The following is a 72089-nucleotide window of genomic DNA, read 5'->3' on the forward strand; positions in this document are numbered from 1 at the left end:
GAGCCGCTCGTTTACATCTGTCATCCGTTTGTTAATTTTCTCTACCTCTTTTTGTGCATGTCTCAGTTCCTGATCTTTGGTCGCCACGAGTGACTTCAATTCTATCACCTCTGCTTTTAAGCGTTTGTGTTCTTCCATTATCTCATAGGCCTTCCTGAATTCTTCGTACGATCTCCGCTCTGCCTCTTCCGTCCGCTCGATTAGGTCTTTGTTTTCGTCTTCTAATTCTCTATTGGTTCCGCTTAACGCTTTATTTTATTTTTCCAAATTTCGGTTAAGTATCTTCACTTTCTTTATTTCTTCTAGGGCATTGATTTCATTTGGAATGAAACTTTTCTGCGCGGTCTTTTCGTGAATTTCTTTCGCACGTAGTACAACCGTTTCAACCTACGATAGAAAAGATATCTAGTTTTTCATCAATTTTTCAGACTTAACCAAAGTTTTAAGATAACTGATAAAAAATACGAACATACCTGTTTCATACTGTCGAAAATCGTTGACACCGCTCTATCATATTCTCTGATATTCTCCGAGTTTTGGTCACACTTTAGATATTTTTTGAGCCCCTCCATTGTGCACGACACATTGTATTTATCTAATATTCTTTGGATAGTTGGCCCCACGTTCTCCCAAAATATCTCGCTTGTTTCATCATTCTTTCTTTTTGAACGCGATTCTAGATTTTCTTTTTGCTCAGACAAATTCTTTTCATTGTTTTTTTCTTTTTCTGAGTTTCTGCCAGTGTCCTTAGTACTTGACTTGGTCTTTGGCGATACATTCACTTCGTCTTCCATCCTTGAGCATCTCTGCCTCATCTACAAATTTTATTGGATTAGTGCTGGGAGCAACTTTCATTACCATTCAAACACAAACCGATGAATCAACAACAACTTACTTGTAATATGCTTTGTGGTTTTCCTCCTTGAACGGTATTATCCCTGGCCGTACTGGTTTTTCCTTGATTTTTCTTCTCTTATTTGCCATATGAACTTTGTTCGCATGCCAAAGAGGGGGCGGTGTTTCAACCCCCACCTACGTGGCGAAAGTCTATTAGTAGGGGTCTCAATTTTTATCCGTTTAATCGACAAGGCTAAAGCCCAATTTGCAATACCATTGATCAATGTACAGGCCCATTAATTTATGTGTCTAAGGCTGAACCTTAGCCATATGGCTTGCCACTAACGTACATTAATTTATGTCCAGATTTGTTTCTTATCAAAGATATAATTATCAGTTGAATGTTATATTCAATTACAATTACTTAAGCTACAAGAATACTTGAGTTACAAGGAGTCTCTACTCTACCAATATAAATACCACACTATTTTTCATACAGAACTACGTTCTTGAGACTTGATCCCATCGATAATTTGGGTACGTAGGTAACCGAAAGGTACAGTCTCATCATTCTCTCGATCACTATCACTTTTATAACTACTTTTCTATGTTCTTCATCTCTTTCGTCACCACTTAGTGTTTTAATCATATTTGGTCGAAACAAGGATGATGGTAAATTTTTCAAGAAGAACTATTAAGACGTTCTCTTAGAAAGATGAAATGGAACAATATCACATCAGAAACAAAGATTACCTGCTTTCAACACCAAGTATATTCAAACCAGCCTTTGAATTTCTATTAGTAACCTCTTTCGTGAAACCCATTGGAAAGATGCCTCCTTCAAGCTTTCGTATAACAGTAAAATGGCTAAGTGCTCCATGTCTATTCAAGTTAGATGCCAACATAAGAGTGTCAATCTGGAAAGCAGAAAAAAGGACAGATCGGCATTATTTCCATCATACCCAAAAACCAGGTTCTGGTCATTGCTTGTTCCTCAGGAAAAATTTAACACTACTAACAAAAACCTTGGTTATAAAGCTCCATCAAACAAAAGATATTCTTTAAGTCCAAAAGTCATGTTAATTCCTAGGCTTAAGAACTTGCAAAATTTTTAGGCCTTAATTAAAAGTTCACATCAATTTTCATGTCCAAGTAGTGCTGTCTCGTTAATACAACTCCATGAATAGCAATCTCATGAATGAAAAAAACTCATGAAGAATGAAAAAAAATCCTGCTATTAGCTTGAGCAGAACATGAATGCTGTGATATTATAGTTATTGGAACTAGACTCACATAGAAAATGCACCAATAACAAATAACAGAACTAATGATCTTTATTCAAAAAAATTAGATGATTGAACTCCTGGAGAAAACTTCTTGTAAGCTATAAACGACCATTTTTTATATACGCCAGTTTCCAGTTTTGAAAAACTACCCCCTAGTGGCGTCCTCTTGATATTGGTAAACCAAAGTCAGCAGATTGTATAATGGAAGTCAGTTGGTGTCCTCCTGATATTGGGTTTGTTAAAGCCAAAACAGATAAAGTGCTTAAGTAAAAATATCATGGCTCTTGGCATCCAAGAAGCTTGGCATTGACACCAGGCACAATCCTGTTCTCTGCCTTCCATCTAACATAATTAGTGCGAGAGAACTTGGTTAAACCCCATCCACGTACTTTCTCCTAACTTAATCAGGGTTTGGGAAAACAAGACAAGACATATGCTCTATTCATATTCTTAGTCTAGACATAATTAAATTAACAAATTATTACCTGAGATGCATTTCCAAGCCCTGAAGATTGTCGCTTAAGGTCTGCAACTTCATCCTCAAGTATCTTGCAAGCCTTGTCTGCTTTATCAAGTCTTGCCATGATCGCCTCATAACCTAACTCACTGTTTTCACGCACTCTCTTCTCTCTTTGAGCAATCTTCTTATAAAGAGTTGAAATATTAGATTCAGTTACCATAATGAGTTGATTAGAAGGGACAGGTTTTAGACTGTTCACATTTAAACATTGAGTGATTGAGATAATATTAAACAATACGAACATCCAAGGACTACTTGCTAATATGCTACCATTTTGTTCATAGTAGTAGGTATAGGAAAAAAATGAAGAGTCCAGCCAATAGCCAATAGCTGACAGAAGTACATTGCATACAAGGGTATGGCACGAGCGATCTCGCAAATCGCGGGGACAAGCGGTGACTATGCCACCAAAATCCACAAACAACAAACAAGGTCATAAAAGTGTCAATAGCTAAGGAAAAGATAAACAAAAGATATTGACTCACCTACTTAATCATATCTGAGGCCTTAACGCGAGCAACTAGTTACTTCATGTTCCATAGGATCAATGAAGCTGGATAATAACAGGGTGTGATAGGAGAAACACTGTTGACCACGATTTCAAGAGAGAAAGAGAGTTGTACAGGTAGAAGAGAGTACACGCGGTTCCATAAAATATTATGTACATACAATTCAACTAAAAAAACGATCAAAATTTTAAACCAAAACAAAGTTTAATTTTGTGATAAAAATCTCAGTTGGTAGTAAATAAATATCATGAAATATGAAAGCCTACTACTTTGATTTGCACCAACCAAATCAAATATTTCCCATTCCCCTCCCTCAGTTTGTTCCCTCCAAAGAAAATTCTGAGGGTAGAAAATAGATTATAGAAGCTTCCTGCTATCTCATGAAAATTTACCGCAACAAACTGAGTTATGCACCATGGATTTTCTCTCGTACAGAAAAGAAAACATAATTTTGATAGAAATGTATGAGTAATATATTTATCCCACCAAGGACAACACCAACAACAAAACCCCTCTTTTATTGCTAATTGCCCCAAGTGAGAAGCAAACACCAGCCAAGCCACGCATTCATTCAATCAAACACATAAAGAGCAAGACAAGCTATTTAGAGAACAACCAACAAACTACAGTGAATCATCACAAATAAATCTTAGTAGAATATTTATTGCAAGTTTGACTAAGAAAAACAAGTCTGAGATATTTATGCTACAAATCGGTATATGGTATATAAAAAATACAAATGTAAAATCATGGTCACTCGGGGCCGATGAAACTAAAAGGAATATAATTTGCATACACATATCACTTGGTGCACAAAACAAAAACAGAAAAGAAAACAAATAGAAAAATAACAAAAAAAGGAAGTTGCAAGCAAAATGAAGATACACACTGTAAACTTCTCAAGCTCCTTTACAGCACATTTATAAAATCCAATTGCAAGGGGGTCGTTTTTTTCCCCATTTTGCACAGCAACATTAACATTGCAATTCAATTCAAATATGTATGTGTATAGATATATATATTATGATAACTACATTCCATTAAATTACTGTAAATCTCAGTGATAAGACCACATGCCTAATAAAACTATTAAAGATCAAATAAGATAATAATAAAACATAGATGATGCCATACTAGTAATCCGAACCATGGTTTCCCTTCCAGACAAATCAGTAACATGCTACAGTTCAAATAAACACATTTCAACTCTCAATTATCTAGAAACGAACTGAACATAATTAAATGACCTAATACTTACAATGAATGTGTCATTAAACGATGCAAAAATATGGGCCACACCAAAAACATACTCCCCATCTCGTACAACAGGTCCAAGGCTTGTCACATCTCAAACTTAATTGGCAAGAAGTCTACTAAGATTTATTCATAGGAGTAGGAGTGTGATGACAAACATAGATCAAACACCAGAAATTTTAAAGTATAAACTAGAAATTCTTACCAGATGGGAATGAAGAAAATCGAAAAAGGAATCAAAAGATCTTGTGAAGCATGAAACAAGATGAACACAACCTGATAAAGCACACACACTGATCTTTTAAAGTTTGGGTTCGAATTGCAGAAGAAAGTTTAAGCCTAACCCTTGAGCGCCGACGGTTTGGAGTTGGTGGAGTGTGTGTGGGCAGAGAGAGAGGGAGGAGACTGGAGAGTGTAGCGGTGGTGAGAGAGAGAGAGGAGAGAAAGTAAAGTTATGTTTTATATTTCAAGTTTTTAATTTGTAACACTTCTCAAACGATTTTTAAGTGTTAGCAATTAATTTCTGAAATTCACCGAAATAAAGTAACGCTTTACAACATTGCTATTTTGCTAACGCTTATATAGCATTGGCAACTTGCTAACGGTAAATAACCATTGCAAAGCAAAAAAGGTGCGTGTTGCAAATATCCTATTATGGTGTAGTAGCTTTGGTCTGGTATATTTTTCCCTCTTTGCTCTTTCTTTGCAGGCATTGGTCCAAGTAACGGGTCCATTTGCCTTGGGCTTCCAAATAAGTTTTAAACAGATCCAAGTCCTTACTTTCCATAGCTTTAAACCTTGGGCCTTCTCCATAGTTATCCATGATCGAAGATGGGGAAAAAGGGTGAGAAGGATTTTTAACTTTTGGAGAGGAAGAACAACTAAACTACCAGACTAAACTAATACTAAAATATTTCAAAGTTGTTTTAAAGAAGACTAAGAAGAAAAAGAAAGAAAAGTTTTATAAGAAGAAAACTATGAAGAAGGGTATGGAGGAGGGTTCATTTCACCATTTTGAGTGAACCCCTATCAATGAATGAAGTTTTCCTTAAGTTTTCTTCCTCATTAGTTCACAGACAAACTAATTGAAACATGAAAACTTGTTTTATCCCTAAAGGAAGTCACACATCTTTATGTTCAACCCTTTTAGCTTGTGAAAACTCATCTCACTCTTATCTCTAAGTGGCTCAATGAGTTTTCTAACCCATCACTCTCCTTTGAAGTATTTTGGAGTTCAAAGAAGAGGATGGGTTCATGAAGTTCTAAACTAAACAACCTCTGACCATTAATGGAGATTCTCCTCAACCTTTATTCTTCTCTACCATTCTATGCTCTTATATTCTCTTCTAAGAATATTCATTTTCTATTCTAATGACAACTTGCTCATTTGTCTTATTTTGTTTTTGCTTTTGGAATACATAAATAGATAAGAACAAATGAAGCTTTTACTCTTGGGTCTTTTAAGTAATGAAGTCCATGTCTTTGAATGTTGTTTGAGTCTCTGGGGTTTAGTCTTTGAGTCTTTGGCATCATTTTTTGACCTTGCTCTTGAAGGTAACTTTGACTTTGATATTTGATTGTTGACTATTGAATTTGACTTTTGTGGCTTCTTTTCCAATTACCTCACACTTCGATAAGATGTGCTATTTTAAGTTCTTTTTAGCGCTAGATGTCCTCTTTTGAGATTTTTCGTCAATTCCGATCTAGGCTTGTATCCTACAAAAATAATAAGAACATGGATTTTCTACATTATTGAACACATAATTGACTTTATTAAAGCATTATAAGGCGATATAAATACATATTTGAGTGCTTATCAACTACCTCCAAACAACATTTTGCTTGTCCTCAAGCAAAGATGAGAAAATTAAAAGATAAGTAGTGAAATATATATGTGTATTCCTAACTAGTCTCGTTTTGCAGAGTGCGGTTGCCTTCACCATATACAATAGGGCTTTGAACCACTACGAATTCCCTAGTAGACGAGCTTAAACTTCATGAGAGTTTTCTAAAGAAAGTACTCACAAACTTCATCTACTTAGCAACAAAGGTATTGTTTCCTTAATTATTCTCAGAAGTCCATACTCATTAACGGGGAATTAAAGACAAGCTCTTTTGAAACTTAGGATAACATATGTGTTTAGCGTAAATCTACCTAAACTATGAAGTAGAACGATGTGAGGGGATGGATGTGTTGGAATCGGTGAGATTGGACTTCGGAGAGTTGTCTACGTACCCTTGCAGTATGGGATCAAATCTCAAATAAGAAGAGGAATCTGCTCAGTCTTGCTTGTGTAGTTTGATAATCGTAAAAATAGTAGAATCCTAAATATTAATGTTAACAACACTAATACGAAATCCTACCGTTCTTACGTTTAAATCAATTCTTCTTACTCTCAAAACATAATCTTACAATATAATGAGTAAGGATTCGTCCACTCTTAACTCTCTAGACTTAAATCGAATTCAACTAATCAAACCTAAAAGGAACAATGGTGAGAGTAATGATTTGATGTGAAATTTCTATACTACCATTCCCAACACAAGAACAATAATAACAATAAGACATAATTAAATTAAACTGAAATTAAAACTAATTTAGAACTAAGATTGTGAATAACTAATTATGAATTTAAGACAACTAAATCTAAATAAGAATTTAAGCAATAATCTAAATTGAAATGAAGAACTAATACTTTATTCTAAAAACTAAAATATTATTTTAAACTAACTAATTGAATGAATGTAAAAAAACTAGATCTAGATCTAAAAACTAATCTAGATCTATCTTTTTCTAACCCTAAACTCCATTAACATTAGCTTCCTAACCTAACTACCATTAACAAAGAGTCAAGCTTTTGTTTTATACTTTCATATCCAAAATCGTGCATGGGCTTGGAGCCATGTTTTGGGCCGGAAAATCGGGCCCAAAACCCAATTTCTTTAGTCCAAAATGGGCTCTTCAGCTGTAGTTGGCTTCGACAGATGTTTTGTCCACTTCTGCTCCTCTGATTGGGCCAAGGCTTGGACCATTGGAAAGCTCTTTTCGAGCCGGTCTTTTTGACATAAGGTAGGCCCAATTTCGAGGTCTGAGTCCAAAGATATGGTCTTCGAAAGTTCTACTGACTTTGTGCACTATTTCTGCCCGCGTGGACTTTGAATTTTCAGCTTTTGACCGGGCTTTACAAAGGCTTTGTCTTCTTGAAAATTGGCCTTTAATCACAGAACTCCTTAGCAACTGACCTTTGCTCCTTTATCTCGCTAAAGTGGCACATTTCTGCACATAATGGACTTTGAAGCCTGAAATACATAAAAACACGTAATCAATATTAACTCTTACTTATTATTCACATAATTGGTCTAAAAGTACGATTGTTAAGGGGTTAAAACTACAGTTTTGGGCTCTTATCAAACCACCCCCAAACAACATTTTGCTTGTCCTCAAGCAAAGATGAGAAATTAGAATAAGTGACCAAAAATGGAGTTCTATGTACTCTCGTTTAGCTTCAATCAAGATTGCATTGACCATATACGCAACAAGGCCTTAAACCACTAGGAATTCCCTAGTGGACGAGTTATAGCCTCGTGAGAGTTTTCCAAGTGAAGGTACTCACAAACTTCATCTATACTACAACGACTAAGAAATAAAACTATTGTTTCCTTTATTTATGTCTCAATTATCTATACATCTTACTAGCAATGAATACTGAGAATAATCATGTCGAAACCCTAAGCTAATATATGCATAATAATCAATCATCTACAAATAAACATATATACAATGAGTAATGCTATGAAATGCACGATAATGTGTCCGTTTATGAAACTTTGGAATAAATCGTCCTTAAGTAGGTTCTCACATAAAAGTCAAGACAAAAATCACTTTGATTTTTCCACTCAAGTTTTGCTACTCCAGTGTGCAGTGGGCATACTTTACCTTACAATCTCAATGACACACAAGGAAGCCGAAGTTGATCAAACACATCTGCCACTTACTATCTCACTAACCTATTCCTAATTGAGCTAGAGGTCTTTATTAGGTGTTGCGGGGATTAGGAGATGGTTTAAGAAGGAAAGAAATGGATATTCAAAAGGGACAAGTCTGAGATAATAGAGTCTTCATATTATGTAACTAGAGAAAACCTTGTTATTTACTTTTGCTTCTACACTTTGTTTCCATCCTTAGCCATATTTTTTTTCTTTTTCTTTGGCTTTTGACTCCTTTTATTCTATTTTTTTGGAGTTTTTATTTTATTTCTATTTCTATTTTTCTTTTCTTTGGATGGAAACTTCTTTTCTTTATTTTTTGAAGTAATTAACTAACTTTTGTTTACACATGTTTTTCTCTTCTTCTTTCTTCCTTATTCTATTATCAGACTTATCTAAATTGGGTAAGTTGAATTTTTTTATTTTGTTTTGTTTTGTAACAGGGTAAAGGATTTGTGGTTTATGAAAGGGCTAATGAAAGGCTCCGATTAGGCTAACTAGCGAAAAATATACTTAGGTCAGAATTTCTAGCTATATCGATCCAAAAAGGGCCTAAATTCTCTCTTAGGACATGGTATAGTGGTCAAGCAAGTGGACGTGTGATTTCTCTATTCGGAATATACTTCTCCCTTGTGTCATTTCTCAAATGTTTCACTCATATAAGGCTTTAGGCTATATTCTCACAGGATTTGTAGAATAAGTACTCTAGCCTAGATTTCAGAAACTTACTGCCAAACAATCATAAATACTCATGTAATATATTTATAGATAGATGCAAAGATTATTACCTACATATTAACCTAAGTTTCTAAAAACTATTCTAATGCAAAAGCTACGTGAGACTTCTAGATTATTAAGAGCATAGAGAAAGAAACAATACCAATATTCCTAAGTGTATAGCATAAACTTTTTATTTTTATTTTTATTTTTATTATTTTTAAGACAAATAATACGTAATATACAACCTAATACGTGCTTAACATTTACATCGTGTTTCTATACCACACCCAAACAATTTGGGAGAAGGGGGTTCATGAAACAATTCAATAGCACAATTAAATTATGTAACTAACTAATTTTTATAATTTTTAACATTTTATAAATAAAAGTGCGTAATTTACATCCTAAAAGTGTCTAATTTTTGCAAATGTTTCTATCCCACCCCCAAACAATCAACGCTTTGTCCTCAAAGTGTAAAGAGATAAGGAAAGAATTTACCATAGAAACATGGCAAAAATTGGCGTGCACTGTAATGTAAATATTGTAAAGATGATATGATAATATGAAGCACAATTAAACCGCACGCGTGCTAACTAACACAAACTCTACTGAAGTAAACATGACAGGGCTTAGGGGTGGCAACATGATTTAAAATGAATACCAAAATATGCCCCCCAAAACAAAATTGGAAAACTCTTTTTAAGTTTGAAAATTTTGTTTGGCCTATAATCTTAAAGTTGGTATTGTACGAAAACTTGGGTATTTTAAAGTCAAATTCCCTAGACTTACTAATATATATGTATTAAAATGCAGTTTACTATATATCAACAATCGAAAAAGTTGTGGGTCTTTCCACAAATAATTAACATGGAATGCACCATCAAATAGAATTAAGCACCAAGATTTCCTATGACGTAGCTTAGTGGAATGAGAGCAAAGCCTTATAGATCTAAAACCTAATCGAGCATAGAGTTTCTTCTTTGTCCTCCCACTGAAGGGATGCCAAGTAAATGAACGCGGAAAAATTGATGGTTGTGGAAAATACGTGGGGATGTGGATAATTTTGAGAAGGAAAAAATGGAAAAAATGAAAAAGTGTCGGTGGCTTGTCCTTGGGTGTTACTTCTTCACCACCAGTTGGTTTTAGATAGTTATGAAGCATAGGAGAAACGCCAAGGTCAAGTACAAACTCAATGGTTCTTTGAAAAGGTAGAGGGCGAGGAACATTCGTGATGGAAGGTGAATGAGTGACATGAGGATGTGAGGTGGGTGAATGGTGTTCAACTAGTGTTCTTAAGTCTATATCATCAAAGGCCTTGAGATATACAAGACATTCCTCAATAGGTGGGTAAGAAGAATCACTGGGATAGAGGGCGAAAAATTCTTCTTCCGTCATGGCGTCAAGAGGTGAATGGATGTCAATAGGAAAGAACTCGCGAGGCGGCAAAGAAGGATTGCAAAAGAGTCGAAGGAAATCCTCCTTGATGTTATCTACGTCTAGGGAGTAGAAATTGTGATCCTTGTCTTCTTCCATAAGAGGGGTATCTACTAGTGTGGGGACTAAAGTGTCAGCCACACTAATGTGAGGTAAAAAACTCTCAATGTACTTCACTTCCCCTTCTACAGGCAAACCTAGTTGTCCCTGTTTTTGTCTAAATATGTTAACTTCTACAGAAAGATTTCCAAAAGAAAGAGTCATTGAGCCATCCCGACAATTGATTTGGGCATTGGCGGTTGCCAAGAAAGGACGCCCTAAGATGATGGGAATGGAATCATGAGCAACTTCTGTGTCAAGAATAACAAAGTCGGCTGGATAGTAAAAATCATGTACTTTAACGAGAATGTTTTCAACTACACCTTTGGGATACTTAATAGAACGATCGGCTAACTGCAAAGTCATTTTGGTTGGTTGAAGTTTTGTTAGACCTAGTTGTTTATATAAATAAAAAGGAGTAAGTTAACACTCGCCCCGAGTCTAATAAAGCGGTTGTTATGAAGGTATCACCTAAGGTGCATTATGCAACCAGATCTAACCGACCGAGGTCCTTGTACTTAACAATTCCGTTATGTTCGTGAGAAAGAGGATATTGTTTAGTTAAGAATGCTTCGTAGGGTATGTTGGTTTTCCTCTTCTTGGTGCACAACTCTTTTAGAAACTTAAGCGTGTCCGTAGACTTTTTATAGCTTCTAGAAAAGGTAGGTTTATAGTCAAATTTTTAAACACTTCCCTAATCTCATCAAAATTCTCGTCCTTTTTAACACAACTAGTCTTTGGGGATATGGTGCTTTATCGCTATTTTTTTAGCGAAGGGATAAAAGTATTATTAGTCTTTGCTTTATCTCTATCCGTTTTCCATCTAGGTTGTCCATATTAGAACCTCTACAGGTGTAGGTCTTCACTTTCTATTATTGGGTCTTGTAATGTTTCCCCTTTTGGTTGTGGTTTAACTGGTACTTCTACAGTTGTAGGGTCTTCAGTTTCTATTATAGTATTTGGTATGGTATCATTTTTAGTTTGCGGGTAATCTTTAGGCATAATCACTTGGTTATCAACTACTCGCCCTGAACGAAGGGTAGTGATTTTGTGGGTCCCCTTTGGTTTATATTACCATTATAGTAAATACTGTTTATTTCAAAGGCGGTGTTTGTTGACTTAGGATTAGGCACTGCTTGACTTGGAAACACGCCGGTTTGGTTATTATTTTGGTTAGAAGACATGTCAATAACCTTTTGGCACAAAGATTGCATCATTTGCATTGTTTGTTTCATCATATTAGAGTTTTGATCATGCTTTGATCTTTCATTAAGTTGGAGTTTTGTTGCATAATTTGATTTTGTTTCTCCAACAAGGTCACTACTACTTTGTCTGTAGATGGTTGTATTAGAATTAAAGCTTGTTGAGCGTTCATGTCTTGATGTTGATAGTTCTGGGTTATGGGTACTAAACCTCTATTCTGGTCACCTAAGTTCCCTTGTCCTTGATGTTGAGTTAACTGGTTGAAGTGTGATGGTTGTGGTGGTGTTTGTGCATAGACAAGAGGACAATAGAAGTCGGAATGCTCAAGACTACAACAGACATTACAACGAGTAGAGTTAATGTTCATGACTGGAATGGGTTGTTGTTGAACAGAGATGGCATCTACCTTTTTAGTGAGGGCATCGATAAGAGTTTTAAGCTCGGGATCATGTTTAATCTCAAGTAAAGAAGGAGAGGAGCGGGAGGAATCGTTACCTCCCCAATTATTGTTCTTCTTAGATTGATCTTCTAAGAATTTATAAGCCTCCAAGGCTCCTTTACTAAGAAAACTACCCCCACTCATGATATCTAGAACCTCCTTATGATAATGTGAAAGCCCCTTGAAGAAAGCACGAACAAGCATGTCTTTTGCAAGATTATGATGCGGGCATTCAATGAGAAGATCAGTGAAACGATTCCAGGCCTCTGAAAAGGATTCATGAGGATTCTGGCTGAAGAAATGAATCTTGTGAAGCATTTCATCTGTCTTTAGTGGTGGGTAAAATTGTTCCATGAACAATTGAACAAATTGAGCCCATGAGTCCACGAGTTTGGCGTTTGGGCAGTTAACCAAGACGCCGCCTTTGTCGGCTAGGGGTGAAAGGAAACACCCTAAGTTTAACTTGATCCGGACTTACACTAGGATGATGGAATGTAGTGAGAACTTGGTCTATCCTACGATGTGCTGGTAAGGCTTCTCATGGTCTAAACCATGAAAACCGGTAACAAGTTAAATATATTAGGGGGATTCAAAATCCCCACTAGGTCTGCAAGAGCGATGCACGACTTAGGGCCATCGTTTAGGGCTTTATAAAAATCAGAGAGAGGAGTCTCTTGTTCTTTAGCCATTGATGCAAGTGTAGTGTGTGAAATTCTAGATAGGCGTGTTGTATTTATTTCTCTGAAAAACAAGCTTGATTATACTAGAATTAAAACTCCTCCGACGACGAAGAGGCGAGGAGTGGAAGAAGGAGTACTGAATGCCTCCTTGCTACAGCGTTTGAATAAGCGTCTTGTATCACGCTTGATCTCAGTGTATTTAACAAGTTAGAAATACTGAATAACTTGAAGAAATAGAAATTTGAACTAACCTGTGAAAATTGGGTTGTTCACGCTGAATTTTCCTTCGAGGGCGCGGGTGCCCTCTGTTTGGGCGCAGGTGCGCTCAGGGTTTTCGAATGTTTAGTGTTTTGGGCGCGGTCGCGCTCGGTTTGGGCGCAGGTCGCACTTCAGGGTTTTCGAGTTTTAGGCCTTTTATCGTACTCCAAAAAATTTGAAATTTTTACAGTAATTTTCTAAGACATCTATCAAGTAGCCTGTAAAATTTAAGATCAATCGGAGCTATGTAAGTCCCTCTACTGCCCTGCAAAGTTTGTGAAATAGTTTTCGGACACAATACAAACAACCGAATGGTTAACCCATCAAAACAAAGCCAAAAATTGCCAAAGTTTTACTGGAGACTCCTGAAAGATCCTACTTGTTTCTGTAAAATTTTTAGAGCAATTGGAGTTCTACAACCTCTCCTTATCGGCTGGTGTTCCAGATATTATGTGTTTGCAACACTGCAGAAACACACTGGAAACACTCTACTATTTAGGTGATCAAAACAAATCAAAAACTCGTCAAATTTTTACTACAAACTCCTGACTTAGAATAGATACTCCTGTAAAAATTATAGAATTTTTAGAACTCCCTAAGTAACCTTACTTGTCTGTTTTTCAAGAACATACGGTGTGAAAACTGAAATGCAGCACTGTAAAGATCGTATTTTTTTCACAAGGTAAACCAACTTTGAAAAATCTGAAAATATTCCAGTAAATCAACAACACATTAAATATTATGTCTGAAAATTTAGAAATACCTTAACCACAATGTTTTTCTCTGTGAATCCGCAGCCCCTATGCTTAAAACAATGAACAGTTCCGAAAATTCAAGAAATAAGAATGAAAAATTAAAAGGGTGGGTGGGTAGAGAATGGGGGATTGCCCCTTGGATTCAAGCAATTAAATTCTTGTCTAGAATGAGATTAAGATGGCAGCGGCGCCATTTGATATCCGTAAAAACAATAGAATCCTAAATATTAATGTTAAGAACACTAATACGTAATCCTACCGTTCTTACGTTTAAATCAATTCTTCTTACTCTCAAAACATAATCTTGCAATATAATGAGTAAGGATTCGTCCACTCTTAACTCTCTAGACTTAAATCGAATTCAACTAATCAAACCCAAAAGGAACAATGGTGAGAGTAATGATTTGATGTGAAATTTCTATACTACCATTCCCAACACAAGAACAATAATAACAATAAGACATAATTAAATTAAACTGAAATTAAAACTAATTTAAAACTAAGATTGTGAATAACTAATTATGAATTTAAGACAACTAAATCTAAATAAGAATTTAAGCAATAATCTAAATTGAAATGAAGAACTAATACTTTATTCTAAAAACTAAAATATGATTCTAAACTAACTAATTGAATGAATGTAAAAAAACTAGATCTAGATCTAAAAACTAATCTAGATCTATCTTTTTCTAACCCTAAACTCCATTAACATTAGCTTCCTAACCTAACTACCATTAACAAAGAGTCAAGCTTTTGTTTTTATACTTTCATATCCAAAAATCGTGCATGGGCTTGGAGCCATGTTTTGGGCCGGAAAATCGGGCCCAAAACCCAATTTCTTTAGTCCAAAATGGGCTCTTCAGCTGTAGTTGGCTTCGACAGATGTTTCGTCCACTTCTGCTCCTCTGATTGGGCCAAGGCTTGGACCATTGGAAAGCTCTTTTCGAGCCGGTCGTTTTGACATAAGGTAGGCCCAATTCCGAGGTCTGAGTCCAAAGATATGGTCTTCGAAGTTCTCACGACTTTGTGCAATCAAGTTTACCCCGCGTGGACTTTGACTTTTTAGCTTTTGACCGGGCTTTACAAAGGCTTTGTCTTCTTGAAAATTGGCCTTTAATCACAGAACTCCTTAGCAAACCGACATTTGCTCTTTTATCTCGCTAAAAGTGGCACATTTCTCGCATTATAATGGACTTTGAAGCCCGAAATGCATAAAAACACGTAATCAATATTAACTCTTACTTATTATTCACATAATTGGTCTAAAAGTACGATTGTTAAGGGGTTAAAACTACAGTTTTGAGCTCTTATCATAGTTCATCTAGGGTTTTCCCTCTGTTTATATAGGGAACTTAGATAGTTGGAAAGAGTCCTAATTAGTATAAGAAAGCTTCATGTTCGGTCACGATCTTGCTTCAGTGGCAAGATTGAGTTTATCTTTTCAGAATATGCTAATTCAGTATTGGACATGTTTCCTAACTCTTCAAGGTCGGTTCCTTGTGTAATTAGGAAGATTTTATTCAGGCTTGAATTGTTCCAAGCATAAATGTCCAATGGACATGGGTTAGGCTTTGTTATCAATGGATTTGAGTTATTGGGATTTGTTTGACATTGATTCGTGCCCATTATAGTTAGGGCTTGTGGACCTGGACTTGATAATGGGTCTGTATCCGTTAGGGGTATACAAAGGAGGGTCCCAAACATCGCCCCCTCTTTGTCATATGGTAATGATGTGTGGCAAAGAAGTGGATGTTGTTGTAGTTTGTTTTGAAAGGTTGTACAACGGTTGAGAACATATGAAAGGGCGTGGAGAGATTTTCAGAGAATCTGTCGAAACATTGCAATTTTCCAAATCGGTTTTGGCAACTATCTTGTAAGTATTTATTGACATCTTTTGCATATTTCTTCGGTAGAAAAGGGGAAAGAGTTAGGGTTAGGGTTTGAAAGTGATTAATCTCGGTAGATTTTGTGAAGGGAAGATGTCTTCTGATAGTTCTGTTGCAAAACCGGTCAATAATCTTGTGCCCTTGGAAGCGGTGCCAATGGAGCTTGAGGAAATTGAAAAGCGTAGGCGTTGGGGAACAATGCATAATCCAAATGGTCAATTTCCCATAACTGTGAGACCGGAAAATCTTGATTTGGAGTTGGAACTGCAAGTGAATCTTATTATTCCTTGAAATGTTGGGTTGCGAAGGATTCATGGTGAGAATTCGCTCCGCGCCGCCTCCTGCTAGTGCATTTGCGGCTAGCTATTACAAACTTCGTTATGGATTGAGTTTGCCGTTGGACTTTGAAATTCTGATGATGCTGAGGGCCTGACATGTTGTTCCTGGGAAAATGCGTGTCAATTTTTATCTGATTTTGTCACAGATTGCTAGGTTGGATGAAGCATTTGGTCTGTCGTTCCGTCAGAAGGAACTAATGGCAATTATGCAACCCAGTCACTGGAGCGGGCTGAGATATTTTTCCAGTGTTATAACAACCCTATTTTTTAAATTAAATAAATAAACATTTATAGTGTGTATTTTATTTTGTTTATTAATATTATTTGGACATGGGTTTAAGTGGGCTTTAATTAGGAAAAAAAAAAAAAAAAGGATAAAAAGTGAAAGAGAAAAACGTGGGTAGAGAAGAGATAGGGGGTTATAACCACCGAACCTCTTTTCTTGTATTGGGGGGAAAAAAATGATACGTGAGAAAAAGTGAAAAAAAGGGAGGGGAGAAAGAGTTCTAGGTTTTAAAACAAAGAAACGTAAATAGGGAAAAATGCTATTGGAAAGCAATTGGTAAAGATCGATCAATCAAGTCTCGCTCTTCCGGAATGAAATTGATTGGTATGAAGAAGACCCTGGTTTTTCACACTAGACGCGCTCCTCGTGGTGAAAGGACTCACTGGATAATGCATGAATATCACATGAGCTGCACTGAAGAGGTACTATTTAAAATACCCCTTACAGTGGTATATACCGCATTTGAACTTGGTGAGCATGGGTTGTTGATTGTTTGTATGTTATGTGAATACGCCAAGGATATTGTTCTGGTTTTCTATTTTATTTGAAGTTGTTAGTTTTTTTTGTAAGGTTACTCTAAACTCTATATATAAAACACCTACTAGCTATGGACCACTGTCTAGAACTTGTAAACAATATTCAGTAAGGATATTAATATTTTTATTGCATGTCATATATACTTAATGAAATTTATCTATTTGGAATCGGTTAAGAATTAAAATGATGTGAAATTCTTTAGTGGTAGTTGTGAGGAGATTTTAAGGAGTGAGTACTAGGGAAGAGTTGGAGATGATGTGTACGTGTTGATGTCTTGCAAGTACGTGGAATCATACTTACTAATTTTCTATTGCTGAAGAATTGGAAATTTGTAGAAGAGCTAGGTATGAGCATATTAATCCAAAGGAGTGTTTGGCCTTTGGTGCCACAGATGAGAAAGGAGTCTATGACAAAGTTCTCTAATAGAAACAAAGCTATATGTTGCTCTGTCAGAAATTATTTGAGAAATGGCGCTACAATCTGCTAAGTTACATGTCAAGTTCGACTTGTATGCAGATACGTCGGTCTACTGCTGAACAAACTAAGTAGTTTGGAAAATAAAACACGAATATAGACCTGCAAATAGATAGCATAATAGTATATCATCGCAAACATACAAAACCCAAAATCCAGTCCAGGGAATTAGAGAACTCAGGAGAAAAATAATTTTCTACATAGGGTTTGATTACAAATTGCATAAATCTAGGGGGAGAGTTAGAGTTTTTGTAAAACATGAAAAGTTGAGTTTTATGAGTCTTCTTTCTAACTCAATTGGCCTCATCCTATTCCGAGTCCTGTGGAGACAGCTATGATGTCTGGAAGTTTGGTTGACAGAAAATAGTGCGGCAGAATTCAGTTTCTGTGCACTGTGTTCGAGTCCAGTTTTCATATAATTAGAGTGATATTTAGTATTTTTGTAAAACATGAAAGAGTAAGTTCTGAGAGTCTTATTTTCAACACAAAAGGCCTTGTAGCGTTTGGACACTTGTGGAAAGAGTTGTGGTCTCCGAAAAATAATGCGTCAGAATTTTAGTTGGTTAAAAATTAGGATTTTTACCGTTTTCGACATAAATTTTTATTTAGATAGGCTGAGGTTGGGAATTTGAGTTTTATATGAAAAACTAAGTCTGCATACCCTAGTTTCTAAATAATTAAGTTGCGTGTCTTTTGGATGAATGTAGGAAAACTATAGTATTGACAAGTTGGCTAGAAAACCTACCGTGGTATCATTTTATGTGCATGAATCTGTTTTGAGAAATGTGTCTAGTAATGAACTAAAAGTCTCTTAAACTTTTCTTGGGGTGTTTTATATAGTATTTGTAGCCTACTTTTAGACTGTGGTTTTATTTGGAACCGACATGGTTCATAAGATCGTTTTTGGATAATCAAAAGTAGAGAAATATCCATTTTTGAGTTTTTGGATTTAAAGGTTCATAGTGTATCTCTGAGTATGAAACTTTACATATATAATTATGGGAGTATTTGAAACTTATTGTAGGTGATTCTATATAGAATAATTGTTGTTTTCTTTAAATGTACATACAAGGATATTGATAAATTGGTTAAGAGCTACGTAAGGCTTGATTCTAATCTTGAAAGATTAGATACATAGGCAGCTTTTGTAAAGGTGCAACCACCATATTATATATTATATATTAGTTTTAGTGATAATTATATATGTACAATGTTAGTACTAAATTGGGTACATGATACTGGTTGTTTAAAAAATAATGTATTCATTGAATGTGTCATGAATGACCTGTTAGTATTATGATGGGTATTCTTTGAATGTGGCGGGAATTATCCAAGGTATTCATTGAATGTGCCATGAATGACCTGTTGGTGTTATGATGGATATTCCTTGAATGTGGCAGGAACGACCTAATGTATTTATTAAATGTGCTATGAATGACCTGTTGGTGTTATGTTGGGTATTCCTTGAATGTGGCGGAAATGACCCAAGGTATTCATTGAATGTGCCATGAATGACCTGTTAGTGTAATGATAAATGGTATTTCCAAAGATGAGGGACAAACCATGTTTTATCAATTAGACTTCAATGTCTTAAATAAGGTTTGATTAAGAATGAAAATTTGACTGGCTGAAATAAATCCTGTTATTGTGATGTATAACTCTGTTTTGCAAGAGGGTAGGATTTGTTAATCTGGTATGCAGGGGACGTAAATATCCTACCCTAAAACGACGTGATGGCTTAAAGATAAGGTGTATCAAACTCATATTTAATTAAGTTATTATATGTGTATTAAATAAGTGGAATGTAAGTGGTATTTATCTTGTGAGTTAATTTGGAAAATAGGAATGATGAGTACGGTTATATGAGTTTCTTGGAAATGTATATTGGGATTGAAATCTTACTTGGGAAGAAACTACATGCCGTTTTGAGAAAACAGAACTAATTAGTCTTCCAAGTTGAAATGATTGAAATATATTTTATTGGTGAATGAAGAGTTGTTATTTTGGTTTTAATTTGATCTCATTTTTTTTTATATGGTGTTTAATAATGGGTTATTAGGGTTTCGTTTCATCATGGGTTTTCAGAATATGGAATAGGGTGAGGATAGTTCCCTATTTTAATTTTTTAGAAATTTGGGGTGTGACAAGTGTCTTCAAGGCTGGTTATCAGAGAAATTTTTTTGGGCTATCCAAAGGTTACTTGGGCTGGGATTCCCTTGCTTTCTTTGTGGGTGAGGCTTGGTCCTCCCCAGGGCCAACCCTGCGTTTGAATGGCCCAATGCAAGGTCCGTAGAATGAGGCCTTTATTTCTTTGTTTTTTTTTCCCCCAAAGAATGAGCTTTTTTAGATTAATGGGGCCTTTTGTTTTGGTTTATATTGGGGCCTCTGCAAAGCCTTAGACAACATCACTCATTTTCACAGTAAAGATTTGTTATCCTCTGGCTTTTGAATTGTTGATACTGATCTAATTGATTGTATTTGCAGATGCTGATGTGCTAGTTTGGTCATGTGACTCTGCAAACTTAGAGGCACTTGGAATCTTGGATCTACTTTAGCGTTAGACTTTCGGATTTATCTATCTAATAAGATAGGGGTTTTTTTCCCCAACTAAAAGACAAAATAACACACAAAGGACGGCTCAGATCTGTTTGAGCAAGATCAAACGGCTGTTCTTCATCCTCACTTTTCTTCTCGAGTCTTTCTCTCCAATATCGAGTCTCTCACCAAAGAAGCTCGAGCCCGATCTACTCTCTCTGATAGAAGGTCGTCTTTCTTCAAGAGAAGGAAGCTCCCGATACGCTTAGTTACCAGTCACTATTCCTAAGGAATTCTCGATCTGCCTCCATGTCTGGTGAGTCATACATGTTAACCTTTATGTGAAGCATAGAAAAAAAGTTTCCTGAACTAATGATAGTTTGTGTAATCTCATGTTTTTTTTCTTGAACTTTCTTATAATAATTAGTTGTTTAGCTTACTTTCTTATATGCACTCATTTCGTTATTTTGATTTTTGTTGTAAGTTTACTGTTGAACGCGGGAATTGTAAGTTTATTGTTGGATTTGAAGTTTAGCAAATAGTAGACGAAGTCAGTTTATCATTGTAAACATTGTTTGACAGAATAAACATTGTGTTATCATGTATGCAAACAGTGTAAACATTGTGTTATCATGTACATTATGCTATCCCAAATTAGTTTATAAATATGTATGACAGAGTTGACTGCGTGCTGAATTTAGTCATGTTTTTCTATTAACCTGAAAGTCCATTTTCACAAGGTTTGGTAAGTAGTCTAGCCTATAGTATACCACAGAAAATTTAAAGCTATGTTCAGTGTATACTTTTTCCTTTTTTAGTTAAGGTTTGTGCGGAACTTATGTTGGTTTATGAAGGGAGAAACACCATGCTAGGATTGTGAAGAGAGGGTTTGCAGTAGATTTGTTTGGGCGGAATTCTCTAATTTATATGTATTCTTCGATTAGGAGAATTTGAGATGCGAGGAAGGTGTTTGATGAGAGGTGTGAGTTTGATTTGGTGTCGTGGAATTTGAAATATGATTGTTGGGTATGTGAAGAATGGGGAAGTTGGTATTGCAAGGGAGTGTTTTGATGTGATGCCTGAAAGAGATATTTAGAGCTGGAATTCAATGATTGCGTGGTATGTTGGAGTCGGCGATATGGAGGCTACTCGAGAGCTTTTTGAGGGGATGGTGGTTAGAGATGTTGTCAATGTGTTGATGCTTTGTGTTTACATATCGTTTGTGACATATTACAAGTTTCTTAGAGTATTTGTCATTATGCGTCAATGTGTTGATATTACGATACTGTTTTGTGTTTTGCTTTGGACTGTTTTATATTGGTGCTGCTTTCGTTAGAATTTATCAAACCTGAATAGAAAAAAAAACATAGATTTGGCAAACTGTTTTGTGTTTTGCTTTGGATTGTTTTATATTGGGGTGCTGCTTTCGTTAGAATTTATCAAACCTGAATATAAAAAAAAAAAAAAAAAATAGATTTGGCAAACTGTTTTACTTCATGTTATTAGTTAACACCATTTTTTTAGGCAGTATTTGAATTTTATTTTTTACTTCCAAGTGAGAGGATTGGAGTCAATCCTCTGATGAAATTAAATTAAAACATATATTGGTGTGGTTTTGTTGACAATCACTCATCTGATTGTCAGGAGGATATTCATGAGCTTCTCGAGGATATTAAAATCCCATTTTTTGTTCAGGAGGATATTCATGAGCTTCTCGAGTTTCACAGAAGTTGGTTAGAGCTCCCCTAAACCAATATTCCAGGTATAATATTTCACCAGCTTTTGTTTTTAGAACTCCCCTTATTAAACCATCATTTCAGTTATGATACCATTTAACTTTACGCATAATTTCCTTCCTAGATAATCATGGTGAAAGAGCGAATTCAGGTTGTGAAAGAGCGAATTGCAACAGTATGAAATACTATTATGTGATTTCACTTTGTGTCATAACCACTTTTAAATATTACTTGAACATAGTCCCGAGTAATGAAATTGTTTTTTTTACATAGATTTACACACACCCATATATATGTCCAGTTACATATCTATCATTATATTGATTGTTTGTTATTTATGAGTACAACTATATCAACATATTAACGGGCGTATCTTAGGTCGTGACTTCATTACCACAAACTGGAGAAATGAAAGAGAGGGGAAAGGAGTCGTTAATTCACACAGTCAATTCTATAGCACGACATCCTATTACGCCTTCCAATCCGATATATGTGCCTCCCTATCGAAGATATGTTACACCCCCCGAATCTGGTATATGTGCCTCCTAATCGAAGATCTACTACTTCTTTATCTGATGTGCTTCATAATCAAAGATCTACTCCTTCTCCATCTGTTGTGCCTCATCATCGAATATCTACTCCTTCTCCATTTGTTGTGCCTCCTAATCGAAGATCTAATGCAACTCCCAATAGGCTATCTGTTGTGCCTCCTAATCAAAAATTTACTGCAGCTCCCAATAGGCTATCTGTTGTGCCTCCTAATCGAAGACCCACTGCAGTTCCCACTAGGCTATCTGTTGTGCCTCCTAATCGAAGTTTATTGTGGTTCCCAATATGTTATCTGTTGTGCCTCCCAGTCAAAGATCTATTGCACCTCCTAATCGGAGATCTGTTGCACAATGTCTTCAAAGAGAAAGGGAAATGCAAGTGCCTTTAGATCACAATCAAATTACTATAGCACAACAAAATCGGAGACAGAGAGAAAAAGATGTTATGTCTGATTACATAGCAGATTCTTTTAAAAAGACGAGGTCAACGTACAAAGTTGGGTCATCTTCATCAATGTATGATATCTCTCACAGAGAAAACTAGCCTCCAGTTACAAAAGATGTAACAATGCAAAGTTGTGAGGATAACACTATGTGAGTCAAGTGCTTAAATTCTCACTCTTATGTTAGGTTTCAACATACCGTAAAGCGTGATATATCATAGGTCTATTTTTGCAGTGATTATGATATGGTTGGATTTGACGAAAGTAAAGAAGAAATTCTTAATCCTCATAGAGGCCATGCGCTTCCAGTTCCAAATCGCCGCACTTTCTGGGAAAGATGGATGTTCTTTGTCCATTTTGTTCGGCCATTTATTGGAAAGATGAACAGCTATCGAAATCAAGACGCAACCAACCTTTATTTGGAACTTGCTGTTTACAAGAAAAAGTTAAGCTACCGCTTTTTTCTCCACTGCCTCCTGCACTTAAATCTTTATTCGAAGGATCTAATAAACGTACAAGATTATTTCGTGAGCAGATTCGGCAATACAACGTGTGTAATGCCTTTACCAGTCTTGGTTGCAAATTTAACGATCGTGTGTTACATAGACGTGGTCCTACCTCATTCACTGTTCATGGGGAGTTGCGGCATCAAATCGGTTCATTGTTGCCTAATCCAGGGATAAAACCTAAGTTTTCACAACTTTATATTTATGATCCCTTAGCTGTTTTGGATCATCGCCACAATCGCAACCCGAATTTGTCAAGGGAAGTGTTGAAAACTGTACAAGAAACTCTTCTGCAGACCCACAAGTTTTGTGATATCTATACGCAAGCATTTGAGGTTTTAACTGAAAATGCTTCTGAGAATAACAATGTTTCGGTCCATTTACACTATGATCCGCGTTCGGATAGACGAATGTACAATCTTCCGACAATTGATGAGATTGCAGTGATATTGCCTGGAGATGGGAGTAAGGTTGATGCCATGCGTGATATTATACTTCGCTTGAGAGGATGGCATGAGTTGGAATGGATAAGCGAATGTCATCCCGCTTATTTACCTTTGCATTATGTTCTTTTGTTTCCTTATGGGGATTTGGGTTGGTCACTTGATTTAAAGTTGTGGGACGTCAAGAGAAATGCTCCAAGCAATGCAAGACTCACCCAATTATTGTATTACGCCTACCGTTTGTTTGAATGACCCACAGAGTACTCATCCATCTTGTTAGGGTGTAAATTGTTGCATGAATTTTTGGTTGATGCTTGGGTTGCATATAAACAGAACCGGCTGCGATACATTAGACTAAATCAAGACACCATCCGTTCGGATGTGTACAAGTGCTTGATAGATGTTGCACTTGAGGGATTAAGTCCTGATCAAATTGGCCAACGGTTCATTTTGCCTTCCTCGCATGTTGGAAGTCCAATGCACATGTACGAGATTTTTCAGGATTCAATGGCTATCACCCGACACTATAAGCACCCAGATATTTTTCTTATGGTGACTGCAAACCCTAATTGGCAGGAAATTAAAGATGCGCTCAAGGATCACCAAACTTCGACACTTCGGCCTAAAATAGTTGTATGGGTATTCGAGTTGAAACGAAAAGCAATTATGAAAGAAATCTTGAAGAATGATATCTTCGGTCGGGTGGTTGTATATGTCTATACCATTGAATTTCAGAAGCGGGGTCTTCCACACATGCATTTCCTTTTATTTCTCGCGCATGATGACAAGATCCGAAACAGTGAGCAAGTGCATAAATTTGTATGTGCTGAATTCCCAGACCTTGACACCCACCCTGCATTGTTTGAAACAGTGAAGAAGTGCATGGTTCATGGTCCCTGTGGTGATCGAGATCCGAATGCTTCATGTATGGAAAATGGTCGATGCACCAAAGGCTATCCAAAAGAGTTTGTGGAAGAAACAATTATGGATAAAAAAGGGTACTCTATTTATCGAAGGCGCGACACTGGCAAGAAATATTTTGTGAAGAGGAAGAATAAAATGGTTAAAGTTGATAATAGAGATGTTGTTCCCTACAATGCATATCTGTCTGAAATGTTTGACTGCCATATCAATGTTGAAGTTTGTGCATCGTGTCAAGTTGTTAAATATATTAACAAGTACATCTACAAAGGCTATGACAAAGCAACAGTGGTGGCGGCAGGAACAAATGATGAGATTCAGCAATATATCGATGCAAGGTACATTGGACCAACAAAAGTTGCATGACATCTATTTCAGAATCTAATGCATAAAGAGTTTCCAAGTGTCCAACGATTGGTGCTTCATTTAGAAGGTATGCATAGGGTTGTTTTCAATAGCAAAGAGCCCATGGATGCAATTCTTGCCCGAGCCAGAGACCAAACTTCAACACTGATAGCTTTCTTTAAGCGTTGTGCTGAAGATCCAGATGCATGAGCCTATACCTATCAAGAATTTCCACGACACTATGTTTTCCACAAAGACTCTCAAGAGTGGACTCCTAGGACTCAGGGACCTTCCATTGGTAGGATGTATTTTGCAAGCCCTAATACCGGGGAACGGTTTTATCTACGCTTGCTACTTACTATTGTAAAAGGGCCTACCTCCTTTGCATATCTTTATGAAGTCGGTGATACCGTGTACAACACATACAAAGAAGCATGTATTGCCTGTGGGCTGTTGGAAGCTGATGATGAGTGGATACAATGCCTAGAAGAGGCGTCGATAATGAAAACTGGATATCAACTGCGGAGGTTGTTTTGTGTAATTCTTTTAGAGTGTCATTCGTTATGACCAGATCTACTTTGGAGTAAATTTGCATCGAGTATATGTGATGATCTTGGACACTGGCTTCGAACAAAGCACGACATCCTAGATCCAACTGATGAGCAAATAACAGATTACGGCTTATATCTGGTGAAACAAATCCTTTTAGAATCTGGGAGGACATTGAAAAATTTCCCGCCCATGCCAAAGCCAAAAGAGGATTGGAGTAAAATTGTTGGCAATAGGCTCATTTGGGAGCAACGCCAACTTAAGCATGAAAGCATAGGAGAAGAGGCTGCAATTGATGTGAGTCATCTTAATGACGAACAACTTCATGCTTACACTGCTGTGACTGATTCAGTATTTGGTGACAAGGGCAAACTTTTCTTTTTGAATGGAGCAGCTGGTACAGGGAAAACTTTTTTGTATAATACAATTGCAAAGGCCTGTCGCAGCATGGGTCTTATTATCATCATAGTGGCATCACAGGGAATTTCATCTTTGTTATTGTCTAGTGGACGCATTACTCATTCTACATTTAAAATTCCAATTGATATGATGGATACCACTTTTTGCGGCTTCACTAAACATTCTGACCTTGTGACCTATTTAAAGAAACAAAACTAATTGTTTGGGATGAGGTGCCCATGCAACACAGATACTGTGTTGAGGCTGTGGATAGAACACTTTAAGATATTTGTGGAAACAAGAAGATATTTGATGGTATCACTACAGTTCTTGGTGGTGATTTTCGACAAACACTACCTGTTATACCGTTAGGCCAGAGAGAGCAATTTGTTGGTGCATCACTACGACGCTCTTTTTTTTGGAGTTATTTAGAAGTTTTGCACTTGGTATAGAACATGCGGCTTGAAATGGCAGAGTCCGAGAATGTCGAATTCGCCTATTTTTTGTTGGAGGTGTGCTACTAATGCCTTCTAATTAGAATGTTTTTTTTTCCATTAGTTCCATATATAAACGAACTATTTTAGAAACTAATGAATTTATTTTTTTCTTTGATTCATTTAGATTGGTTCGAATCCCAAAGAATGCGTACAATTGCCGAATGGAATACGCAAGTGTACCAATATCCAAGAACTCATCTTCTCTGTCTATCCCCAATTAGATGTTATGGACACACCGTCTCCAAATTTCTTAACTGATCGTACTATTCTTGCTGCCCGTAATGATGATGTGAGTGCAATTAATGAGGTTGCACTGAATTTGTTCCCTGGTGAAGCGCTTGAGTATTTGGCTGCAGATAAAATCATCGAAGATGATATTGATAATCCAAGTGGGGCTCACTATATATCTCACCAAGTTTCTGAACTCCCTTGACCCTTCTAGCTTACCACCTTTCAATCTCAAGTTAAAACCTGGATGCCCTATAATGTTGCTCAGGAACATAACACCTAAAGATGGCCTTTGTAATGTGACACGACTTATGGTGCTTCAATGTGCGAGTAAAGTCCTTCAAGCCAAAATTTTGACTAGAGAGAAAGCTGGAAATCCGGTACTCATCCCAAGAATATCTTTGGCTCCCTCAAATTCAGAGTTGTCTTTCAAACTATCAAGGCGACAATTCCCTGTTCGACTAGCTTATGCCATGACAATTAATAAGTCGCAAGGCCAGTTAGTGAAATATGTTGGCATTGATTTGAGGACACCGGTTTTCAGTCATGGACGACTCTATGTGGCTATGTCCAGATGTACTTCTTTAAAAAAAATATCCGTTTTTCTTCCACCTAATGCAAGAAATTGTACCACAAATGTCGTATACCCAGAAGTTCTTCTCTAAGGACATTGATACCAATGAGAAAATGCGAGTAAGAAATTAAAGAATGCTACTTTTATTGGTTTAGAAATTAAAGAATATGTTGTATCCATATACATGCTATGTAAGTTTTAATGATAGTTTTTTTTTTTTTATGATAGCGTGGATACTTAAAAATAAGAATAGAGATTATTTTATTTTGAGAACCATCTCTTTTGTAAATAATATGCTAAATGTATCAAGTCTAAAAAAATCATGTGTATGTGGTTTGTTTGCAGGTACCAAGTTAAATTGCCATAATTTTTTAGCGACATGATTGTAGTCTTTATTCCATAGCGCATTTATCCATATGGTAGCATAATGGTGTGAACAGTATGCATAGAGGGGAGAATAAGAGAAATGAGGAACTCGATCAGTAGGCGTAGAGTATTTATTTTATTTTATTTTTCCCTTTCGTTACTAGAATTAGCCCCAGGTGAAAAATTATGCAAAGTCTTCTGTAATGTTTAATGAGTTGTCTTTTAGTTTTAGAAGTAATTTGTGTTATGTATAAATATAAAGTTATATATTTTGGTATGGTTGATCTATGAGAATTGTATTGTTTGATTTTCAGGTTATGACAGGATTTATATTTTTGAAATGTTGAAAATACAAAGGAGACTCTGCTGGATTTTTTATTTAAAAAAAAAAATGATGATGCTCTTAATTGAAGACTCTCTCCCTTTATTTTCATCATTCTCATTCTGATATGTATTGAATTAATGATTGTGTAAGGGTATGTGTAATAAATTGGTTTGTGAGAAATGAAATGTATAGAATTGCAATAATTAAGCTCACTTGAGTATGCGTATAAAATGATTGTGAAGTATAAAACTGTTAGAAATGGTTATATCATCGATCTAATGCTACTATAGAGATGGTCTTTTGGAGTGTTGTTCAAAAACAATGTGTCTAGAGTGCCAACTGGCACGGGCATTTAATAGTAGTTATAATAATCTCTATTAGTAAAGTACATCATAATTAACCTGGCCTTTTAAATTAGACCAGCCTTTTTACTACCACCAAATACCCCTAATGAAATATAAATAAAAATTATTCAATGTCTTTAAAAAGGACTATTTCGTCATTTACATTTTTATTTCTATTTATACCCTTCAGTTACAACACACTCACAAAGGAGTTTTATGTAAATTCAGGTCGAAAACCAAATCCTCGCCTATATTGCTATATTGAAATGTACGCGGGTAGTCTTACCATTAATACCCACTTAAATGCCATTAATACGGGGTCTTAAAAACAATTCAAAATTTTTTGTTCTTTCAACTTCCCCTCCTTTCTTCAAATGTTTGGTTTTTCAGATCTTGAGAAAGACTCATTTGTATGTACAAAGATGACACAGTAAGGTACCATTTTTTTTTCCACTCCTCATTTCTCGACCCCAAACACTCTTCTCTCAAATTCCCACCACGAATCACTCTCCTCAAAACATCATTTCACATCAACACACCAACTCATTACTCACCTTTAACTTTTCTCCTCACTCTCCACGACACATTTTAAAGGACTTGATTCTGACCCCAAAAAAACATTCTTTTCATGGAACCAAGCACCAGTAACAGTCAATAATGGAAATGTAGCTGTTTTTAAGGAAAAGAGGAGTGTATTGGCGGTGGTGATGTTGGGTTGGTTAGGAGCTGATCAAAAAGTCATATGAAGTCGTAACAGTACTGATTTTTGTTTTATGCAAGGACTGGGGATTTTTTCAAGTGATCAACCACGGTGTACATTCTGATTTACAGAAACGCATTGAATTAGTAGCAAGGAAGTTTTTTGGTTTGTCAACAGAGGTTTGTCAACAGAGGAGAGAAGGAAGGTGAGTAGAGATGAGGAGAATCCGTTGGGATATTATGATACTGAGCATACTAAGAATGTTAGAGACTGGAAAGAAGTTTTCGATTTTACAGTTTCCAATCCAACAATACTTCCTGCTTTACATAACCCTGAAGATCATGAGGTGCAAGAGTTGAGGAACCAGTGGCCTGAATATCCCCCTGAAATTAGGTAATTTTGTTTCATTTTGTTAATTATCTTAGTTCTGGAGAATAACAAACTCCAGAAGTTAAATCTTTGATGAACTTAATTAGAGACAGTGGTTGCTAGAGTGTGATTGTGTTTTATTGTAGACAGGACTTTGGGCATTTGATTAGCAATGGCCAGGTTAGGGTTGGCCCTGACGCCATTCATAGGAATGGCAGATTTCCTTTATTTTCTATTCAGTGTCGAGCAATTCTTTCTTACTTTTTAAGGGTGTGGCTCATCAGTATACCTTGCCTGTCTCTAAGAGGCCTCCCTATACCTCATCCAGGGAGTGGGTTGAAAGGACGACAACATTCAATCCTGCAGGAAACTTGCGCGTGTGGCTCAGAGCGTTTAATGAGGCTAGCTCGGAATACACTAAGAATGAATCTTTTGTGCCGGTCATATGATCATTGTTATGGTCAGCATAACAGCCAACTACAGCTGTAACTGGAACAGCAATCAGTTATTCAGCTGAGTATTAGCTGATGAGACTTGGTGGGTTCACATATTCAAAGATGAAATGAAGCATTATGATAACGGGTGTGTGGGAATCCGAAAAGCCATTTACCCCGTATTTGAGCCCCAATGCGGCAAAGTGTTAGACAATTACTCTTAACACTTAGTCTTCATTGCATTGAGAATGTACCTAGACTCCTATACCTGATCGTCCAGTCTTAGGCCCAAATCCGTTTTTTCATTCCTCCCCACTGAATGCCGTGTCTCCCTTGCTATAATAAGAACTTACCATGGGACAAGGAAACTCCATTGATTTATAGATGAATAACCAAGTTCTGATTGCAGTTGTGATAGGCTTTCCATCTTATGGTCTTAAATAGATCAATTTGATTTGCATTTAATAAGTTCCACTTGCCAGTACTCACCGTTCTATGTTATTGCTCTTCTGGCAGTCTATTTTTTGTTTCTACTTTAGTTTTACAGTCATCTGAACCTGGAGTAAAACCATGCTCTGTTTAGTCCTCTAAACCGACATTGCATTCTGCTCAGCTTTCCCAGCTGAGCCAAATTTGACATCTAACCATCCTCATTAGTACATGCAATTAACTGACTTTTTAAACTATTGAAACAGGTTTTGGCTCACACTGTGTTGCAGTTACTTGCACTTCGGAGTTCGGATAAGTTCCTACTAACCTCTCTTTACAAAGTTCACTAGAAAATTTTATCATTGAAAATTGCTTCTAAATTAACGTAGTTGTATGTTTTCGTGATTGTGTTTTCAAAGAGCACCACAAGTTGTTGCCCTCAATATAGGATAATATTATTTCCTGATATTATTTCAATATATGATATGCTACATGTCCTCTTGGTCATCTGAATATGCTTAATCATAACACTACATTTGAACTAATTATCAGTTTCTAATTGAGTAGTTGAAGGAAAACAAGTAATGAAACACAACTAGGTTTACTGCAGCTCACGTGAGGCTAAAAAACTAACACTAAAAATACGAACAATGCACTACGCGTGCGCTCTTATGTATTTAATGTTTCTTATGACACCAGACAACGAGATATGATATGTTAATTATTGCAACTTCATATTCTGATAGTCTACGGACGATTTATGCTTCGTAAGCTATACCGATTTAGAAGATCTACATAGATCAAGAACCTTAATCCTAATGTGTGTTTACCATCTTTGGCAAAAGCTCTTCTATATAACATTTGGCTATCATCTGAATGTACAATTGATTCATTATAGAATATGTATAAGACCATTTATTATACGGAAAAACTATACTCTTAGTTATTTCAGACATACATTGTATGTGGTCCAAATAGGCTATATATAGGGAAGCCACAATAAACATATCATGCCTTTGGAACCACTATCATGTCTTTCATTTAACTATAAATATTGCATCGAGAGTATGCTTTTACTTTGTCCACAAGGATTTATAGTATTGTATGTCGTTTCTCCCCTTAGAGACCATTGTTCTTAAGCACCGGTGTAGCGGGCATTGGAAAGTCTTCAACTCCAGTGAGATTCTGATTCAAGTTCAATGAGACAAGTTAGTTATTTCCTTCCTCTTGGCAGCTCTTATATAAACTTTTATTGTTTATTTGTCTTAGAAACATACTGATTACACTTCCCTTAGGATTCCCAAAGATTACTACCGTGTGTGGTGCATATATATAGGTGCTTACGTGAGGAGTTTGCCCCTCAATACCATGGAGCCATATATTTTACGTCTTAGTTAATTTATCGTTTGGAGGAGATTATTACATCTTTAAGCTAGGATATATTTTTCCCAACTCCTACAGAAGTTGATCTGAGGAGCTTGGTTGGTTCTGAAAAGTTGGACATATACTACTGTACAAGACAGAATTTCATGCTTTTCAACACCAAGTAAACTAAACTTAAAAGGACACACATAGATCCATCCCGTTTCTTAGTGTTTCAAAACTAGACCCTTGAACAAGAGCAAGCAAAATTCCCAACAATACAATGTCAAACTTAATTGTGTTGTGTTTGTGTCTATCGTGCAACAACATGATTTAAACTTCACTTACTTAATTTGAAGGCGGAAAGGAGAATTTTTAAGCTTTTGTTTCATTTCATTTCCTTTTAACCAATAAGAATAGAGTTCAATGATTTCCCCATAAATAGCCAATTTAAACCCATGGTGCGGGGTTATGGCTACCATAATGTATCTTTGTTGGAGGCTAAAACACATTCGGTTAAATGTTACAATAGTTTTATGCTTGGTTGATTCCATTACTACATGTTAATTAGGTTCCACAACTATGTGTACTTTTGTTGATAAATTGCTAATCCTACATCATTATGCCAATGTTTATTTGCGGACTAAATATCGGTCAAGCGTAAGGGGAAGCACTTGCGAAGCTATTCAAACTGGCATTGTGAAGAGGGAAGACCTTTTTATTACCACTAAGGTCTTAAAATTGCACATCTGTTTTAGTTAACCTTTTTAGTTCTATGTTTATTTTGTTTTTATTTGCACAAGGGTGATTTGTCCCTTCCCTTCAAGCTCTGTTTCACTTTGGAATTCAGACCATGGACATGTTCTAGAGGCTTGTGAAGATAGTTTGAAAAAGCTCCATCTAGAATATCTAGATTTATACCTTGTCCATTTTCCTATAGCCGACAAGTTCACTGGTAATTCATTCTTTGCCATTTTAGTGTCCATTTTGTCTTTCATTACTTCTCCGATAATTCAACTATATCCTGAAGCATATATATCCAGAATGTTTCAATTCCTTAGCAACGGCGATGATGTTATTGGAATTCTAATGCATTTCTTATCTCCAAACTAATGCGGGCATTGGTAAAACTTCAAGTGTTAAAGATGAGAATGGTGATCTTGACATAGACACAACAATATCACTTGAAACCACCCGGCATGCGATGGAAGGTCCGGTTTCAATGGGTTTGGTCCGCAAAGATTGGAGTAAGTTAAACGTAAACCAACCCTCTTCAAATGATAAGGAGGGTTTACCCGAGTTATTATCCAAACTTTGGTACCGTAAGTTCTAACAGAGTAACCACTCAACCTACTCTAAGACCTTATACATATTCCTTGCATTTCGTAATTTTGGACTGAACTTTACTTCTGTTATATAGGCATGAAAGCCTAAATTTTGTAATCTAATGTTGATGCATGTTGCTTTTATATTATTTTGACATATGTAAATACTCAAAATTCATCCTACACTTTTATTTTCCATCCACGTGTGAGCACGTGCATTTTAGCTAGTTATAATAAGGGAAGGACTATATAACGACCCCATCTCACTCTCTCTCCAGGCATACCCTATTTTTTTTTATCAAATTGACACTCAAAATTGTCGTTGGCCCCGGCCTTGTTAACCCAAAAACAAAAAATCAATTGTTTTCTCTTTTCACTTCTCACTTTCTTCGGCTGTTCTCATTCTTCGGCTGTTCTCATTCTTCCTCCTCCTCAAAAAAAAAAAAAAAACCCAAGTGTTTAAGGTAATAAGTTTTTCAAGTTTCAATTTTTTTGTACTTAAACTTGTTTATCCTTTAATTGTAAACTTTGGGTTTTATAATATTAGCTTAACGATGTAAAGATACTGGCGTACATATTTATTCTTCTTCTCTGGTTAATGTGACGGAAACACACAGACTAATCATCAATTCTAGGATTTTGCTATGACCTTTGTTTGCTGAAAGACCACGTTCTAACTCTGTGACATTTTCAAGTATCACATGCTTGTATTGTTTAACTTGTTTAAGTACAAAACTTAAACATTCTTCTTCTCTCCGTTTCAGGTAATAAGAACACCACCTCATTCTTCAAGTTTCAATTTTTTGCCCTCTTTTGTTAATCTGCGGTTTAGAACTATCGCCACAGGTTATTTTGCCCTCTTTTGTTTGCTTCATAGATTCATTTATGTATGATACGCTCACTCCCCTCCGTTCTTGTCAATAGCATCTCTAGTTTTGAGTCAAGTGGGCAAGAGCAAATCCAATGCGGTACTATATGGGCTGCCAAAGAAAATGTAGCACCGAAATCACAAAAGTTTTTCCAATGGGGCTGCTATACGAGCTCTAAATTTAACTGGTGTGATAAACCCAGTTAAATTGGAGGTGATGGACGGACCTCAGAATTTTAAATGTACATACTAATCGACGGACAGCAGATTTTAGCATTGTTGGAATAATGACTTGCGGCGCTAAAAATATACCAGGGATGGGAGGTGGGATAAGTGCTAAAATAGAAATGCGGCACCTAGTTGAGTAGTTGGGCAGTCTGTATATTGGACTTTGCTCTAACCATCCACGAGTCAAAACCGCACGCACCCCCTTCAGAGTTCCTTCATTTCTTAAATAGATTTAGTTATGTTTCCTGCTTTCTTGTGTAGTCATCACCAAATTTGATTCAATGGCTACTTTGTTCTTAAACCCTGCTACAACCCCAGCAACAAAAATACCAACTACCTTAAACCATACCAATACCACACACCACAACCTTTTCTTTTCAGCCAAATCCTCAAAACACAAGTCCATCAAATGCTGTTTCTCACACACCCTCCGTGCATACATCCCGAATACAATTCCTGATCCCAACTATGTCCGTATCTTCGACACAACTCTTCGAGACGGGGAACAATCCCCTGGGGCAACAATGACTAGCAAAGAGAAGCTTGATGTCGCTTGCCAGCTTTCTAAACTTGGGGTTGATATTATTGAAGCTGGATTCCCTGCTTCTTTGAATGATGATTTAGAAGCTGTTAAGATTATTGCTAAGGAGGTTGGTAATGCTGTTGATGATGATGGGCATGTTCCTGTTATTTGTGGTCTTGCTAGATGTAATAAAGCTGATATTGATGCTGCTTGGGAAGCAGTTAAGCATGCGAAGAGGCCAAGAATACATACTTTTATTGCGACGAGTGAGATTCATTTGAAGTATAAGCTGAGGAAGTCGCGAGATGAGGTTATTGCTATTGCTAAGGAAATGGTTAGTTATGCAAGAAGCTTGGGATGTAATGATGTTGAATTTAGTCCTGAAGATGCTGGAAGGTTGGTACTTTTTTGTTTTATAAACTTTGAATGACTCCCATTTTTGATCTGTAGTCACAACTGATATGTGTATCTGTGAATATAATTTGTTTCAGATCTGATAGAGAGTTCCTTTATAAGATTCTGGAGGAAGTTATCAAGGCTGGAGCGACAACTCTTAACATTCCTGATACAGTTGGTTATACTTTGCCTAACGAATTTGGAAAATTAATAGCTGATATTAAGTTGAATACGCCTGGAATAGATGATGTGATAATATCGACGCATTGTCAAAATGACCTTGGACTTTCTACTGCCAATACTATTGAGGTATGTAATTTTTTGCTACAAGAAGTAAATACTACATGTCTACATGGTTGGAAAATTGAAGTAGACTAATATCTTGAGTGTTCTTATTTCAGCGGGTTGGTGCAGGTGCAAGACAGTTAGAAGTAACTATAAATGGCATTGGAGAGAGCTGGAAATGCTTCTTTGGAAGAGGTATGGACATTTAACGCTTATGGCATTTGTCATATATCAACAATTACAATATCTCGTAAAATAAATTTCAATTTCGATGATTTGAAGTGATGGTTGAATTGTTATCGTTCTCACATGTTCACATCATTTTGAACTCTTGGAGGTATTAACTTAAAATAAAACTTGGGTGCAATGTTGCACTCATGCGGACGCCGCAGCTGCATCTCAAAAAAAATAGGACGTGGACACGATCTAGACACGGGAATTAAATAATATATGTAATTTATTTATTTTTAATAATTGAACATTATAAATTAATTATTATGTATCATAAATTCATGAGTATTCAAAATAAACATCCACAAAATTAAGCAAACATGGTATTTAATCAAACTTCAAAAGCATTTCATAAGTCTTAAAGCTTAATAAGTCTTAACAAAGCAAGAACCAAAATAAAACGCACAAGACCACAAGAGTAAGAAGAAACAGAGTAAACAAAGAGCCCTAAAATTCCACAAGACAACATCATCAAGTTTCTTCTCCCTCTTCCGCTTCCTTTTCAATTTGATTAAGCTCATTCTCAATACTAGTTGCCTCGTTTGTAAAAACATCGCCTCCATTTCCAGCTCATCAAGTGAAAGGTCCGCTATCTCAAATATGCCAACACCCTTCAAGCTATCAAATGTATCTCCCCCAATGTCCCACATCGTAGTTATCCCTTCTTTGTATTCCTTGGATAAGAGGCGAAGATTAGAATGAACAAATACCAAGTCTTCGCCTCTTTGCGGTGTTCAAAGAGTTTATGAAAGAGTAAGTACTCCAATTCCTCTCACAACATAAAGAGGAACATGGTTACCCAACTAGCTTTAAGGCTAAGCTTTGGAGCAAAGGCGTAGTAGTGCCATAACTAACCCACCACACATCCGGTTCCATATATCTTCTATTCTCAATAGATTCACCATTTCCAAACTCTTCCAAAACCGTAGAAAAATAAGCAAACTCCGTATTCACTGTTCTTCGCTCATCTTCATTAGGGAAGTATTTTGTAAAACACTTTAATCTCTCAGCAGAAATCCCCTCGTCTTTGTGTGGTGCAATGCGAGTAGGACACTCATTGAGCCATCTAGCACCATAGTACCTATATGAGTATAGTGTTTGTCATTAGTAGAAAGAACAAATATTAAATAATATATCACACTACAAAGATTAAATGAGAAGAAATTATTGTACTTGGGATTCAATGAGTGAGCCAAACAGTGAAGCAGTGTGTTGCTTTTGGTCCATCGAGCCACTAGTATCCGGTGGACAACTATATAAAAATCTGAGCTCTCGTGATCAAGTATTTTCTCATGGCTGTAGATAGCAATCTTTACCTTCCGTATCATTGAATCCCACATATCATACACCAAATGGAGACAAGGCTGATCCGTGTCAGCTTTCCTTAGCATCTCATACATCGGCTCAGTGGAGGCAAGTAATCAATATTATCCCACCACAAATCATCTAATATCCTCTCTTTGACATGGGCAGTTTTACCAACATCATCCTCCCTATAGTTTGCCCAGTTAGGACTAATCACCATATTCAACCAGCTTTGCTTTATAAGTGTAAATCTTCTAAGCATGATAATGCTAGAAGCAAAGCGTGTCTCTACAACTGAAAACAACTTCAAATGTGAGTACTCGTTAAACATAGACAATCACATCGAGTGGTTCATAATGAAGTTCTTAATCACCATTACATCTCCAACAACTTTAGTAATCCACTTACACTCCGAATATGTTTCTGAGTTCGCTACGGTATTCTTTGTTGCACATTTGTTCTTTAGAGCAAGGTTCAAGGTGTGCACTACACAAGGAGTCCAAAAAATATGTGGATATACTTCCTCCACTAACAAGCCAGCACCCCTACACACGCGGGCATTGTCTGTAATCACTTGGACTACATTTAGAGGTCCAACTGATTGAATCGTCTCTTTGATCAAGTTAGCTATGAAATACTTGTCTTTATACTCACCCTAACAATTGATTGCTTTCAAGAACATTGGACCAATTTTAGAAGCCGCCATGAAGTTGATAATTGGTCTCCTTTTGAGCATCCGTCCACCCATCACTAACAACACTGACACCCTTATCCTTCCATGTTAGATTTAATAGGCTCTAGCAACCTCTTAATATTTGCTCTCTCCATTTGCAGAAGTATAGTTCTCAATGCATTGTACCCGGGAGGAACATAACTCGAAAGATTTTTACTTTGAGCGGTCGCCAAAGAGAACGCTAGATAATAGTAAGGATTTTTTGCAAGATTAAATGGTAAACCACCTGAGTAGAACATCCTTGCAATAACACTAGTTAATTCATCCCGAGCTTTCATATTATAGGCTTTCTCAATGGCTGATTCACATGTTCCTCTCTTTCGTTTTGATTGAGAAGCCTCAAATACACCCATAGTACTTGCAGTCGAGGCAGAGGAGGAAGAACTTCGAGTTCTACTGGCGGATGGTGGTAACGGAACTTGCTTGGGTAATGAATTCTTTAGCTTTTGGTCATATTCTTCAATGCTCTTCTTCATCTCAGCCAAGTGCTCAGCAGTGACTTTGGCACATGATTTACTCTCACTACCACCAACTTTCATTAGATGACCCCTCACTCTTGGATACGACCCGACAATTACTACCGAACAAAAATTGCATTGGAAACGGACATCGCCTCCTCCTGGGATTTTCTCCAAAACAGTAACATACTTCCAAAGAGGAGGTCTTTCTTGCGTACTCATTTCAGTAGAATGGAAGTCGCAGCGCTAACAATAAACGGAGGCCAACATGTTAAATCAATTTCAAAATTAATAATATTCCAGCAACCACTTCATACGAAAATCATAATTCGATATATAAACAGATCAAACAACCTCCTAACAACAATAACAAACCAACTGGAAGTTCACACAAGGAATCATAAAACTTGGAATTTATTTTTGTTAAAGTTCGCACAAGGAATCATAACAAACCAACAATAGACTTAGGTCATGAGAAAAAATGAAAAAAATGTTACCCTGAGTTGCGGCAAACTTGAGAACTTCAGAAAAAAATCAATAGAACTTAACAACTTCAAAATCAAGATGAGAGACACAGGTGGAATTGACCCCAAGCTTGGTTCATGTTTTAAGAATGAGATTATTGGTCTTCAATGCGAAGGGTGGTGAAGACAGCCTCTGATCAAGGAAGTGTAAAAGGGTTTTGGGGTTTTCTTTTCTATGTTCTTTATTTTTTAGACTGAGAATTCCAGGTTCAAGGTTTAGGCTTTAGACCGTTATTTATTTATTTTTTTTCTTTTTTACATTTGATCCTGACCTTACTTGGAGGTCAATGTAGTTTGTTTAGAATCATTCAATAAATCAATCAAATTATAAAATCTCCAAAAAACCTATTATCCTCCTCAAATTCTAAAATTCTTTGTAATCAATTTTTGTTCTTCTTTACTCCTCTCCTTTTTTGAGGATCTCTGAATCCTTTCATCTCTTTCTACACCCTTGTTACCCATTAATAGGCATGTGATACCCATGCTTCTTGTGGGAGCAAAATACCGTGTCTGCACGTGGACTAACACAATGTCAACATGTTACATTCGATTGGATAACAACGCCATGTTCCCTGCCCTATGTAGAATACCACTGTTTACAAACATGTGAGCTGAACTTTCATTCCAGACTTATCTCGTGAATCAGCACACATGGGATAGCACATGCAAAAATACATGTCTTACTGCATGAGCTAAACACATGCTTTCCCTAACGTCCTCATGACCAGTCTATGTAGAAAATGCCGTTATGGTACTGTGAAAAATCAAAATAATGGGAATTTCAACTCATGGAGTGGCTGCAATACGTGTCTTGCGACAGGTTATGAGATATGTGCTATCTGAACTTTTGGCAGTTATCGCAAAATTTGTGTTATTGCTCCTGACAGCCATATAACAGGACACACGGGAGAACTCATGATAGAATATTATTCCCGCCAAATCATTGTGGTTGAGTGAATTACATGGCTCTCTCCACTCCTTAGGAGGAAAGAGATGATTGGAAATTTTCAATGCTTAGGGAATGTCTAATTATATCTTGGGATTACTTTGAGTTTGTTTGATTTTTCCACAATTCTTCATGTCTACAGTATATAATCAGGAAACTCATTCGTTAAGGAATTATGTAAAGGCTTGAGCCCTCTTCATTAGTGTACATGAGTAGCCTTTACTAGTGCAACCACATTTTTCCTCTATGTCAGGGATCTCTGGTTTAACTTTAAGTAAGAAAATCACTCTAAATATTGAAAGGGATATCAAAAACTTTTATGAGTATGCTTTTCATATTGGTTTCATTTTAAGTTACATTGACACGGATAGGTGTGTCCTTATCTGACACAGACACAAAGTGTCTGAGACAGCGAAATATAAAAAATTGAGGTATATCTCATACAATATGTGCCCGCTATGTGTCCGACACGGACACGTGGATACGTATCCGACACAGATTATTTTTAAAATATGGCGTGTCCAAGTAACATAAGTTTCTTTCATTTGTTATCTGGACTTTGCTTTTGTTGCCTAAGCTTCTTGTAATGGTTTTTTATAGGTTGTAATGGCTATAAGATGTCACGGAGAGGAACTACTTGGAGGGCTTCGTACAGGGATTAACACCAGACATATTGTTATGGCAAGCAAAATGGTACTTTTTATGAATCTTTCGCTTGCTTTGGTTATTGTTAATTACTAATGGTTCTGTTTTCAATTCGGAGGGTCTCTTGACACAATTTTCTTATTGAATATTTATTCTTTTCTAGGTTGTGGAGTTTACTGGTTTGCAAGTACAACCACACAAGGCGATTGTTGGAGCAAATGCTTTTGCTCATGAAAGTGGTATTCATCAGGTTGGTCCAATTATTTATTTTTATTATTAACGTAATGCTCTAGTTCTTATACCTATTACATGAAAGTATTTTTCCTTTAACATTGATTGATATTTGTTATCAGACCAACCTCACGGAGTACGTGTTTCAGACTTAGAGGTCTATTTAGATTTTTTGAATGGTCTGGATATTTATTTTTTACTATTTTCTTTTTCTTTTTTTATTATTGTCATATGGGTAAATCATGGAAAATGCCACATGGATTCAGTGCTTTCTTGCTATTGGAGATTGGACTTATGATTTATCAACCATATGCGTCCATTTTTTTTTGTAGGATGGAATGCTAAAATACAAAGGCACTTATGAAATTATGTCTCCTGAAGATATTGGGTTATCCTGATCCAATGACTCTGGCATTGTCCTTGGAAAACTTAGGTACTCACCTTTTATTTTTTTTTACCTAATGTATTTACATGGTTGATTCTGTTGAGTTTTCTCCTAACCAATTGTTTCGAATATATATTCAAAAGAAATGTCAACGATTTTGCCATTTTGCAACCTATAAGTTGTCAAAGAGAATTTCTGAAGTACTGCAATATGAATATGTATGCCTTTCCTGATACCAAATAATCTGTGGTTCTTGTTTGGAACGTGAAGTTATGGATAGATCCGAACAACCATCTTTATGTCTTTCTACTTTTAAAGTAAAGAAAGAGGATTCCTAGATTTGAACAACCTTCTTTACTATGAAGGTGTCCACTGGTCAAGGGTTGGGGGTTGGCCCCAAGGTCTTTGGCTCTATTCCTACCTACGGCAGGAAAGGGGGTTTAGGAGTTAACCGCTAATAAAAATTATGTGCCAGTATATAAGTTTTATTATTTGATTTAATTGTTTTTTATAATAATGCCAATATATGAGTGATAGTGAATATAAATAAAGTAACGTTTTGTTGTTTCCTTCTGGTACAGTGGACGACATGCTCTAAGATCTCGATTGTTGGAGGTACTATGGTTTCCCTTTTCTTTTTCTGCTATACGCCTTTACTTCAGTGACAATTTTATGGGCCCTTTTTTGGTTTATAAGCCTTTTTGTTGTCCCAGCTTGGTTATGAATTAATGGCAGAACTTGATGTTGTCTTTTGGCGTTTCAAAGCAGTGGCTGAGAAGAAAAAGGTGAGTAGAATGTAATGAGTGAATTCTGTTATTTGTTTGCATCTTTTGCTATATTAATAAACTTTGTTAGTATAGTATTTTTATGTTGCACTAGATTGTAGTCCTAAACCCCGTAATGGTGGAGGTTTGTGTCAGATAAGAAGCTTCTGTAAACGTTACAATCTCCTCCCACAATGTATACACTGGCTTAATTTACACCCTAGGCATCTTTGCCTCCTGCCACTATATCCTAAGAATCTTTTTTGTTTTTGCAGCATCTTTCTGATGGGGACATAGAAGCATTGATATCAGATGAAATTTTCCAGCCACAAGCCATTTGGTCTCTTGGTGATCTGCAGGTAGTTCTGCAGTGTACAAGTCTCTATGTATAGCCTAGTAAACATAGTTGCATCTAAATATCTAATACTACTGAGTCACAATACAGGTTATTTGTGGAACCCTTGGTCTTTCTACAGCCACTGTAAAGCTTATTGGTATAGATGGAGAGGAGCATATTTGTTGTTCAGTTGGAACAGGTCCGGTTGATGCAGCTTACAGAGCCATAGATCAGATTGTTAAGGTTTGTCTGATTTTGTTTAAAGGATTGTAGTGTTTTTTTACCCAATCATATTTTAGTCTATTACCTCTAGTAGGCCAAGTGAATCGGTGACAGTAGATGAAACACACACACACCGGTTTCTTTTGCTTTATATTTCTGTTGTGTGTATCTCTGTAGGATCTATTGTCTGTATTTCCATTGCCTTATACTTGTAAGTTACTTAAACCTGCTACGCTTAACCAAATCTTCTCCTTTACTGATAATAAGGAAACTAGCAAAAATATTGAGTTTATTTTCATTTTTGGGAATCTGTTCTATTATATCCTTCCCCTACCATTGAATGCCAGCATAAAATTTTGAATGCGCACTAAAAGGTGTCTATAGGATTATGCAATTCTTCTACTGTGTCAGTGAAAGTACATTTCAGAAATGATCTTATTAAGAAAGTGATCAATCAATTAGATAAGGTTATGGGAGAAAAATATCCATTTAGATGGAGCATTTTGATGGGCAGAAGTAAAATATTCGGAAACATTTATTGTTTTTGAAGGTTTGCTCAGCCATCCTGTTTGTTTATTTTCTTTGTTTTTGGTAAGCAATAATTTGCTCTCAATTTTTGGTTGGCTTTTTTGACGAGTGTATTGTAACAATCATGTACATGTTTTTCCTCTTGTAGGAATCGGTGACACTTCTTGAGTACTCCATCAACTCAGTGACGGAAGGCATTGATGCCATAGCCTCCACAAGTGTTCTAATAGCTGGAGAGAATGGCCACTCATGCTATTACTGGACAAACCGTTCATCGGACATTCAGGTGTTGAAAGTTTATGTTTCTTTATTGTTGTTTCCATCATATATATATGTTTTTTATAGCATTTTCCGTATATAAATTTTTTTCTCCTCGACAGTGGAGCTGGGGCAGGAATGGATATTGTCGTCTCCAGTGCCTGAGCCTATGTTAGTGCACTTAACAAGATGTTGGATTTCTCAAGAACATCCAAGGTCTCAGGGAGTTCTAATGTGGCTGCTTAAAAATGTGCTCCTATCCACTGTCTATACTAATTGCTAACAGTAAAATATTTTTACAGGCAACTTGCAGCTCGACTCCTTAGACATGTTTATAATATGGAATAAGTTGTCTTTGTACTACTTAGTTCCTTTTCTCTTATAGTAGCTATTCATTCCGAGTTTTAGCATTAGTTCTATGTTGTGAATTTTAAGTTTTTCATAAATGTTCTGTTTGGTTTTCAACTGCTGTAGGATGACTTAGATGTTTGAGCTGTTTGAAAATGTCCTAATATTACTTATTCTAGACCATATCTCTGTCATATGTGACCATCAGAGAACATAGGTGGGACACACCTAGAAATTGGGGTAATATTGTGTAAATGGGTGATTTCTTTCTTTGTCTCTGTAAAATGAACCATCACCAAGTTGGTGGGCATGAACTTAACTGCTTTATAAATTTGGTAATTAAGTGTCATTTGTATCTTCATTTGAGTGTTCCCAGATATACGCGAAAATTCATACAAATTGTGAGTATAGAAAATTAGAAATATTCAATTTGTGAGTATGTATAGAAATACTTAGTCTCTGCAGGTTCGCATTATGTCAACCCTGTCCCCATTGACGAAGTTAATTAATTGTAGCTAGGTTGCATAACTGCTGATATAATCCACATTCAGATACACAGGAATTTGCTCAATTTTTCTAATTGCCAGTATTCAACAATCCAGAATAAGTTCACTATGTCTTCTCGTGAGTATCATTTTCCACTATAGGACTCTTAATCATTCTCCATAATGTTACACTGACAAGATTGTCTATCATTCCCCACTATATGATTCCTAATCATTCTCCTTTATGCCGCATGGAATCTTGTTTTTATGATCCCACTGATAAGATTGTTGAATAACTTCATTACTAAATATTCTAAACGATGTCCAAACTGTCACGATTTGTACCTCTAAATTTTTTACATAGGTTCTACTACCAGTCTACCACACCCTCTATCTCTTGCACCCTCCAGACGTTGAACCTCATTCCGCCTGTGATTGTTGTGGGATTATGGGTAATCCTAGGTATGAGGCCCCGGCTTTGGGCTATGCAGTTGGGCTTGGAGCTTTGAGCAGAATCTTATGTTCATAAATCCCAAAAGCCCGAGAATAAGAAGCAAATTGCTTGGCAACCATCTCTACACTATATGATAACGGTCGTTAGAAGAACAGTATATTTCTAATCTCTCTATTTTAAGATTTTAAAACCACCTCCTTTAATTATTATAATTAGCTCTCTCCTTTTTAAATAATTTACAAAAAACTCCTCCACTTTATTGAAATTAGAATTAGTTTTATATTATTTAAAATAATTTAGAAAATTTCTTTCACGTCACTTGAAATTGTATTCAATCTCTCATAATATTTTTATATTATTTTTTAGATTAGAACTAGAATTCAAAAAATCATATTATTTGATAGATGTTAGAGCGACAGGTTTAAAGACTTGAAAAAACACCGATGCATAACACGTTTCACATACTTATGATTTTATGATGGATAAACTTTTGAAGTAATGTTAGTTTATTTAAGTATTTCAATAAATAAATGTCGTCAACTTAAGTAGTCAATTCAATCCCTAAATCTTTAAATACCCTTGTAATTAATGTAAATGAAATCCTGGACATCTATAAATTGACTTAAAAACTCGAGTGCGAATTTGTTGCACACAGATTTATCCTGGTGTTTGTTGACACTGAGTATCTGTCCTTTTTAACTTAGATTTTGGACTTTAGTAATAAAGATAAGAGAACGAATTTGTGGACAGGCATGGGAAATCTGTCCACAGGACAACACAATCCTATTGGTCCAGGTATGAAAGCGCCACCTCCTTTTGTTAGTTGTGAAAATGAGTAAAGGTAAAAACCCAAAATAACCTTCTTCTATATCCAAGAAACAGAACTTCAATTCATTCGCTGGTTCATCTTCTCCATTGGTGCCATTGAAGGAGCTCTGAACAAAATTGTTCTCTTATGTTGTTGGTTTTATAAAGAGGCGAATTCGTTGTATTTTTTGAACTTTTTTGGTTTCATTGCTAGATTGAATCACTTGAAGAAGTCCTTGATCCATTTGAACCAAATCAAGAAGCTCCATTAAAACACGTCCAATTGTAAAAACAGATTTCAAAACACTGAAAACATGATTTTATAAAAACCCAGCTATAACTGAATGAAGCTTGATGTGTAGACCTGCTTTGAATCTGGTAGAATATGGTCCCTAAACCCCACGCGATTGAAGATTGTATTTTTTGAAAGTAAGAAGTGTAGGTTGGGGATTGGTTAGTTGTGGAAGACCAGACATGTTGGCATTTTGGGTTGTTTTATCGAGGAGAAGAGATTATTTTGGGTGGTTTTGGTGGGGAAGACAAAAATTAGTTGGGCAGTTTTGTACTCTCATTGACGAGAACAAATAATTTTTCTAGGCAAATAATATGACGTGGCATGCTCTTATACGTGAACCAATAGGAGCATGTTGTCTCGTGGACAGAAATTCAATGCCTGTCCACAAATTCGTTCTCGATCTAAAAATAAAACTAAAAAGTTTAATCCGTTCAGACCAAACTGCTCTCATCTTCCACAATATAAATTCTAGTTGTTGCAAAGTACTTGAAGATGAAAATAAGAGCTGGGTTCTCTACATTGTGAACAATGGAAGACCAATTTTGAACTCTGAAACAATGGTAATTTAACACACTACCAAAATTTGCTTGATCTTTAAAGACATGCATTTCCAAACGTCTTTGATTAAAGTTTCTAGTTGGGTTAAGAACATAATAGGGATTTACTGCCTTGGGGCTTCGGCTCTACCCAAATGTTTTTTTCCTTCTTGCAAACCTGTACTGCAATCATTGACGTGGGAGAGAATAGATGGATCTGGAATTTGCAAAGTGGAAGATGAGGGTAGTTTGGTCAGAATGGGTTAAACTTTAGTAGTTTTATTTTTATTACTAAAATCCAAAAACTAAAAAGAAAAAGACTGATACACGTGGCCCAATGAGCTACAGGGTCAACAAACACCCAGATAAATCCGTGTGCAACAAATTGGCACTCTAAAAACTCAGTGACAAGAGAGTTAGAAGCAAGTGATGCTTTGTGTGAACCTAATGAACTAGAAGAATTGGAAGTGAGAAATGTTATTGATAGTGAAGTTGCGGAGAAGCTGATGGAGCAAGTTACAAGCATAGAGATCAAGGAAGCTTTGTTTTCAATGAAAGACAACAAATCACTTGCCCAGATGGATTTAATGTTTTCTTTTTCAAAAAAACTTGGTCTATAGTAGGGGAGGAATTCACTAAAGCAGTAAAATCAGTGTTTTGCAGCAAAGTGATACATGGAGGAGTTAACTCTACTCTCATATGCATGATTCCAAAAAAGAACAAACTAGCAAGAGTTGATGAGTTCAGACCAATTGCCTGCTGCAATGTGGTCTACAAATGTATTTCAAAAGTTATAAGTAATAGGATGAAACCTTTCATGCCATTACTTACTGAACTGAACCAGTCAACCTTTGTGACTGAAAGACTTATTTAGGACAATTTGCTGCTTGGGCATGAACGGATAAGAGGGTACAAGAGAGTACATGGAGCCTTGAGATGCACTATTAGGATAGACATACAAAAAGCCTATGATTCAGTGAGTTCGGAAGCAATGGAAATTATCTTGTTGCGATTCAAATTCCCTAGAGTATTTGTGGAATGGATCAAGATGTGTTATACAACACCAAGCTTCTCCGTTATGCTAATTGGAATCATAGCTAGTAATTCGCCGAATTATTCGCGAATTATAAGGTTTGGCGAATAAAACGAATAAGTCGGCGAATTTTTGAATGATACGGTTTAATTCGCGAATTGGTTGGGCCGGGCTTATAATTGCCGAATTATAATGTCCGGATTTTTGAAATTGAAAAAAACGGGTCGGGCTTTAGTTGGAAAGTGGAAAGAACTGGAAAGTGGAAACTTACAAATCGGAAATGGAAAGTCTCCCATAAAAATCTCAACCGAACCAACTAAGATTCTAAGAACAGACGAACAGTAAAATAGAATACGAGTAGACTTTAGAGGTCAGAATGAGAATAAAATGTGTTTAGTTCTTGTCTTCTTGAAGCGGTGAAGGCGTGAACCGTGAAGCACTGAAGCCATAACATATTGCCATATTGCCCATATTCTACCATTTTTTCCTTCTTCAAACTTGAAACTTTGAAAGTGCTCAAAATGGTTAGAGGAAAAGATCCTTTTTGGCAATATGGAGAGGATTTAAAGGGTCACTTCACTTGCAAATTCTGCAAATGTAAAAAGAGTGGAGGAATTTCAAGATTGAAAGCACATTTATCTTGTTTACCAGGAATGGATGTTGTTGGATGTACGCTTGTTCCGGAGGATGTCCAAGCTGAAGCTGTTTTACTTGTTAAGGAGAAGGAACATCCAAATAAGAAGTTGAAAACTGGGGGAGTTCAACATGAAGGTACACACCATGATTTCTCTGCTTTGCGTCAAAATACGGTACCATCCATGTGTGATAAGAAGGACAAGGAACACGTGGATCATGCACTTGGGCATTTTTTCTTTGATAATAATATTGCATTCAATGTTTTTCAAAGTCAGTCCTTTATAGATTTTTGCATCGCACTTTCGAACTATGGAAGTGGATTTAAAGTACCATCATACTCGACTCTCCGCACGAAATTGGTGCAAAATGCAAAGGCTGAAGTTGTTGAATATGTCTCGCAAGTTAAAAATTCATGGTCTCAAATTGGATCCGGTTGTACTCTTATGTCTGACGGTTGGACCGATCTTAAGGGTCGTTGTTTTATAAATATGATTGTGTATTCTCCAAAAGGTGCTGTTTTCTTGTACTGCATTGAAGAATCAAGTGAAAGAAAGACTGCAGTGTATCTCAAAAATCTACTTTGTAATGCCATAGAGGAGATTGGTGCTGAAAATGTGGTACAGATTATTACTGATAATGCTTCTAACTATGAGAGTGCTGGGCAAATGGTAATGGAAGTATATCCTCACATCTACAAAACCCGTTGTGCTACTCATGGAGTCCAATTGCTGCTCAAGGATATTAACGATGACATCGGTTGGATACGAGGTGTTTTTCAGGAAGCTAAGGTGATAGTGGATTTTCTTTATAGGTTTCCAGCAGTCACATCATTACTAAGGAGTAAGACAAGCAAAGAGTTAAAAAAGCCTTGTACGACTAGATTTGCTTACCATTTTCTGATGCTTCAATCTATTATAGATGTTGAAGATGGGTTGCGTGCGATGGTTGCATCACCTGATTGGAGAGCTTTGAAACAATGTAATGATGTAAGAGGAAGACAAGTTACAAATATTATTCAAGGTATTGTTTTTTGGGATTATGGGAAAGAAGTGATATCGGTATTGGAACCTCTTATTAGTAGTTTCCGTTTGGTAGATGGTGAAGGATCGACTGCTGGGTATCTGTTTGAGGCTATGGAAAGAGCAAGAGAGGAGATAAAGCACCGGTGTGATAATGATCCAATAAGGTACGAACAGTTATGGGACTTATTTGATCCAAGGAGGGACAGAAACATACTTCATGAGGTACACGCGCTTGCTGCATTTCTAAATCCGAAGTTTATGATTATTGAAAGGATAAAATATGGTCATCCATTAGTGAAGAAGGGCTTAGTATTTGCAGCAACACATATGATAAGTAATGATGCAGATCGTCGAGCTTTCAGTACACAAATAACCGAGTACAATACTAAGAGTTAAGATATCTTTACTCCCATTGCTAATTATCAAATGGAAACTATTCATCCTCGTAAGTATAAATAATTTCAAGTATATTTTTTTTTTATCATTATGAGATTTATATTTCTTATTTATTGTGGAAGATGTATTAATTTACATAAATGCAGGAGTGTGGTGGTTACAAAATGGTGGTTCAATTCCTATCGTTCAAAAGATTGTCGTCCGAATCTTAAGCCAACCATGTAGCGCATCAGCATGTGAAAGGAACTGGAGTGCTTTTGAAGCGGCTCAAACAAAGAAGAGAAACAGCTTGTCACCAGAAATGCTAGAAGATTTGGTTTATATTTGTATGAATTCGAAGATGAAGGCTAACTGTGAAAACTTGGAGAAACGAGATACAAAAGCCATCGATCTTGAATATCTTGGAGAACTTCCGGAATATGAAGAACGTGGAAATGGGGATGTTGAGCTTGCAATTCCTAATGAAGCTACTGGAAATGCTAATGATGCTACAAGTAATGCTACTCCCCCTACTCGTGATGATATTATTTTTGAAGAGCTCTTTGGGTCTTCTATGTGATAGGACTTCATAGAATTTTCACACTGTTTTGGGATTTAGGATTTAGCTAGTCTGCAAGACATTTGAGTTTTTGTTTGGATTTTATTGAGCCTGTAGCTGCAAGACATTAGAGTTTTTGTCAGTTGAACAAAGTTTGTCATTTTGTCATTTTCATTTTGTCAGTTGAACAAAGTTATTTTTTTTGATGACATCAAAAAACATGACCAAAGGTTTGCCGACAGTTCTACATCCATAAATGATTTCTTCACAGCATTCAGTGATGAACTCATGAACACTGATGGAGTGATGGGTCATAACTCATAAGCAGATTGAAAATAAACAAAAAAACAAGAGCTTGAAGCTCTGAAAGTTGATTGCTGATGGTAAACGCTACATAACCCTGAGCATGTAAGGATTAACTTGAAAAAAAACTCAGGTACGAACTGGGGCAGGACCGCAGGACTCAGGAGCTCCAGCCTCCAACTGGGCGTGGGGCTTGTCTAGGGCTGCACACTCCACTCACATGTTATCGATATGGTGGAGTATCACAAACGACAAATTCTTTCTGCAGTAACACAATTTGCAAACATAGATGCTTGTTAGTTCCGATTAATATATGTCCAACGGCCTTTTTGAATCTACAATTCTCTAATGTGTGAAGTGTGAAGACTATGAAGTGTGAACTACGTAATTAGTGTACTCCTTTAAAAGGCGAACAGTTTTCCCAACTAATTATTTGGGATGAGTAAAAACAAACGGTGAAAATAAAAACTAAAACACTGTAAAATTTTGATTTGTGTCATTCGAATCATTCCTAAGTCCTAACGAGCTGGAAATGCTCACATCGAAATTACATATGTAATGCGCCCCGATCCAAAGCATGACGTGCTTTGATCCACAGCTTGCTTAGTGGCTTGTGCCTTAGCCTCTGCACACCCAGCAGGGTCAACTTTGTCATCCTAAAATCTGTGGTTTGAGCTTGCAAGAGAAAGAATCCTTGCAGGGAACACATTGCTCTTTCCTTGTGCCTATGAAAGGGAAAAAGAGAAAGTATGCTAGCAGCCTTATCATAGGCTTTCATAATCCGTTTTTTACTTGCTAGCTATATAATTATATATCAAAATTTTAAATGAAAATATATATAGCTGATAAAAGATAAAATGAATAGTCTACCTACGAAATGAACGATGAACTCAAAACGTAAGTAAACTAAAACTATCTTATGTGCCTATGATTTTTATCAAAGATTCTACTCTCAATCCTATGAGATATAGTGGAGTAGAGTGATTCGTTCCAGTCCTAGTCCTTCCGTATGTTGTGTTTTCTAGTCTAATTACTCTACTCTAAGTCTAATGAGAGATTTACGAAGTGGCAACTAGACTACGATGCAACTACCCACAAGATGCAACTAGTCGGTTATCAAAATAACTATAGGAATGTTACGTTGATTCGATGATAAGGAGTTAGAGGGGGATTGATTCCACCATAACTCGACTTAATCCTATTAACGACGAATCGTCGTAATCCGAATTGAACTGCTTCGCAGAACAATTGGTTCTTCCTAATCCCTAATTACACATGGCATTCCTACCAATTCATAACTAGCATGTAAACGATCAAACCTATTCTCATGGTGAACTAATCGTTTCTAGAGTGGAAGGGAAATTACGACGACTCTACGATAATCGGAATCAAGCTTTCATCAAGGCTTCTCAACCCCCTCTAATGGAGGTTTAGCCGAGAATCATTACGCAATCATTTCCGATTAAATTAAAACTAAACATGATATAAAGAATTGAAATTTACTAATCTAAATTTAACAATAATTAAAATCGAATTAATAACTAAGAATTGAATACCAAGTAATAAATGAAATCAAATCTAACACAATGTAAATGACAAGAATAGAAATTGACAAAATAACTATTTTATTTATCTAATCAATCAAGAACAATGATTCAAAGACTTAATCTAAAACAAGAATTAAAAATGGAACTAAAACTTAATTAATCTACTGAAAACTAGATCTAGAATTATCTATATTGTTTTAGGTCTAACTAGCTACCATTAACAAAGAGCTAAGCTTTGGTTTTTATACTTTCAGATCCAAAAATCGTGTATGGGCTTGGAGCCATATTTTGGGCCAGAGAATCAGGCCCAAAACCCAATTCTTTCAGTCCAAAAAGGCCTCTTCAGCTGTAGTTGGCTTCAACAGACTTTTTGTCCACTTTTGCTCCTCTGATTGGGTCAAGGCTTGGACCATTGGAAAGCTCTTTCTGAGCCGGTCGTTTTGACATAAGGTAGGCACCATTCCGAGGTCTGAGTCCAAAGATACGGCATTCGGAAGTTCTACTGACTTGTGTGCTGTTTCTGCCCGTGTCGACTTTTCAGCTTTTGACCGGGCTTTAGGAAGGCTTTGTCTTCTTGAATCTTGGTCTTTAATCATGGAACTACTTAGTAACCGACCTTTGCTCCTTTATCTCACTAAAGTGGCACATTTCTGCACATAATGGACTTTGAAACCTGAAATGCATAAAAACACGTAATCAGTGTTAACTCTTAATTATTACTCACATAATTGGTCTAAAAGTATGATTCTGAGGGTTAAAACTACAGTTTTGGGCTCTTATCAAACCACCCCAAATAGCATTTTGCTTGTCCTCAAGCAAAGATGAGAAATTAGAATAAGTGACCAAAATGGAGTTCTATCTACCCTCGTTTACTTGAGTCGCGATTGCATTGACCATATGCAACAAGGCCTTAAACCACTAGGAATTCCCTAGTGGACGAGTTATAGCCTCGTGAGAGTTTTCCAGTGAAGGTACTCACAAACTTCATCTATACTACAACGACTAAGAAATAAAACTATTGTCTCCGTATTCATGCTCTAAATTAACTATACCTCTCACTAGCAATGCATATAGAGTAATCAAGTCGAAACCTAAGCTAATATATGCATAATAATCAATCATCTACAATAAACATATATACAATAAGTAATACTATGAAATGCCTAGCAGGTTCGTTTATGAAACTCGGAATAACGTCCTTAAGTAGGTTCTCACAATAATAGTCAAGATACAACACTCTGATTTTTCCACTCAAGTTCATTTACTCCGATTAATCCAAAGCGTGGGCACACTTTACCTTACAATCTCAATGACAACAAGGAAGCCGGAGTCGATCAAACACATCTGCCACTTACTATTACACTAACCTATTCCTAATTGAGCTAGAGGTCTTTATTAGGTGTTGCGGGGATTAGGAGATGGTTTAAGAAGGAAGGAAATGGATATTCAAAAAGGACAAGTCTGAGATAATAGAGTCTTCAGATTATGTAACTAGAGAAAACCTTGTTATTTACTTTTGCTTCTACACTTTGTTTCCATCCTTAGCCATTTTTTTTTTTTTTTTCTTTTCTTTGGCTTTTGACTCCCTTTTATTCTATTTTTGGAGTTTCTATTTTATTTCTATTTTTATTTTTCTTTTCTTTGGATGGAAACTTCTTTTCTTTATTTTCTAAAGCCATTAACTAACTTTTGTTTACACAAGTTTTTCTCTTCTTCTTTCTTCCTCATTCTATTTTCAGACTTATCTAAATTGGGTAGGTTGAATTTTTTATTTTGTTTTGTTTTGTAACAGGGTAAAGGATTTGTGGTTTATGAAAGGCTAAAGAAAGGCTCGAGGGGCTTACTAGCGGAAAATAATTCATAGGTTTGAATTTCTGGCTATATCGATCCAAAGAGGGCCTAAATTCTCGCTTAGGATATGGCATAGTGATCAAGCAAGTGGACGTGTGATTTCTCTATCCGGATTTTACTTCTCCCTTGTGTCATTTCTCAAATGTTTAAAAATCATATAAGGCTTTAGGCTATATTCTCACAGGATTTGTAGAATAAGTACTCTAGCCTAGATTTGAAAACTTATCGCTAACAATCATAGATACTCATGTAATATATTTATAGATAGATGCAAAGATTATTACCTACATATTAACCTAAGTTCCTAACAATTATTCTCGATGCAAAAAAGCTTCATTGAGACTTTTAGATTGTTAAGAGCATAGAGAAGGAAAACAATACCAATATTCCTAAGTGTATAGCATGAACTTATTTATTTATATTTTTGAATTTTTGAAATTTTAACTAGAAAACAAATGCATATTATACATATCTATATCCTAGCAGATGCCTTAATTACACGTGTTTCTATGCTCCCCCCAAACAAGAAGCATGCTTTGTCCTCAAAGTATTGTAAATAAAGAGGGTAGGAAAAATACCATTGAAAAGTGTGAAATTCAGGAACATCTGCAAAACAAAGTTAGAACGTACTAATATAGGAAATAAAAACTGACGCAACTCCATACGAGTTCTACCCATTATGAAATTGCTTGGGACATAAGCAGATACTAACTAGAATGAAAACTTACCTTATCTCTCGCATTACTCATTATCTTCCTCATCCTCTTCTTCCATAAAGAAGTGAGGTTCCTTTGCGTCCTGCCATGCCATGATAATTTGCCAGGCTTCCCGCCATTTATCATCTGTTATTGCTAACCTATTAAGGGCCACTTGTGCGGCCGGGGTGTAGGGTGCAACCTCGATGAGGTTGTATCCTCCACCCTTGCCAAGTCATTACGCGGAAGGATCGAATAATACTATTGGTGGGTCGTATGCGATTAATCGTAATCCAATCCGTGAAACGTGTACAAAAAAACAGGGAAGAAACATAGCATAATACAGGAAACTAGAACGGGCATAAGAAGGAACTTATGCCTCATGCTATGGGATCGAGCTAAACTAGACATCAAGGTTCGGGGAAGGTCATGACACATACGTCCCGTGGCTAAAGCAAGGAAAACGCTGCAAGTGGCATCATTCACAGAAGAAAAACGCCATTCCCCTAAAATGTTTAGCATGATCCAAAACATAACAGTTCCTATGTTCATGGACAGGCTACCAAAAGCGACGTTATAGTCCCCTTGGTCCTCGATCACGGAAAATGCCGCCCCCATAGACCTAATGCAAAAACTCATAAGTGTAGACATACATATTATCTACCTAATAACACCATGGGTCTTGTATTTCAGCGGGCATAGCAAGTCCAAGAACAAATGCTAGCAAGAACCTGGTAATTTCCATTGGTTCATTATCAATGTTGATGGAGAACACTTGTTCTCCATCTGGTCTTTCAAAGAAAATGCAGTTATCGTAAAAATAAGATGCTAGTGTTGGAGAATAAAGTGCATCAGGTCTTACTATAAGCGACTCCCAACCAACGTATGTGATCGCTTCGCGAAACCAAGCACCATAAGTAGTGCTTTGGAACAAATCTTCGAAAGACTGTTCCGGTATCAATGTTGGAGATGTCATCTCAAAATTACGCTTTGGAATAGGTGCGAATGATCCGGAAACTACCCGAAGAAAACTGGAATTTTTCAGGTCCACAGAAGTCCGGTAGCGAGTCGCTCGACAAAAAACTGAAAAAATTGCGGAGAAAGAAAATCTTCGAAGTTCTTGAAAACTTCGGAAAATGAGGCGAAAACGGGATTCGTGGGGAGTGAACGGTGAGTGATGGAGGTTAGGTGTATTGTGAGTTGTGAGTGTAGAATGTATGAAGTTTATATAGGTTTTAAGTTGCTAAACCGGATCGGGAAGTTGCCAAAAGGTTTTTACGGCAGTTTCCGGAAATACCAAAATTTCCAAACCCGAAAACGAAAACAAGTCATTTTCTTGATTCTAAAACAAACCTAGTATCTTTTAGGTTGAATTTATGATAGAATCTACCTATTTAATCGATATTTCATCCTACCATGATACTTATTCATAGATATGCCTAAACAGCCATATTTTCACCTTGACTCCGCAATAAATTCTAAGACGAGGGTCATATAAAAATAATGCTGGAATAGATAAAACCACCCCCAAACAATTTGGGAAGGTGGGATCAATATTAAACAACCACGCATAATGAAAATAACCACATTATATTAAAATTTTCATTCGAAGTACATTTCACTACAAAATTCAAATTACGGAAATAAAACTTACATGAAAATAAATGACAATAATGAAACTACAAATAAAAATAGAACATCAAACGATACTATCCCTAATCACTCCCAATGATCGGGTAGTGGAGGGCACACGCCGAGATGGCTCCGAGAAGCTCTCGATGGGCCGGCACCATTAGATCCTTCGGCGACGGCGCCGTGCCTCGATGGTGTGTCCTCGGAAGGAGAGAGTCCCGTGAGGTGGGAATCGTCGCGAGCATGTCGGTCCGAATCGGGCGGCGAGCTTCTAGCTCGGCCCTCATCTGTTCCCACCTCTCATCCTCTCTCGGGTACGGATCTCGGTTATGATGGATAGTTGCCTGTCGAGTCCGGAGGTCTTCGCGAGATGGTGGTGTGAGCGAACGCGATGTCACGATGAATTACGGCCATGCATTCGTCGTCGACCAAAGCACCTCTCCGGGCATCCGCATCAAAACAAGTCAAGTCATCCTCATCCTCCGAGGCATTCTGATTTCCCCATCCTCCTGGCATTCTCGTTTCCACCATCCTCCTCGTCTTCTTCTCTATCCCTCGGGCAGCCTCAAACTCGTTGGACACACTCCTTATAGATCACGAGGGTTTCGTATAGGGTGATGTAAGACCTATCGGGGCGCTTGAGTGCTTTCAACTTCAAAGATGATCTTGGTTATCAACACGGGGAGAGGTGCAACGGACTTCCTACTCCCCTAATCATGCTAAGCAAAACTCCAAGATACGAACTTCGTTATTACGCTCACGGGAGTATCCATAAGATGTGGAGGCGATTCGGGCCGATGTCGCCGACCTTCTCCTTCCCCAGGACGTTCCGACCAATCCACTGAGCTGCAGCCAGCTGGTTGGTCCTAAGGGATGCCTGGCGAACACAATGCGATCTCGCATTGTAGTTCCCTTCTGTAACGGTCACGTTCATCAATGGCTCTACCCCATTATATTGGGACTCCTGCAACGTGACATCCAGATGGATTCTAGGTGGAATGCCTAGAATCTCAGCCAACAACCCAGTAGTCACCTCCTTCCTCCTCTTCGCCACCACAACAAAAATCCTAGTCCCTTCCAACTCCCTCGTATTGTAGAACCGTCGGACTAAGTCCTCGTGGTAATAGGCTTGGTCGAAAGTACCACAAGCTATTCCAGCTCTCTATCGATCATTTTCACACCGTAAAAACGGTAGCGAAGTGGTCTCGATAAAAAGCTTGCTCGCAAAATTCGACATTGTTGAGCCATTTTAGTGTTTGGAATGTAGTGGGGGTTTAAATGGGATGTGGTGGTGGAATTTGTATCGGCCGACTGAAGCAAACAGTGGTGGTGGCGCGACGGTGGCGCGACAGGTTACAAATTTTTTTTAAATTTTCGTGGGTTTTGGTGATGTAAGTTGGTGGAGGTTGTGGGCGGTGCGGTTGGAGTCGATTTGGGTTGGGTCTTGGATTGTGGGCGTGGGTAATTTGGTTTTGTTTTTATTTTTTTTTTATTTTTTTATTTTTTTTATTTTTTTTATTTTTTTTATTTTTTAGGTTTTTGGAAGCTTTGTTAATGGCGTTAATGGCGGTTTGGAGAAGATGAACGCAACTATTGAAGGTAAGGGCGCGGGTGCGCTGTCGGTGGGCGCGGGTTGGGCCCAAGCCCAATTCGAAATTTGTGAATTTTTCGATTTTTTTGCGAAACTTCAAATCAAAATTGCCGCTTCGTTACCGATCCGATTTTTGCGAATGAGATATGAAAATGATCAGGAGAGAATTTCCAATCCAATGATCCATAAAAAACTCTATTCCGACCGTGGATGATATATAAGATAGTGGAAAATGCCTCGAAGTGCGTGCATGACGTACGTTATGCGAACGACTGAACTCTAAATTCATAGATTATATCAACCCGAATCGGAATACAATTAAACGGCCTAAGCAAATCTAATGGGACATAAAACATTTTAGGACGGAAACACGAACACCCCACCCCCAAACAAATTTTTTTACAACGAAGCTTAGAAAATTTGGTTTTAGCAGTGGGTCTTTTAAAGTCAGATTCCTGAGATTCCCGAGACTTCCTAGATTACTATGTTTATTCTTTAATATATATATATATATATATATATATATATATATATATATATATATATATACTTTTAAAAAGAAAACCAATAAACAAGAAAGACATAATTCACCCCATAGAGAAACATGACTCAAAAATCCGAGAAAACATGCAAGAGTGGAAAACGTGAATTATGTCAAACGTGGACTTAGGATCCGGTACTTACAGCCACACCCTCCGTAGGGAGGGCCCGGTTACCTTAATGGTGCACTCACCAATATATGGAAATGAAAGGAAATGCACCAAACACAAAAGTTGAGTCGTTTATAGTCAGATACTCGAGACTTTATCTAAACATATGTATGAACATGCAGTTTATTATATATCAACAACCGAAATAGTTGTGAATCATTCCATAAATAAATATCACAGAAAACATATCCAAATATAATCAAACACCAAGATTTCCTATGACGCAACCTAGTGAAATGAAAGCGAAGTCGGATCACCCTATTACGTAACGTAGGATGCACCTTCTTTTTCATTTTTGAACGAGTGGGTGTTCTAGTAAATAAGTATGGAAAAGTGAATGGTTGTGGAGAATATGGTGGATATGGATAAGTTGTAGAAGGACATCATGTAAACAATGAGGATGTGGTTTTAGCACAAAACTCATTCATGGTGTGTGTAGGGACTGTCTCAAGTCTGAAAATGAAGGTGTCAAACGCTTTTGTCTTCTGAAGTATTTGTTTTCTAAGTGGATTTAAAAAATTATGAAGCATAGAAGAAACAAAAGGATTGAGTGCAAACTCGAGATTCCTTTGAAAGGGTGGAAGGAGGGAAGTCGAGGTGGATGTTGTGGAAAGTAGTTCTTGATAGGATGAATTATCACCTGCTCTAAGAAACTCATCGAATTGGTCATCTAGATTGGTCATATCCTCGTTACTATGATAGTTCTCTACATCTTTGAGAAAGTCATCTATCTCATCCTCATCCGTAATATGTGTATCGACTAGAGTAGGGATGGAAATGTTGGAGTCTGAACTTCCAAAGGAAAGAAATTTGGGCATATGATTATCAGGGAACGTGTTGTTGAAATAATCTTGAGCAAAGCTTTCGATCATGCTAAGCTCTCCATCCATAGCCGAATCGGGTAACTGTGTCTTTGTTTTAAAACATTGACTTCAACAAAGATGGCCAAAAGACATGGACATTGAACCATCGCGCAATTAATGAGCGCATTGGAAGTTGCCGCCGGAAGGGCATACTAAGATGATCGGGGCCGAGTCGTTAATCGACTTCGTATCGAGGATGACAAAATCAGCCGGATAGTAAAAATCTTAAACTTTTACCATAACATTTTCGACCACACACCCTTAGGATACTTAATAGACCGATCAGCTAATTGCAACGTCATTTTAGTGGGTTGCATCTCGTCTAGACCTATTTGTCTATACAAATAAAACGGGAGTAAGTTAACACTAGCCCCCAAGTCTAATAACGCTGTCGTCGTCAGATAAGAATCTCCTAAGGTGCATTATGCGATAGGGCGACCGGGGGTCCTTGTACTTAACAATTCCATTATGTTCGGATAGAGTTGGGAATTGTTACGCATTAAAAGCGTCTTTTGGTATATTTGTCTTCGCCTAGTAGTACACAATTCCTTAATAAACTTAGCATGGTGTGGTAGCTTTTAATAGCTTCGAGGAAGGGAAGGTTTATAGTTAGATTCTTGAAAACATCCCTAATCTCCTCATAATTTGTATCCCTAGTTAACACGGCTAATTTTTGTGGAAACGGTGGTTTCTGTCTATATTTAGCAATAGTATCACGTGGATGTTTAACCGTGGCTTCTTTTCTTAGGTTGTGTTGTAACCGGTACCTCTACGGTGGTAGGGTCTTGGTTTCTATTTCGGTATCTAGTAAAATAGCGGTGTAGGGCTACTCGGTAACTATAGGCATAGTTACTTTGTTATCAACCACTCTGCCAGAACGGAGAGTGGTGATGGCCTTTAGCTCACCTACATTTTCATATTCATTACTAGTATTATCGGTTACCTCAAAGGCTGTATTTGTTGTTTTAGGATTAGGTATTTCGTGACTTGGAAACACACCTTTGGGTTGGGCTTTATCTTAAGCCAACTGTTGGGTTAAATTATTAACGGATTGTAGAAGCTGTTGGTTAGATTGAGCCATGGTTTGGAAAAGTTTTTGGCTTACTTGTATGAAGGTGTCAAGACGATCCGGTTGTGTGGGTGTAGTAGTCACGGGTGGTGTGACTGGAACTATTTCACGTGAATTATTTATGGGTGGATTTTGATAATTATTATTTACCGGAACGATACCTCTATTAGCATTATAATTATTATAACTACCTTGACCTTGTGCTTGACCTTGTCGAGGTTGCACTTGGTTGTTATAATTATTAAAATTACCACGACCGCCCTTGTCGTGGTGGAGCTTGGTTAAAACTTTGTGTTGGCCTAACATATTGATTATTGTACCACGGAGGTGTGGCGTGTTGGTTATTTCTCCAACCGGTTGGGATTTTGTCTCCAAGGGCGTTAGGTTCACTATTAATGGAACAAGCCCGTTCATAGGCTATAGGACGATGGGAGTCGGATGCTCGGGGCTCCAAATGAAACTACATGGATTTGAATTTACGTTCATGACGGGGGATAGGTTTTGTTGAACGAAATGGCCTCTACCTTTTTAGTGAGTGATTCAATTAGAGTTTTAAGCTCGAGATCGTGTTTAATTTCAAACATACCGGCGGCCTTAATCGTATTTGATGAACTAGCGAGCGGTGGATATCATCACTACCCCCAGGTTGTTATTTAAGCTTAGTTTGATCCTCTAAAAATTTATAAGCCTCCGAGGCTCCTTTGCTTAAGAAACTACCCCCATTCATTATGTCTAGGACTTCTTTATGGTGGTGTAGAAGTCCTTTGAAAAGGCATGAACTAACGTGTTTTGCTAAGTTATGATGTGGACACTCTATAAGGAGATCGGTGAAAGCGTTTCCAAGCCTCACGAAAATGTTTCATGAGGATTTTGTCGAAAAGAAATGAATCTTGGAAAGCATCTCATCCGTCTTTAGGGGTGGGTAAAATGTTCCATAAACAAATGAACAAGTTTAGCCCACGAGTCCACGTAATTAGGCGTTTGGGCTTAACCAAGACGCCTTATCGGCCTAAGGTGAAAGGGAATACCCCGAAGTTTAATTTGTTCCGCACCAACCGTAGGATGGTGGAATGTTGTTAGGACTTGTTCAATCCTACGCATGTGCTGATAAGGTTTTTCATGGTCTAATCCATGAAAAACGGGTAACAAATTAAAAATATTTGGGGGGATTCGAAAATCCCCCACTGGGTCTGCTAGAACGATGCAAGATTTTGGGCTATCGGTCAAGGCTTTGTAGAAGTCAGAGAGAGGAGTCTCTTCTTCGTCGGGCATTATGTCAGGTGATGTGTATGAATTACTAGCTAGAGGTGTAGTGGGTGGTATACTAGATAGACTTGTTTGTTGACGTTGTTGTGTAATTACGTTCGGTGTTTTTGTTCGGCCAAACCTTAATCTCATACAAGGCTAAAACCAAACTTAGCTAAACACATCAACACTCCAAATAATTCTGATATACTAGTATAAACCTCTAATAGGAGATGCGAGGTGTGGAAGAAAGGAATACCTGATTGCGTCCTTGCTTCGCTTATGAATAGCATTTTGTTTACGCGTGTTCAGTGTATATAACAAGTTAGAACACTGAAAAACTTGAAAAATCAAAGTTCGAGTCAAAACTGTTGAATTCGGAAAAATTAGCAAAGGGCGCGGGTGCGCTCTCATAAAAGCGTGATCGCTCAGGTGTAATTTTCAAATTACAGTGTTTTTAGGCGGTCGCTCCACATGGGGGTGGGTCGCGCTCGTGTTCCAGGCTATAGGGCGCAGGTGCGCTCCTTATAGGCGCGGTCGCACTCAGTGTATTTTTGTCCGGAACTTTTCAACGATGAATCGGAAAACCACAGTATGAATCAAACCAGGGTGGGTGGGTGAAAATGGGACTTTAAGAAAAGTACTTACACTACGAAAACAATGCGAAAGTGAAACTAAGATGGCAGCGGCGCCATTTGATAAAACATAAAATGAATAGTCTACCTACGAAATGAACGATGAACTCAAAACGTAAGTAAACTAAAACTATCTTATGTGCCTATGATTTTTATCAAAGATTCTACTCTCAATCCTATGAGATATAGTGGAGTAGAGTGATTCGTTCCAGTCCTAGTCCTTCCGTATGTTGTGTTTTCTAGTCTAATTACTCTACTCTAAGTCTAATGAGAGATTTACGAAGTGGCAACTAGACTACGATGCAACTACCCACAAGATGCAACTAGTCGGTTATCAAAATAACTATGGGAATGTTACGTTGATTCGATGATAAGGAGTTAGAGGGGGATTGATTCCACCATAACTCGACTTAATCCTATTAACGACGAATCGTCGTAATCCGAATTGAATCCATCGAGAACAATTTGGTTCTTCCTAATCCCTAATTACACATGGCATTCCTACCAATTCATAACTAGCATGTGAACGATCAAACCCATTCTCATGGTGAACTAATCGTTTCTAGAGTGGAAGGGAAATTACGACGACTCTACGATAATCGGAATCAAGCTTTCATCAAGGCTTCTCAACCCCCTCTAATGGAGGTTTAGCCGAGAATCATTACGCAATCATTTCCGATTAAATTAAAACTAAACATGATATAAAGAATTGAAATTTACTAATCTAAATTTAACAATAATTAAAATCAAATTAATAACTAAGAATTGAATACCAAGTAATAAATGAAATCAAATCTAACACAATGTAAATGACAAGAATAGAAATTGACAAAATAACTATTTTATTTATCTAATCAATCAAGAACAATGATTCAAAGACTTAATCTAAAACAAGAATTAAAAATGGAACTAAAACTTAATTAATCTACTGAAAACTAGATCTAGAATTATCTATATTGTTTTAGGTCTAACTAGCTACCATTAACAAAGAGCTAAGCTTTGGTTTTTATACTTTCAGATCCAAAAATCGTTCATGGGCTTGGAGCCATGTTTTGGGCCAGAGAATCAGGCCCAAACCCAATTTTCAAATCCAAAAAAGGCCTCTTCAGCTGCAGTTAGCTTCAACAGACTTTTCGTCCACTTCTACTCCTCTGATTGGGTCAAAGCTTGGACCATTGGAAAGCTCTTTCCGAGCCGGTCGTTTTGACATAAGATAGGCCCTATTCTGAGGTCTGAGTCCAAAGATACGGCCTTCGGAAGTTCTGCTGACTTGTGTGCTATTTCTGCCCATGTCGACTTTTCAGCTTTTGACCGGGCCTTAGGAAGGCTTTGTCTTCTTGAATCTTGGCCTTTAATCACGGAACTACTTAGTAACCGACCTTTGTTCCTTTATTTCACTAAAATGGCACATTTCTGCACATAATGGACTTTGAAACCTGAAATGCATAAAAATACGTAATCAGTGTTAACTCTTAATTATTACTCACATAATTGGTCTAAAAGTATGACTGTTACAGGGTTAAAATTACAGTTTTGGGCTTTTATCAATAGCCTAATTTCAAAAGAATGCATTCGTATTATACCCATTTAAAACACGAATCGTATTTTTGCCGTTAGCGTTTTTTTGGACCGAATATTTAAAAGTATTATTGTTGAAAATTTCGAATCTTAGGAGAATAATTGCTGTATCGAACTTTTGCCGTCCCCGAATTTACTAGCTATGATTGGAATACCACAAGGTTACTTTAAAAGTGGTAAAGGTTTAAGGCAGAGAGATCCACTTTCTCCCTACCTATTTGTACTTATTATGGAGGTCTTAGGTGGTCTATTGAAGCAAGCAGTGGATAGAAAACTCATTGACTACCACTCGAGGTGCAAGAGAGTACAACTTATGCACCTTTGTTTTGCAGATGATATGATGCTTTTTTGTAAAGGAGAAGCCAACTCTATGTATGGAGTAAAGGAAGCCCTCTCTACTTTCTCCTCTTTGACAGGTCTCAAGGTTAATACAAGTAATTATAAGACCTATCTACTTACTGGTAGTATCAGTCTCTCTTCAAGAAATACACTAGCAGGAATTCTTGGAGTTAAGCTAGTTTCACCCCCATCAAATACTTATGACTGCCTCTTACACCCTCTAGACTAGGGGTTAAAGACTATCTACTGATAAGAGCCCAAAACTGTAGTTTCAACCCTTTAATAGTTTTATATTTAGGCCAATTATGTTTATAATAAATAAGAGTTAGTAATGTTTACGTGTTTTTGTGTATTTCAGGTCTTGGAATCGATTATATGAAGAAATACGTCACTTTTGCAAAATAAAGGAGTCAAATTACTTGCTAGAAAAATTATATGATTAACGCCCAAGTTTCAAGGAGAAAAAACCTTTTTAAAGCCTAGTCAAAGCTAAAAAGTCAAAGTCAACTCGGGTAGAAAAAGAGCAGAAAAGTCAATAGAACTTTTGTAGGCTGTATTTTTGGACTCAGACCTTGGAATTAGGCCTATTATATGTCAAAACGACCGGCTCATAAAGAGCTTTCTAATGGTCAAAGATTTGACCCAATCAAAATAGTAAAAGTGGAAAAAAAGGGTGTTGCAGTAAATTCCCACAGAGAAACCTTTTTTAGACTTAAGTAATTAGGTTTTGGGCTTGATTTAGGGGCCCAAAACACAGCTCCAATGCCCATGCACGAAATTGTAAACCTAACCTTCTCCTATATAAAGAAGGTTAAGGCTAAATAAAACTTGGCTACTCTCCTATTTAGTTTAGTTGTAAATTAGGGCTCTCTCTCTCTATCCCTCTCCCCCCCTTCTTTAGTTTAATATAGTTTAAGTAATTAGGTTTTATAATTGTAGCCTCCATAAAACTTCTATTAAAATACCTTCAAGTTATTATTATTATTATTATTCAACTCAATTGCTTTTCTTTACATTATGTCTTCGTTTCATTGTTTTAGTTTAATTAATCCAATGATATTAGGCTAATCTCCCCTATTAGAGGGAGAGGGAGTGATTATGAAGCCTAAGGAGGAATAGATTGCTTAGTAGAATTATTTAATTGTGTATGTGTTTCAATGAGTTTAATTTATTATATGACTTCCAAAATAAGCATATAGTAAATTAAACTAAGGATTATTGTTATAATTAAGTCGAGAGACTTGGTTGTAATAATCCTACATGTTAGTAATAATAACTATAGAGATGTAGGTTGTTGCTAGGGATGATAAAGTTTGAGGCTTTAGGTTGGATCATTGCGTGAAAGCCTAAATACAATCTATTTTCAATGAATAATTCGTAACTTGCATAAAACTAATCATTAGGTGGATTTATTACTCGCTTTATATCTTTTTCTCATCATTAATTCTACTGTTTCTTCACATTCAATTTTCTATTTTGGTAGTATAAATTAATTCGTTTATCAAATGGCGCCGCTGCTATCTTAAACTCATTCAGAACAAGAATTCAATTGGTTGAATCCAAAGGGCAATCCCCCATTCTCTACCCCCCCACCCTTTTAATTTTTCATTCTTGTTTCTCATATTTTCGTTACTATTCAAACTTGATATTCACTATTTTAAACTAAGAGTGCGCCCGCCCTTACTTTTGCCTTGCACAGAGCGCGCCCGCGCTCCCTTAAAATTATGGACTCATAGTGAAAAATACTGTGGTAAAGGTATTTTTAAATTTCCACAAATTCTGAAACTTTTCAGGCATAATCTTTAAGGTGTTGTTGATTTACTGGAATTGTTTCAGATTTGTTCTAGTTCTTTTACCTAGTGAACTATTACCATCTTTATACTGCTGTAGTTCAGGTTTCACACCATAAGTTTTTGGAAAAACAGACGAGTAGGGTTACTTAGGCAGTTCCAAAAATTCTAAGTTTTTTACAGGAGTATCTATCATAACTCAGGAGTTTGTAGTAAATATTTGAAGAGTTTTCGATTTGTTTTGACCATCTAACTAGTGGATTGTTTCCAGTGTGTTTATGCAGTTTTACAACACTTAATTACTGGAACAACAGCTGATAAGGAGGGTTTGTAGAACTCCAATTGCTCTAAACATTTTACAGGAAAACGCATGATCTGTCAAGAGTCTCCAGTAAAATTTTGGTGGTTTTTGACTCTGTTTTGATTGGTTAACCATTCGGTTGTTTGTATTGTGTCCGAAAACTATTTCACAAACTTTGCAGGGTAGTAGAAGGACTTTCATAACTCTGATTGTTCTAAACTTTTACAGGATACTTACTGGACATCTTAGCAAACTACTGTAAAAGTTTCAATTGACACCATTCATTTCTCGACGCCATGACGGAAGAAGAAATTTTCAACCTCTATCCCACTGATTCTTTTGACCCACTTATTGAGGAATGTCTTGCATATCTCAAGGCTTCTCATGATCTAGAACTAAGAATAATAGTTAAGCACTATTCACCCACCTCACATCCTCATGTCACTCATTCACCTTCTATCACCAATATTCTCCACTTTCCACCTTTTCAAAGGAACCTTGAGTTTGTACTTGACCTTCTTACTTCTCCTGTGCTTCATGATTTTCTAAACCCTCCTGATATGGAAATAATACCTAAGGACAAGCCACCTGACACCTTTATTTTTAGATTTGAGATAGTTCACACTTACACCATGAATGAGTTTTGTGCTAAATCCATATTCTCATTTTTTCATTCCATCTTTCTAAAACTTATCCATATCCCACGTATTTCCCACAACCATCCATTTTCTCACGATCATTCACTTGGATACCCTTTCGTTCAAAGAAGAAGAAGAAGGTGCATGCTCGGTTACGTTCTAGGTCTATCAGGCTTCACTCTCATTCCACTAAGCTGAGTCGTACAACATCTTGGTGCTTGATTCTGTTTAGGGGTGCTTTCTGTGATAGTTGTTTATGGAAAGACCCCCCAACTTTTTCAGTTGTTGATATATGGTAAGCGACACGTATATATGTATTACTTAGTCTCGGGAATCTGACTTTAAAAGACCCAAGTTTTTGTAAATACCACCTTAATGGAGTATAGGCTACAAAAAATTTTAAACTTAAAAAGAGTTTTCAAATTTTGTTTGGGGGTGGCGTATTTTGGTATTTCATTTCAAATCTTTTTGCTACCTTTTGCCTGTCTTGTTTACTCTAGTAGAGTCCATATTAGTTAGTATGTAACAGTTTAATTGTGTTTCATGTTATCATATCATCTTTATAACATTTTTGTTACAGGTACTGCCAATTTTTGTCACGTTTATATGGTAAATTCTTTCCTTATCTTTTTACATTTTGAAGACAAAATGTTCGATTGTTTGGGGGTTGGATAGAAACATTTGCAAAAATTAGACACTTTTAGGATGTAAATTACGCATTTTTCTTTATAAAATATTAAAAATCATAAAAATTAGTTAGTTACATAATTTAATTGTGCTATTGAATTATTTCATGAACCCCCTTCTCCCAAATTGTTTGGGGGGTGGTATATTTAATTTTAGCACATTGTACGTTCACGTATTAAAATTGTATATATAAATATCGAAAGAGAAGTTCACATCGATAGGATCCAGTTAGCCAGAGGAGTGGAAGGGTAAGTTGATACAATTCTTGTCCAAAAATAAAGATGTTTTCGCTTGGGCGATAGAGGAGGTCACGAGGTTAGACCCTAACCTTGAATTCGCTTGTCACCACTTACACATGAAGGAAGACGCTAGGCCCGTGAGGCAAAGGATGCGCGGCATCAGGCCTAAATATGCAAAGGGAATCCGCGAAGAAGTCACGTGGTTGAAAGGGGCGGGGATAATCTGAGAAGTTGAGTTCATAGACTGGTTGTCTAACATAGTCGCGGTACCAAAAAAGAATGGCAAGGTTCGTATGTGCGTGGATTTTACAGATGTAAATCTCGAGTGCCCAAAGGACAGTTATCCCATGCCGCAAGTAGATGAGTTGGTGGATAGGACAGCGGGGTTCAAGATATTTTCCTTCATGGATGCGTTGATGGGGTACAACCAGGTTGCCATGTACTAGCCAAATCAGGAAAAGACAGCGTTTATGGCAGAAGGCGGTACATACTGCTATACGAGGATGCCGTTTGGTCTGAAGAATGCGGGGTACCTTCCAGTGGTTGGGCAAGAGAATGTTCGAAAGCAAGATTCGGAAGGGGATTGAAATCTATAGATGACATGGTGGAAAAGAGCATGTCGGAAGAGGAACATATAGAGGGTTTGAGAGAGACCTTCGGGATACTATGGAGATACAACTTGAAGTTGAATCCTGAAAAGAGCACATTCAGGGTGACTACGGGAAAGTTTTTGGGTTATATTGTTACTCATAGGGGAATCGAGGCTAACCCCGAACAAATAAGATCATTGGTGGAGATGCCATCTCCGCAGAATGTTAAGAAAATACAGCGGTTGGCAGGAAGGATCGCGGCTTTAAATAGATTCATTTCCAAGTTATTCGATAAATGCAGACTGCTGTATAGGTTGTTAAGAAGTACACCGGATTTCATGTGGACCGCGGAGTGTGAGGAGGCATTTCAGGAATTGAAAAAATATTTGGGCAAAGCGCCTTTGTTGTCATGACCAGAGACAGGGGAGAAGCTGTATTTGTATTTGGGGGCCACAGAGTATGCAGTTAGCTCAGTTCTGGTCTGAGTTGTAGACAAAGTGGAGAAGCCGGTATATTTTCAGAGCAAGACATTACTAGACGCAGAAACGCGGTATAGTAGAATTGAGAGGTATGCCTTGGCGTTAGTGTTTTCGACCTTGAAGCTGAAACCCTACTTCGAGGCTCATGTGGTAGTGGTGGTGATGAATTTACCTCTGAGGCAAGCATTGAAGGCAGAAAAATCTGGTAGAATGTTGAAGTGGGCGGTGATGCTAAGTTCCTATGAGATACAATATCAGGTAAGAACCGCGGAAAAAACACAGTCGATGGCCGAGTTTTTGGCAGAATTTCTCGTAGAGGACCCCACTTGGGGAGAAGAGATGGTCATAGAACAAGAGAGGGAAGGGGAGTCAGACCTCCTCCTGGACCCATGGGATAAGAGCAACGGATGGAGGGTATTTGCAGATGGATCGGCTACAAATGCGTGCAGCGGTATAAGAGTAGTATTGGTTACACCCAATAATACCAGAATAGAGCAGACCATGAAACTAGGCTTCGCGGCATCCAGTAATGAAGCAGAATATGAAGCGGTGATAATGGGATTGAAAATGGCTGAGGATTTGGGAGTGAAGGAACTGACAGTGTATTCCGATTCAAATTTGCTGGTGTGTCAAGCGAATGGGGGGTTCGCCGCCCGATGCCCCAGAATGGCAATATATTTGAATGTGCTACACAAACGATCTACCACATTCACAAAGATCAAGTTCATCCACTTGGATCGCGGAGAGAATCGACATGTCGATGCCCTGGCATATGTAGCCGCCGTAATTCCCGGGTCGAAAGAAAGAACGATACGAGTGGGAAGGTTGGAGAAACCGAGCACTGAGGACGCGATAAAGATTTGTCAGGTCGCAGAAGAGAGTGGGAGTTGGATGGATCCAATTAAGCGCTTTTTGGCAGGGGATGAAGTGATAGATAAGAAGGAAAAAAGACGATGGGAACAGACTTCTCAGAGATACGTTCTGCTGAAGGGAGGGTTGTACCAAAACTTCAATGGACCGCTATTGAAATGCTTAGGTCCGCGGTTATCATTCGAGGTGTTGGCAGAATTACAAGAGGGAGATTGCGGGAGCCATTCAGCGGGAAGAACTACGACACATCGGTTATTGACACAAGGGTATTTCTGGCCCCATATGAAAAGGGATGCAGTGAAGTTTGCTAAAAGATGTGACAAATGTCAGAGGTTTTCCCAGTTAATTTTTGCCCCTGTAGAACCATTGCATAACGTCTCGAGCCCATGGCCGTTCGCTATGTGGGCTATGGATATAGTGGGACCGCTGCCCATTGCCAGTGGCAAACAGAGGTTCATGCTCGCAGCCATTGTTTATTTCACGAAATGGATTGAGGTCGTACCCTTGCAGTAGGTAAAGGAGACGCAAATAGTCAAGTTCCTATAGGGGAATATTATCTGCAGGTTTGGATTGCCATATGCCATTATAGCAGATAATGGGACTTAATTCACAGGAGCGAAAGTGACCAGTTTCTTGCAAGCTTATAAGGTGAAACAAGGGTTCTCGACTGATAAGAGCCCAAAACTGTAGTTTTAACCCCTTAACAATAATACTTTTAGACCAATTATGCGAGTAATAAATAAGAGTTAATGCTGATTACGTATTTTTATATATTTCAGGCATTGGAGTTAATTATGTGCAGAAATGTGTCACTTTTGCGAAATAAAGGAGAAGGGGTTGGTTGCTAAGAAGTTTTGTGATTAAAGGTAAAGATTCAAGGAGAAAAAGCTTTTTCTAAATCCCAGTCAAAGCTGAGAAGTCAAAGTCGACGCGGGCAGAAACATCACACAAAAGTCATTAGAACTTCCAAAGACCGTATCTTTGAACTCAGGCCTCAGAATTGGGCCTACCATATGTCAAAATGATTGACTCAGAAAGAGCTTTCTAATGGTCCAAGCCTTGATCCAATCAAGGGAGCAAAAGTGGACAAAAAGTCTGTTGAAGTCAAATCCAGCTGAAAGGGCCTATGTGGACTGAAGAAATTGGGCTTTGGGCTCGATTCTCCGGCCCAAAACATGGCTCCACAGCCCATACACGAAAATGTGGATCTGGTCTCCTCCATTTAAACACACAAGACCTAGCTCTTAAGACTTACTTAGTTTAGGTAGCGAGTAGCCATTAGAGAATAATCTAGATCTAGTTTTGAGTTTTTGAATTAGTTAATTAATTAGTTTCATTCCTTGTTTTAGATTAGTTATTGGAATCATTGTTTATCATTCATTAGATTAATAAAAATAGATAGTTTTTGATAATATCAATTTTGTTATTTAAAATTGCTTAGATCTAATTTCAATTCTTGTTTGTTAATGATTTCTTAGTTGTTAATTTAGATTTCAATTATTGTTTAGTTGAATTTAATAAAGTTAGAATCTTTATACTATTTGTAATTCAATTTCATATGGAAATGATAGCATAATGATTTTAGGCTAAACCTCCATTAGAGGGGGTTGAAGAAGCCTTGATGAAGCTTGATCTTTGTTAACTTAGAAATCGTCGTGATAATCTATTCAATTCTAGAAAGTAATTAGTTCACCTTGAGAATGGGTTTGGTTGCTTCACATGCTAGTTATGAATTGGTAGAGATGCCATGTATAATTAGGGATTAGAATTACCATTTTGACATGCGAAGCATTAAAATTTGGATCACGACGAATTTTTGTTAGTTGATTAAGTCGAGTTAAGGTGGATTCAATCCCCCCTAATTCTTTATCTAGATGCAAACCTTAGTATTTCGTCGCATTTCGTAGTTGAATCATTATAGTTAGTATCTTGTTATTTGAATTTGCATCGTAGTATAATCCCACCATTACTCTCATTAGACTTTAGATAGATTCGCAATATTAGAAAACATTGAATGCTAAAGAACAAGGAGTGGAACGAATCTTCTATTCCAACTCTATTTCAATAGTATCGAGAGTAGAAATATTTGATAAGAACTGTCTTCATATAAGTTTTAGTTTTACTTGCGTTTAGAAGTTTATCTTTTATTTGTGAGTAGAATTAATCAAAATATACGTTTATAAAATGGCGCCACTGCCGGGGATTCGTCGTGATCCAAATTTCAATGCTTCACATGTCAAAATGGTAATTCTAATCCCTAATTATACATGACATCTCTACCAATTCATAACTAGCATGTGAAGCAACCAAACCCATTCTCATGGTGAACTAATTACTTTCTAGAATTGAATAGATTATCACGACGATTTCTAAGTTAACAAAGATCAAGCTTCATCGAGGCTTCTTCAATCCCCTCTAATGGAGGTTTAGCCTAGAATCATTATGTTATCATTTCCATATGAAATTGAATTACACATAGTATAAAGATTCTAACTTTATTAAATTCAACTAAACAATAATTGAAATCTAAATTAACAACTAAGAAATCATTAACAAACAAGAATTGAAATTAAATCTAAGCAATTTTAAATAACAAAATCGAAATTATCAAGAACTAACTATTTTTTATTAATCTAATGAATGATAAATAATGATTCCAATAACTAATCTAAAACAAGGAATGAAAACTAATTAATTAACTAATTCAAAAACTCAAAACTAGATCTAGATTATTCAAAAACTAATAGATTTGTTATTTAGGATTTTAAGTTTATGTTTTCTTGACTTAGAGATAAGAAGAGTTTAACCTAAACTAGAGAATAGTGAGTTTGCCATGAGAATGGGAACAAGCTTTCTCTCATGCTAATTATTTTATGACTAGAGATAGTATAAAGTAATTAGGGATCATTAAAGGACTAGTCTTTATATTTTAATCTTGTGTGAGAATATCTAGACTAGAGTTTTCTATACAAATCTATGCTAGCATGTTAAGAACTTAAAAAGTGGATTTCAATCTCTCTATAGTTTTCTCCATATTTGATTCATCTATATTTTTATTAGTTTAGTTAATTTAGAGTTATTTAAATCCATAGTATAATCGTAGAATAGAAATTTCACATCACACATTACTCTCACTATTG

At 36.9% G+C, this 72089-nt stretch overlaps 2 protein-coding genes, 1 long non-coding RNA gene and 4 pseudogenes across 4 annotated transcripts; 5 read left to right on the top strand and 2 right to left on the bottom strand.

Moving 5' to 3' along the window:
* The first annotated feature begins 16574 nt into the window (after positions 1–16574).
* Positions 16575–28166, top strand: LOC147504974 (uncharacterized). The gene is made up of 4 exons (XR_015220501.1): positions 16575–16913; positions 19987–20353; positions 21733–21799; positions 27907–28166. It is a non-coding gene; the product is annotated as an uncharacterized LOC147504974 (long non-coding RNA).
* Positions 26383–27387, top strand: LOC147504975 (uncharacterized; annotated as a pseudogene).
* A 5005-nt stretch (positions 28167–33171) lies between the features above and the next one.
* LOC147504976 (2-isopropylmalate synthase A-like) lies at positions 33172–43160 on the top strand (annotated as a pseudogene). Its single transcript, XR_015193169.1, has 12 exons — positions 33172–34895; positions 34991–35204; positions 35297–35375; positions 39978–40070; positions 40186–40272; positions 40586–40686; positions 41220–41253; positions 41352–41423; positions 41678–41761; positions 41848–41982; positions 42638–42775; positions 42870–43160. The product of XR_015193169.1 is annotated as a 2-isopropylmalate synthase A-like (transcript).
* On the bottom strand, positions 35558–36936 carry LOC147504977 (uncharacterized; annotated as a pseudogene).
* On the bottom strand, positions 36673–39301 carry LOC147504978 (uncharacterized; annotated as a pseudogene).
* Positions 43161–47226: 4066 nt separating the features above from the next.
* Positions 47227–49318, top strand: LOC147504979 (uncharacterized). The gene is made up of 2 exons (XM_086605426.1): positions 47227–48724; positions 48906–49318. Exons 1-2 carry the CDS (start codon positions 47227–47229, stop codon positions 49316–49318), a joined length of 1911 nt encoding a protein of 636 aa, XP_086461552.1.
* Positions 49319–67611: 18293 nt separating this feature from the next.
* Positions 67612–69462, top strand: LOC147504980 (uncharacterized). Its single transcript, XM_086605427.1, has 2 exons — positions 67612–67924; positions 68093–69462. The coding sequence occupies exons 1-2, from the start codon at positions 67612–67614 to the stop codon at positions 69460–69462; spliced, it is 1683 nt and encodes a 560-aa protein (XP_086461553.1).
* Positions 69463–72089: the final 2627 nt, after the last annotated feature.

The sequence above is a fragment of the Coptis chinensis genome, chromosome 4 (assembly GCF_015680905.1).
Source record: "Coptis chinensis isolate HL-2020 chromosome 4, ASM1568090v1, whole genome shotgun sequence".
Taxonomy (NCBI): domain Eukaryota; kingdom Viridiplantae; phylum Streptophyta; class Magnoliopsida; order Ranunculales; family Ranunculaceae; genus Coptis; species Coptis chinensis.

Excerpts from the sequence above, each read along its gene's own strand:
- LOC147504979 (XM_086605426.1), top strand. The coding sequence starts at position 47,227 with ATGGTTAGAGGAAAAGATCCTTTTTGGCAATATGGAGAGGATTTAAAG. Across the intron at positions 48,725-48,905 it reads TGCAGATCGTCGAGCTTTCA|GAGTGTGGTGGTTACAAAAT; the intron begins GTACACAAATAA and ends ACATAAATGCAG.
- LOC147504980 (XM_086605427.1), top strand. The coding sequence starts at position 67,612 with ATGGTGGAAAAGAGCATGTCGGAAGAGGAACATATAGAGGGTTTGAGA. Across the intron at positions 67,925-68,092 it reads GCTGTATAGGTTGTTAAGAA|ACAAAGTGGAGAAGCCGGTA; the intron begins GTACACCGGATT and ends TCTGAGTTGTAG.